Source organism: Ixodes scapularis, unplaced genomic scaffold (genome assembly GCF_016920785.2).
Source record: "Ixodes scapularis isolate PalLabHiFi unplaced genomic scaffold, ASM1692078v2 PGA_scaffold10__122_contigs__length_95168666, whole genome shotgun sequence".
Lineage (NCBI taxonomy): Eukaryota > Metazoa > Arthropoda > Arachnida > Ixodida > Ixodidae > Ixodes > Ixodes scapularis.
Genome location: NW_024609836.1, coordinates 54,313,420 through 54,385,508, shown reverse-complemented (window position 1 = coordinate 54,385,508; position 72,089 = coordinate 54,313,420). Strand labels below are relative to the sequence as shown.

Here is a 72,089-nt window from a genome sequence, read left to right as displayed (position 1 = left end):
TCTTCTGGATGGCTTCATTGACTCTCTCTACAGCGGAACCAGCTCAATGGTAGCGTGGCGGTAGAATGGCCGTTTTGGCAACATATTGTTATCTTCTTTTAATTTATGAAGCATTTATGTATCCATAATATTGAGTGCCGATTGAGATCTTCCATGCCTCCCTAAAACTTTTTATTTTTTACTTCAGGAATTGTGGAGTAAGATATTTCTTCGAGCTTTTCTCTTTCAATATTTCCCACGGGAAGAGCTGAGGTCTATTGTTTATTCTCAAAAGCTTCATCTAAAATGTTTTTTTTTTGCAACGACACATAATTTCAAAGTATTCCTTGTTTTATTCCTAGTTGCACTGGCGAAAGTGCTACAAATCTTGATGGGAAATCGGGAATATGTTCATAATTTTTTAAGTAACACCTTACGTGTGTTTTGTGGGACTGTCAAGAAGTACACATAACATAATTTTATTCTGACCTGAATTTTGCAGTTATATTATCAGGTAATGAAATACCAGAAAAATAGTATCAATTTGATAGTTCAAAAATGTTTATTTTAAAATTTATAAAGCTATCATACGTTACTTCCATGTTAGTGAACTGTAAACTCTGTTACAGCGAGGAAAATATAGGCGCATGGGCATTTTTCAAGGTGTACGATGAACGTGTTCAAGCTACAGGGTGTTTCATTGAAATTGGTTGTGTAATGAGCAAGAAACAACGATCACAAAAAAGAAGAGACACAAAGAGGTGGTACTCAAAGCTATATTTGAAAAGTGCAGAAAATGAAGAAATCTCGTCGGCTTGAGTACAAGCAATGCACGCTTTATTCCACTTCCTCCGGCCTAGCGCATGCGTCGACATGATGACAGTGACGACTTATGTATTTCTTTATTCTCTGCACTTTTCAAATGTAGTTGTGAGTGGCGCCCGTGTGGATGCGTCTTTTTCTTTGTGCCCGTTGTCCTTTTACACCTTGCACCATGCTTCCTAGCGTTCACGAAATATTCCAATTCCAAGTTCTTTTAAAGAAGGTTTGATGGTGAATTTAAAGTATGGAATATTTTCCTCTTGAAAATAGACTTTTTTATTTTGCTCTTGATGTTGCCGTTTCGCAGACTTAAGGCTACTTCATTCGAAAAGTTGATTTTGTTTTTTCAATGAACCATTTGCACATTTAGACCATCCCAAATGTACTCAATACATCGTATTCAAATATATTATTACTAAAAATGCCTTAAAATTACTTAATGCACACGTAAGTTACCGATCACGTTTCCAGGCTGCCGTAGTTCTCTTTAAATGATGTTGTTATAAATACTTTCCGAACAATAGGACGAGACGTTCAGTATGGCGAAACATCTTTTACAGATGATCATCATACTCTTTGGGAGCTTGGCTATATTTGACCCAAATCGGCTGCTTAGCCCTGCACTGTCGTTTTCTTGTATATACATGCTCTCACTAACAGATACAATTACCAACAATTTATCCCAGCTCTTCAGGATCAGATGTCTGGTAAGCACTGGAATCGCTTAAGGTTTATTAAACATCAGAAGAAATAGAATTCAAGCGTACAAGGCCTGTGGCAAATTCTATCTCAATAGCGCGTCAAAAGTGCATTAATGACACGATTTTCCTCGCGGATTAACTTGGCTTGAGATTAGCAACACACCGGTTCATAGTAGAAGAGAGTAAAAATAACTGAGTAGCAGATAGTAAGGAATCACAGGGAGCCTTTAAACTGGAAAGATATGCTGCAGTTAATTACATTTGTTTCTTCTATACCGAAACAAATTTACATGATCTAATTGTGTTAACGGAAGATACAATTGACTGAGCAAATTAACAATTCCATTGAAAATCTAACACAAATATTTGGTACAGTTTATGATTCCGCCTGTTGCAGGTTCGTTTATAACGCGATATATAATAGCCTCGTTTATAATGATAGAAGACAAGCGAATGACTCCTACGATAGAACACAAATCTAGTATTAACAGTACCGATATTTTTCAAAAATGTTGAAAACGGGCATCCGATCTTATCACGTATCACTAGGTGAAAGCTCCAGTTCAAAGGTGCAGAATGGGTGCGTTGTTTGAGCGAAAATTCCTGACCCTACGTATCATATAAATACACAAAAAACCAGCAACAACAACATCGCCACTCACGCTAAGTTATATAGTTTTATTTAAATATTCTTACCATAACAATGTAAATTAAAAAAAAGTATTTTTTTTTCTGATTTAAGAAAAAGTTTAGATTCCAGTTCTTACGAAGAAAGAATGGAGAATAAAGAAAGTGTATTAATGAATTCTAAATACATTTCACCCTTTTGTGCTCTTATGAATATTCTCAGGTGAAATTTTCGAGGTCTTTGTTACTAATAAGGTGCTAGTCTTATTACTTACAATAGAACCTTTTATAAATGCCGCACCATCCTGCGGCGCCGATTCCAACATAGGCTCAATGGCTGGGAGTGATCATGGGCGTTGCTCTGGCGGGGCTGTGGTCTCCTTTATGGGGATTATAGTCCCGGAGGCCAGTGCCCTCTATTGACCACACACCGCCTTTCAAGATACGCTTTCATTGCTGCGCGGCACTTTGCAAACAGAAACGTGTAAAGGATAACGTCTCAGACAGGACGAGATTTACTGCTTCGCCGCAAAAAAACAAACAAACAACAACAGCAAAAAAAAAAAAAAAAACTGTAAAAAAAAAGAGCACCAATATAAAAACAGGTCGTTGAAGGTGTGTTCCCTACGCTCAAATTAAATGAAGTCGGGATATGCGCGCCTGCACGAGGATTCATTGTGACAGATCGCACAGTTAAAAAATAATAAAAAAACTATTTTAACTATCATAGCTACGAGCACAGGCACACAGCTCTCCCCGATAATATTTTATTCGGGCGTGGCATATGAGCTATACATAAATTCAGGTACTACCTTCTTTCAGGATTACCATTGTTTTCCTTCCTCAGTGATCCTTTTTTCGAAGCGACTAAGAAATCGTTTGAAAACGTCAGACCGGAAAAAAAAAATTAAAATGTGCGAGGCTATAGGCCGAAGCAGGTCAGCCAGGCTGGCTACCTCTGGAACTTAGCTGGTAGCCGCCGCTTCTTGATGCAACAGGTTGATTCAAGTACACTGTAAACGACTCAATTTCCCCGAGGACCTATTTTTCGAGAATTTCGCGATTTAACGAAAATCGCGAAAAAGTGGTCACACAAATAAATCACCCGATTTGTAGGACTACTAAGCATACCTATACAAATCTTCAAATATTGTGGCCGCCAAATATTCTAGAAACCCACAATTCGTAAAATTTGCGAAATATCGAGGCCGCGAAAATAAAGTTTACAGTATTTGCTTTCAATTTCGCCGAAAGGCCTAAGAGGAGTGAACGTAGCGTCGAGGACTGCCACTGCCGCTGAAACAAACGTTCTCTCTATTGCTGCTGCCGAAGACCTGATAAGGGACACAATCGTGGACAAACAAGTAACTGGATCCGTAAGCCGCATCGCCAAGGAAGACGCCAAAAGTGATTCCACCGCCGCTGTGGATAGCGTTACCAACGAAACTCCGACAGCCTACTCAGTCCCCCGTTGTAAGAAGAAAGCCGGGAAAATAAAGTCGCCGTTTCGTGCAAAGGATATTCCACGTAAATTTTCGTCACAATCTTGAACTGCATCTTCAAATTTGGCCCTTCGTCCTGCGGGCGACATAGATGTAATCTACTTTATCCGTAGTGTACCAATTTAAAATACCAACCAAGCTCCTGGTCCACGACAGCGAATTGGGACCAGCTGCGCTGGTGCTCGCGAACGCTGGCGCATACCACCTTATGGCAGCGCTTCGTCCGATCATAGTGGTCCGCCGAACTTTCGGGCGCCGTCAAGGCAGCGACTCATTGTTGCCACGAGCAATTTCGAAAAGGGTCTAATGCATATCACGATGTGAGGTGGATACAAGAGAAAATGTCTTACGAGGGTAGATCGAATGGTTGGCAATAACAATTCAGTCATATTATGACTTTTCATTTTAACGACTTGTATCTTTATGTTCTATAAACTTTACCACAGATGTCACTTGCACTCGAACGAATAATCAACTTCTGCACCCAAGAGGAGGATACCGAGAAAAAAATTGGTTCCGACTGCTCTCCAGTTAAAGGTAGTGTCTTTTGTTTTTACTGATGAACGTTCGACATCCATCAGCGATGAGTTCTAATGCGCATGAAAAATATATAAAATATTACGGCATCAAAAGAATATTGAGTTTCTATTTTATTTAGTACGGTAGCCTACATTTATAATCCTCACCATTTTCCATAGAATATGAGTGGAACAATTATATATAAAAAATTTGGGGGTGTTCTACAAATTGTTTTCTACCATGTGAACTCAGACTTGTTTGAGAACCGAATCATATCGAAGTAAATAGTGTCTTTAATAACATTACACAATTTAGTACAGCATATTTGAATAGTTCTTATCGTCTTTATTATAATAATGTAGAAGGTGTAGGACCTCAATTCAAACATATATTTATTTACTTGTTACACTCTTCAGACCTGTATATAAAATATTGCCTTCGGTGCTCTTATATCAGGCTAGGTGGCAAAATGTGAGAGCATAACCGTCATTATGCAAATTATATAAAATATGTTTTTTTTATCTTTATGATATATTGCTTAATGAGTCAGGTTGCAATTGCACTTTTAGAACAGTCATTGTCAGAGTCGAAACAAGTCCAAATAATTTGCAAAAACGTTAATCTGTTGGAGTTGTCTATCGATGATTTCTCGATTTTCGGTCATCCATCTAAGAATTTGTCGCAAGCAGACTGCCTGAGTTCCTAGATTATTGAGGCTTATAGGAGTCACGCCGTTTCAATCACGTCGTCAATATCCCTTAAGCGCATCCTATGTGGATGCACCGAGGGTACATTGCCAAAAATAGTGACCAGGTGCCAGAAACGCTGCTCCTTTTCTACACATGGTCGCGGAAGATGTTCGCCTCGCTTTCTTTGCATCGATGTTCGGAATCAGTCGACAAAAACGCCCAAACTTATTGATTGATAATTAGAACCCGGTTGCATTTTCACGAAAACTTCAAATTAGTTTAGCCCCTAACCATAAGTGCCGTGAACAATGCAAATGCAACGTGACATACAAAACTAACAGTTAAGAGTAATGAGCCAATTTCACTTAATAGATCTACTGATCCGTACGGTTATTAAATCATCTAAAGGCCGCGGGTCACACACATTATGAGAACATGGTATTCATTTACCAGTACCCCCTATTATAAACAAATATTCTTGAAATTAATCCCAAACATCCTGCATAATGGAATGCAATTGCATGCAGTACTTTGACATATTGTCCGTACCATATTCCTTCAGGTGCAATCGTAATGAAAAATTGCTCTTTTGGGTGGACCAAAAACCAGAAAACTGCAACTCTCACATCCATATCCTTGCACCTGGCGCCTCGGGCCCTTGTCGGGGTCACCGGTCCCATTGGAACGGGCAAGTCTGCACTCCTTGCAGCCATTCTGGGAGACATGCACTGCATGAAAGGAGATGTCAAAATCACAGTAAGCCCAAATTGGTATTACATCTATGTGTACAAGAGCGCCTTTGCCTCCCGTACTAGGTATTTAGTATTTCAAATAGGAACAGGGTTATGCATTTTCAGTAATTGGGATTGTTCAGGGAAACACAAAAGTATAGGTACTTACAACCAGGCACGTAGCCAGAATTTTGTTTTTGGGGGGGGGGGGGGGCCCGCCCATGACAAAATGCTGTATGAGGGGGAGGGGGGAGAGGAGGTCCCAGCAAAATGGAAGATTTCGGGGGGGGGGGGGGCCCATGGGCCTCCCCCTTGGCCACGTGCCTGCTTACAATTATATTTGGACATTAAAATATTCACAAACGTCCATTGAGATTGGGAGGAATGTATTTGTCTGTCCTTGTTTCTTGTATTTTTCAGGGCCGCACTGTCTACACCCCGCAAGTTGCCGACATCTTCAACATGACTATTCGTGACAATATTGTTTTCGGTAGCAAGTTCGATGATATCCGCTATGCCCGAGTTTTGAACGCATGTGAGCTCATTCAGGATATTCGAACTCTTCCAGCCGGAGATATGACACAGGTGTCCGAAAGAGTAAGTGGTACCTTCCTTCCTGAAATCAAAGCACAGAAATTGATTTATTCATATGAATTTCATTACATATTGTGACCATCCTATAGAAATGTGACACTGAACACTTGTCAATAACTTCTAAGAGTAGTAGATTGTGCTAGAAAAAAACACATTTTTTCTACAAGTCTACAATTGCACTATCAGTGATTCCCCCCCCCCCCCCCCTTGTTTTTCTGAAGGCTCCCCCTTAATTCACAACGACTCCTCTATTCCTAATGCCTATCCTTCCTTAAAATTTAGAGACCACCCTAATTTCAATTCCTGGGGAAACACCTGAGCAGAATATTTTCGCAGCGTCCACCAGCCGCCTCGAAGCAGAGGCGGATTTATGACACAGACTTGGAGGGCAGGGAGGTGCTGAGTTTGTTGCGGTCGAAACGTTGCACAGATATATTTTTTTTTACCCAATATGTTCTGCATCACCGAAAACTAAACTTTTTGGCTGGTGTAAATCAGTGTTTTTTTTTTATAAAACATAAAGGAGACCTTGCGACACTTAAGAAGAGCGGTCGCCCCCCCCCCCCCCCCCCCCCTAAATCCGCCCCTGTTTCAAAGCTGGGTATTAGACTTGGCTGGCGGCTTTTAGAACGAGCACACTCATAGCCTCCTCTATACGGAGAAAGCCTGGCACATCGACGACGAAGCCATAGGGCGCGTGGCCGCAGGAAAAAGGAGAGGAGGAGCGCGCCGAACGGTGACCAATATGGTAGCGCAGAGCAGAAAGGGCAGACCTAGACAGCGAGCGCTTGGGTCATGAGCGGCCGCTCCCCGAACCACGCTTGTTTTTGTGTTTTCGTCACCGTCGTTTTCGTACTCCGGGAGAAACGAGCGCGGCGATTCGAAAGGGCGCAGGGAGAAACGGGAAAGGGTGGACGTTGAGTTTCTCCTCTCCACGATAGCGACAAGAAGAGAGAGAGAGAAAAAAAAGATTGTTTCTGCGTTTAGCCGCTCGCTCTTTTGTGGCGCTAGTAGGCAAGGTTCTCTTCGCTCCCGTTTCTCCGCCCCTCCTTTCCCATTTACGGCGGCCGTCTTTTCTCGCGACGCGCCAGGCTTTCTCCGTATACAGGAGGCTATGGCACACTGCATGGATTGCGTTGAGTCGTTCCACAGCCAAACGATGGAATGTCGAGTCAGGCAATTGAGGAAGAGAACTAAACCTTCAATGAGGATAAAAATTAATCGCGTCGATAGAGCTGATATCCTCAATGTCAAATGATCGCTTTCTAGGTAAAGAATAACTGGGCACGTTTCCGGTCCTATTCATTTATATTAGGGGTCTCCAAACTATTTCGCTAATTGAACAAATCGGGGATCTGTTGTTGTTTCGTAAGCCGGAAAAAATAAGTAAATACAAATGAGGAAAAACTGAATGATTGACGCAAAGTAACCAATTATTAAATACAAAATTGTATTTTGTATTTCATTTGTATTCACCCACTGAAGAAGTTTGGTTACAACCAAACATCTTCAGGGTGTCACTTGACATTCTGCTGCCGCATTTAAGACTAACCGGAGGCCGCAAGCTACTGATATAGGCGTCATACAATGACTTTATTTGCCATCGTCTCTGAAGTTAATTAACAGGTTAATGTTGGTTATTTTAGTTATCGTGATCATTGGCCACTAATATTACATCCTTCTGACCGTATAACTTGCCTGAACAAACCTGATTAGTGTAGCTTTCACGTTTTTATGTTAAACCAATATGCTAAGCGTCAAACAAAACACCCTGCGTAATGCTATACCACGGCTTATGCCCTATTCTAAATTACATTAGGCCATGAACACACGCACAGGACTTTGGACGACTTAACGTAGAAATTGATGCTGCTTCTTTTGCCATATCAAGTCTTAGCATTATCTGTACTTGGGCACCAACATGTCCAGGTTTCTTGCCTCACGTACGGATAGGACGTGATTCTTTTGTGACCAGATTCAAAATTGGTCGAGATAAAAGCAGAAATTATCGTTTAATATCCCAATTCATACATCACTCAAATTTAGCAAAACGAGTCAACATTTTAATTATTTGCTTTAAAACTGCAATTAGATTATTACCCTTAAACTCAGCAGTTAAGATAATAGTATAAATTGGTAATAATTCAAATCATGATAAATACTCTCTTGTCCAATACAACCGATCCTGGTAAATCATGATTGAAGGTTGTATTTATGTAGCGTTAGCTCTATTCAAGATTAAAATTGGCATAGGTGAAAATCAAGCACCCAGTATAACAATGTGCTCGATATCCACTAATAACTTTAAATACTTCTTTGCACCCAGGGAGAAACGTTAAGCGGAGGTCAAAAGCAACGTATTGCTCTTGCTAGAGCTGCCTACAGTTGTTCGGACATCTACCTTTTGGACGACCCTTTTAGCGCCCTGGACTCGAAAGTCGCGGAAAACGTCTTCGAGAAAGTTCTTGGAGAGAATGGGATACTTCGGCAAAAGGTGCGCCTTTCAATACTACAATTTAGGGGCTAATAACAATATGAAGTCAATACAATATGAGAAAGCCTTTTGGGTGGTTTCCAGCTTGGGAATTGCTTGTATCACTTTCACGTAACGCGGAACGTGCTAACACTATTTCTCGGTAGTTATAGCATTTAAACATACCAGAATGTAGGGGAAATATTGCTGTTTTCTATTTAATAACTCTGGTTAGAAGCCTCTGATTGGAAATCCTCATTGAAGCAGAAAAATATGCGACACATACGATTAGGACATATCCAATAACGCCATAAAGCAGAATCAATGACACGTTATGCATATTTTCCTAATGACAACACACAGGTTAATTTCGTATCTGCTCATAGTCGGCTAATAAACTCGGCCTGTCAGATGTCAAATAAGTGGCAGTTTTGTTTTACTTGTCTTGCATTATTTACCAATTAGTGATATTTCCATTAAATGATTGTGGTGCACATCAGACGATAATATTATGTGTTAGTGTACATTATGTGTGTGGTACGTGTCTAGAGGAATAGAGTTTGCCTTGAACCACTTATAAAATAACTCTAATTTAATGTATTCGAGTGTTTTATATCATTCTATAGAGTATAAACCATATGGGTGCATGTGTTTTTTTCCCCAGGGTGACTAGAGTTCTTTAAACGGACGAAACGTTCACAAACCGTTATTCATCATAGAAATACCAGTGATCATATTTTATAAGGCCTTGAACGCCATACAAGGTCAGAAAAAACAAACAAACAAACAAACAAGAGCGAATATTGTGGATGCATAAATAAAATACGTATTGCAGAAACCTCAACCTTTGTGCGAATGTTACTCAAGCTAGGATGATGGAGTTCTACAGCTCAGGGAACTTGGCGTTATCTCGTTAAACAAATGAAACCAAATTTAAAGTATTTTATGAGGCGAAGTTCGCACACACCTAATATTCAAGCTACAAATTACATTGTGGGCGCCTTTGGCATTTATTTCAGTGAAAGCGTGATTCAGCATGGGAGAAAACAAGGTTGTTATTTCAGTGGACAAGATTTGCTTGCTGAAATGAATGCCACTGGCGGCCACAACGCCATTTCTTAGTTTGACAAAACTAATCATGTGATAATATAGAAATAATGGGGTTTTATTTACATCAAGGGTACATGTTCACAAATTTTCGCTGTGACCAACATTATCCTCACATTAAAAGAGATATCCAGATTCCTGTAATCAGTAGTTTTTCCTTCTATGCCAGCTGGCAAACCAAGTTTTATTTTCTTTCCTGCACAGAATAGGGACTGTATTTCTTTTTGACATGACACACCAGGAATAGAAATAAAGCTTCATAATCTCTAGCATTACCTTTCAGGTAGAACACAGTAAATTGGCAACGTTCTACAATGGAAACTAATACCCAATTCAAAATATCAGACAAGAGATGTGTGATCTATTATCTCAGACTAGTCAACTACTAATATTTTGAAATAGTTAAAACACATATATCCGTATTTTTATAAAAAACGCTTATATAAATTAAATTTCAATTCTTTCACACTAGAGCAGATTTATAATTATTTAGTTGCGAACGTTCAAAGCGCGATTCAATCCAACGCGCTTTTGTGCGCGCGTAGGTCGTGCGCTTCCCGGAAATTGCGTGTTTCGTGATGTTTTTGCTGTTTCCGGTGCGCTTTCTGAGTCCCAACCGTGCGCGTTGGTTAGGACGGTGCGTTTTCGGGCGAGCGGAGAGCATTTCCGCCAGGCGGACTACTACTAAGCGTTGGGGATGAAGATTAGGGGGAAGGGGAGCGGGCCAATAGTGAATGCGCACCGGGAAGAAACGCGGAGCCGGAACTGGTACCCTCCACCGATTGGCCGGGAGAGGATATGGGAGAGTAGCGCACTACTACGTCACAGTGCGTCTTCATGCGCGTTCAGAAAAAGTTGAAATCATTCAACTTTCTTATCCGTGCCCGGAATGCCCAAGGAATCAGCGGGACGTCAAGAAATACTCCATTTCCGGGAAGCGCACGACCAACGCACGCACAAAAACGCGTTGGTTTGGACCGCGCTTAACGGTGTTTTGGTTGAATGAGCTACCATACTTTAGCCCTCACTAGGGATTTTAACACGTTTCAATTTGCAATGTATGGATAAGAAGAGAGTAAAGCAATTTGTACGTCTTTTGATTGTAGGTCACCACATTAGCAATATCGTCGCCCTTCAATCACGATAACGTTCACTAGTATCTGATGTCCAAGGTGGAATTAAATCTTCGAAGATGAGTTCCCTATTCATAAACAGAACTAGCAAGTTTATCCTTTGTAATTAGGTCATATAATGACATTAAGGTTTACACCGTCTGGCAATAGTTATAAGTCGTAATTAGTAAGGAGAGTTGCAGCAGAAGACGCCAGGCAGGGATTGCAAGTGGCATGTAGGCTCGCTCGACTCTGAAAAAAGGTGTACATTAACGGTGATAAAATACCCCTATATTAATTTTACGACAAATCGCGCTATGAATATCGTAATTCTGATAATCTTTGTATAACTATAATGTAAAACAACGCGACAAAATATTATTAAAAAACAGAGAAAAAGAAGAACGGATGAGGTTTGGACAAATATATAACTTTGTGTATATTTAGATTAACAGCTCCGAGTTTGGCTTCATTTCTATTACTAACTTAATATTATATATTCTGCTGAGCAGCCTCAAATATATTACTTAGAAATATAAAAAATAAGTCCATTTTTAATTTGTCTTATTATGATACGCATGCATATACAGTGACACATTCCAGCGATAAGTCGGATAATAAAAATATCTTAACATTATAATTTGGTGAAAATAAACACATCGCTAAAATTACACACTTGCTGAACGTCATTGAAAACCACTTAAGCCCTCCATTTTAGAACGACTTGAAGCATTTTGAGAAGCGCGGGGGAGGACCAATCTAACCGCTTGTGCCACGGGCGCAAGTCTAGTGGTTGGTAAATGCGGATCATTAGGCTATCATCCAAGTTCTCCCAGCACTAGCTTTGTGCTTCTTGCACGAGTGGTATCATTAATGCTATCCCGCGCTTCTCACGTGCTTCAAATCGATCTAAAGTCGATTGATTTAGTGGTTATCTTTGACGCTCAGCAAGTTTCTAAATGAAATCCTATATTTATTTTAACTAATAAAAAGTTAATTACATTTTTTATTTAATTGTTCAAATTATCGTAAGCATTGCTTGGCCCGCTATATTACGTCCCTTTGGTCGTATAACTCACCTGCATAAACTGCATCAGTCGACCTCTCCCGATTTTTTTTTTATAAATCTGTTCGAATTAAAAGCAAACACAATGTGTACACATTACATTTTATAAAAATATCTTGGTCGTAACGTTTTACCCATACCTGAACGTTTTAAACATTTTGAGATAAAATGAGTTTAATATGCATGTTGTTATGTTTCAAAAGTCACTCCTCTCGCAAATAACAATCTTTTTTTCACAGACTCGAATTTTAGTTACCAACAAGGGCAGCATGTTGAGGAGCGTGGACCAATTGCTACTCATACATAATAACAAAATCACTTGCTACTCAAATTCCACACGGCTGATTGCTCCTCACCGGCACTCCATATGTAATCAAATTCGAATGACGCATATGACATCTAACACAGCATCTGATTCAAGGTATGATCGCTCATGTGTTGCATTGAACATACATTTGTTTTTAAGAAGCTGCAGCGAGTTATAAGCCTCAAAGTGCAGTATGGAAGATCACTTGCATACAAAACACGTAAATCAACTCATTTACTCTATTCTAAAGTTAAGTAAACAGTGGACGTTAAACTTGATTTGCGCAGGTTTTGCTCCGCTGTTTATATGGATAAATCTAGCACAATCTGTCACCCAACAAGTAGCTTAGTTATAATTATTAAGAAGGAATGTCCTTGGATAACCATATTATATATATATATATTGGTTTTACAGCAGCGATGATAGGAATACCATGCAGGCCAATGGACCAAAAGAGAAACTTACGGTGGACGAAGTTACGACATCATCTAAGGTAAGTAACGTTGATAGACCTAATGAGTGGTATAAAATAAACAACGGAAATTAATTTTGCGAGAGCCGTGTTAAATATTTTTTCTAGTGGGTCGAAAAAGCGCTCCTGGAGATAAAAGGCATAAATATTCGGATTTTGGTTTTAATAAATTCGCACGCGATATCATCAAGATATTATTTATTATGGAAGTTCAGCCGTTCGGCAGAAGTAATGCAAGTGGCAGCTTCATGATCAGTTTTTCCAAATTTACCCCGAGACCGCTACTTAGCTTAGACAATTATTTGCCAATTAAAGGAGGTCAAACTCTATGAACGACTGGCCAGCAGAACTCAAACACCCGGTAGAAACATAGCGTAACTTCAGTCGTGATAGGTAAGTTATATGTTCGATTATTTCGCAAAAGATTCTATACGGTTAGAGAACTTGAAGCAAGCTTGTCAGGGTTAACGGCGGACAACACGCAATCAAGTTTGCACTCTCCAAGACATCTGCCGATAGATGCAGAGAACAAATGACACTCTCGGCAAAAAAAAAAAATACGACCCGGTCGTCTGCTCGCTGCGCCTATCGGGAGATGTAGCCACAAACCCAATTCTCGCTTATTCGGCCGTCTACGTCGACGTACGCCATTGCCTTTGACAAGTTTTACAAGGTACAATGCACCGCTTAAGTACACTTTCAGAAAAAAAAAATTAGATTGCTGCGTGCTGGCGCCGATTTTCCGGCAGATTTTAGAGCCAGCCTCGGAATTCCGTGGAGGCGGTCCGGCCAGCTCGCGGATGACCGCTTCTTTCCAGTGACGCCCGGCCCTCCGTCTGCTGCTAGCAACTCAAAAATAATAAGCGATCATAAGAAATCGACGTCGCGCCAAGCACCAAAAGCGCAAATGAAGGTATCAGAGAGAATGAAAGAAAACTGTTGTGTTGTGCGAATATTCGAACTTTAGAATCTTAGTTTCGAATAATACGCTACTCAATACTCGCTTCGGAATAAACTACGATATTCGTATTTTTCGAAGTGTTGACCACGCGGGTTAGCCCCGTTGAGCGCGCCTCATATCGAGTACCGAGTAACTCCGGACAAGCAACACCCGCGGAAGCGATCTCCGCGAATGCTGCTTGTCCGCAATGAACCAATGCTCGGTAAGAAGCGCGGTGAATTCTAGCGCATGTTTGTCCTGTGAATTTTAATAATACAAGCATTTGACCCGAACGTATAACTAGACGCGAGAAAAGTAAAAAAAAATAACAACTAGGTGTGACGTCATACCCAGACGTTTTCACAGCTTTGCTCGTGCCGTGTATGAGGGGTCTAGGCCAACTCGTCGAAAGCCAATTCGTCGACGACCAACTCATCGGCCGCCCTTTCTTTGAATAGGCCAATCCGTCATAGGGCAGTTCGTCGAAGAGGTCAGCTGGTCATCGTTGTTTCAAAGTTAAAATAGAAAATCTTTGTCCTGAAACTTTAATGCAAGTTCTGCCCTATAATAATCCGTAACATCGCCACACGGTAATTGACCTTCGGTGTACTCTTTCTTGTTGAAGATAAGAAGTTGTCGCTTTCGCCTCTTTTACGGTGCACTGGGGGCCGGTCACTACGTCACGCGTGTATCACTGGTGCATACTTCAGAAGATGATAACAGCGTGAAAAATGACGTACCAAATGAAGAAAACACAGACGGAGCGTTGACTCGCAACTACATCTCATTGAAAGCAACGGTGCAATATGCACAAGCACAGTCGAGAACAAAAGGAAGAGAATCTGCCTAAAAGCACAGAACAAAAACACAAAGAGAAACAAAATACCGCCTCTAAAACCATACAGGAAGCACGGGTTAAGGCCAAGCTAATCAAGAGGCCAGAAATTGTATCTCCTTTTTTGGCCTCATTTTTCTATTTCTAATGCCTCAAGAGTTTTGCGTGTCAGCTGTTCTCGGTGACGTTTTACAATCTCACAAAGTTGAAACTGAAGGTGGCCTCCGCAATCACGGCAGTGTATGCCAAGGTGACTAAAAACCGTCGAAGACATGCTGTAGGCATGTTCCCTTAGCCTGCGATTAAGACAGTGGAAGGGAATAAACAACTCCCTTAGCGCATGTGATGTAACGATTACGATGCTTCGTAATGCAGACCATCGCCTCCTAATCAGAGGGATGAATGGCTCTACACAATCTTGAAAGCTTGTCGGGAGTGGAGAACACCTCCACGTCACATCTGCCTACAATACGTTTGAAGTTATGGGCAACGCCATGCGTATACAGAATGACAACGAACTTTCTTATTTCCCGTATTTTTCCACTGCCGGAAGCGAACTCGCCCGTCACAGGCCAAGTTTTCGTTTCATTGGGCAGAGACTCAGCAACAGCTGTCAACACGTGTGAAAGGAATCCTGCGGCAGTGAGGCGTTCAGTTTGCTTGTCGAAGATAAGTTGAACTTTGTGAAAGTAAGACCTTCGCAAAGCATATGTGTAGCAGGACTTCGCGATTGCACCTTTTTTACAATTTTAGAATGCGCGGACTCAAAGGGCAAAAATGCTTGCCGGCCTCAGCTTTGTAAGCCCAACATACACGGTTCGTACACCTTGTTAAAACTAAATTCATGTATGCGATATATATTGCACCGTTATGTTCAATAAAATTTAGTTTGGAGTCAGCGATCTGTCAGTGTCTTCCTTTACTCGGTCCGTCGTTTTTCGCGCTCTTTTGATATTCTGAAGTATGTCGTACCAACTCGCCCAAATCTCAAATTTAGCATCACTGGGGCGCATCTTAACCTAACCTGCCCACCCGTTCACGACGCTTCGCGGCGACAGTCAATTCTCAACTTCTCTCAACGTTCTGTTCTGTGTTCGCATTCTTGTGACTTTTATTACGGTCTTGAAACCTAAGGAGGGCGCTGTCCGTCGTCCAAACACAAACAAATATTTAGATAAAAAAAAAAAAAAAAGAACAGGAACGTTTACCTTGGACCGTCATTCAACCCAATCGTCAAATCACCCTTCGACAGATTGCTCTTTTCGAGAAGTTGCGCTTTGACGAATTGCATTATTACGAATCGGCCTGTTCGACGAATGGGCCGTTGATGAGTGAGTTCGCCGTATCTCAAACATCAACTATTGTCAAATAAATTCAGGTGTGTTTGAGACCTGTGCTTGCACGTCCTTCCTTTTTTTTTTCTTAGTCTCGGGGTGTTTTTACTATGTTCAACTACCACCAGCTCGTTTGCGCCCTAACCACCTGTTCATACTTCCAAGTGAAATAAAATAAAAACTAATTTGATATTTCCCGAATTAGATGATATACGGAACAAAAAAAGAACACCGGGCAATGCACGCGTTTAAGGGAGAAACACACAAAAATTAGTAATATTGAGGCTTCAAGGAAGTGATCGAAGGCACGTATTTTATTATGTGCTGCGATCATTACATCGTGTGTTTGGAGATCGAATCGGTATTCGTCAGTCGTTCGAACGCCGATTTAAAAGAAATCAAAAGTACCGGAGCACCACCAACTGTGCCAGCGTCGATTGCTTTAATGCTAAGTAAATCATATGTTCAACAAATAAACGACACGCTCCGAGGTTAAGTTTATCATAGAAGACTGCAGATCAAAACAAAAGCCTGCACTAGAAGTAATCTGTACTTGCGCTCGAAACGAAGCGAACACCCCCGATAAATAATTTCTAACTTATCGTCAGCTCAGCTCTGATGAGTTCGAGATCACGAACGACTCCACATGGCCCTCGGTAACCCTCGTATCATTGAACCGCATCACAGTTTGCGCACAACAGTCGCAAACCCTCGACACTCAAGCGAAAAACATTTATTTAAAAAAAAGATTGGTAATCTACCGCTTTTAATTTTTACTCACAGAATATTAACGCTTATTAACGGAAATTGTTGATAACAACCTACTAAGGGAAGAAGTTGCAGTTTTTTTCAGTTTCTCCCAAAGAGTCGCTTGCATTAGCCAGTGTGATGCAATGAGTGCCAGACAATCCTCGATCCGCGATCCAGCATAGAATAAAAATAAAAGAGTAAAACTTCACCCTCCCCACCCCCCCCCCTCCTCCCCCTCAGGGATCCCCTTTGGAGATCCCTGCTATAAAAACGATAGACTTTGTCAACTAGGCTAATGTGGAACTCGCCATAAGTTCTGGGTAGAAGGGCAACTTCCGCTGAACAATAGTATACCAAACTGGCAGGCTTCCAATCAGTGTAAAGAAATAGGACCCACAAAAATTGAAGCAATCCTCACGAGGCTCAAAGAACATTATATTTAACTCAATACACTATCCTGTAATAAGCTATTCAATGTAATTGAGTGCAGTCTATACTATGAAAGATATTAGGAAATAATGTCCTGTCTTCATCGTGTCATAAACTGATGAAGGTTATGTACAGTTCCCCAGCGCTTGTTTCCAATATATGATTATACAAAGCAATCCTTAAATATGTATTTAAATAAATATAATACCTTCAAAAAGTAGACGTTATTGCGAAGAACCATCTACATACAAACTTGTAAGGTTCAACCGACATGTGATAGCCGTGCACAAGAGAAACTTCAGGGCACACAATGTATGCATGAAAGATTTTCTGTGGGTGATAAAGATTTTGATTCAGTTCTGCGCTCTAAAAGGCATAAGTAAGTCTATTTTGGCTCAGGATTCTCCTAGATGCTGTATGAAAACCCACGGCATGAAGGCCTCACATAAGGGCATAAACAAACTATGAACAAAATCAGGGTTATACATTTTTTATATCTTACCCCAGACATTCTCAAGACGGAATTATTGCAAGCATTGCTTTTCTCCAGTGCTTACTTTAGCTATGTATATATTTTCAGAGTGCGCTGGATATAGCCTGGTCCCTGATGCGCTTCTATGGACTGTATGCACCTCTAGCAACCCTGTTCTTCTTGGGAAGTGGCGTTGCGTTAGCGTGGCAGTTGATATGGATCAAGAAGTGGACGGATTCCGACGATCAAGGAGAATCTGGAGGCCAAGGCTGGGAAAGGGGCCTCGTTTTCCTTTGCTTCTCTGATGGTATTTATATTACAACTCTCATCACCCGGGCAAAAAATGCTGAGTCACCGACATGTTTAAGCATAGGCGGCGTGTGATATTTCGTAGATGAAAGCTACGTGCTATCTAGGAAGAGTGGCAACTGCGCATGTTTAAAATATTTTACGCTACTCAGTCTACAGCAACGGTAAAGCGCAGTGGGCGATTCTTGGAATGCTCTCCCAGTACAAGAACGTTTGTTACTTTTTACTGAAATATATAAATATTTGAAGAATTATAATGGGTGGATAATCGAGTCCCACTGAGAATAACTGCGTGTGTAATACAAAACGCATAAATTACAATACTGAACATGTTGCTCTCGAAAAATCTACTGCTGTATGATGCCTTTCCTAGGGTACTACATATCTAGCTAAATGAGTGCTGGCAACATTGGTCGGCAATCTGGCAATTAAATGAATTAAACGCAGACCGGGAAAGAGTATTACTTACTTTGAGCGAATATTTAAGGGTTCGGGAATCAGTTTCCACAACCCAACCATCCCGCCGCTCAAAACAGGCGACCTATAATATACTCTACAGTTATCTCATTAAAGTGTGATGCTTTGCGAAAGGTGCACAAATTCAGACACTTTTTTTAAAATTAACATTATCTAATCATATACTTCTGCGGCCGTGATCATAGTCCAAGATTATGCGTGTACCAACCATGGAAGCTATGTGGTCATTGCATTCCCTATGTTTCAGAATGCCGAATGATTTGAACTACTACTAATACTTTATAATCCTACATGAAGGTAGACCAGTAAAATCTTGGTTAATATAACGACTACCATAGATTCCTATGTAGCCCTGACTTCTAGAAAAAATGTTAATATCATTAATTTTTAATTAATTATTTTTGCAGTGCTTTTCCGGAGCATGGGCGGACTGCTGCTGGCCTTTGGCAGTAGGCAGCTCTCCGTGCGCCTCCACAATGAGATGTTAAGTCATGTCCTCTTCAGCCCTGTGTCCTTCTTTGACACCAATCCCCGCGGAAGAATCCTCAATAGATTCGCTGTGGATCTGGACGCTGTAGACGCCAGGTTGTACTTGTTTGGAAAGCAGTTCATCCAGGCTACATTATTGACGGTTGCCAAGCTCATTGCGGCCGGAAGCCAGGCACCTGGGATCATGACTGTGGGGTTGGGTGCGATGGTCACCTTTGGTATCGGAATGGTACGTAACAACGGTGAATTAAAGGCAGATGACCCCAAAGCTCGAAAATATTTGTTTTGCATAGTAGCTATTTGGCTTGTCCTTGACCGAATAAAAAAAAAAAACACAAAATATGATTCACGGCTAAGGTTGCCAAGAAAAGCGATTCGTTACGCTTGAGCGTTGCGCTTGACTGACACACAAGTTAAAGTCGTATAAACAGTATAGCACCTAGACGCTTTACTGCTTACGTAACCTTAGTATCAGTGATTCACGTAGCAACAACATATCACGTGACGTCATATTGTGATGTGATATTTCTGACATCCAAGCTTATCACGTATTATTAAAATATATGGCATGTTTTTCGATATACAAGAAGCGGCTGTCTTGTATAAATCAAATTCTAAATGCACATACCTGGAAATGGGTACGCAAACGTCATTTCACGAAAAGTGCTAGTGGAATTCCGTATGAACGGGTGCCCCCGAGAGATCACCCATCCTGTTTTTTAGGCTCAATATCCAGAGCATAAAAATTCCGAAACATCGCTCACCCCTCATACCCGTTGGATATCGACCACTCGACGTCCGACGGGAATCACGTCAACCACGCGATCTGCGATACAGGTACGCGTGACAAGCGGGTACGCCGCGGGTTTTCTCATTTCCACGCTAGTTTGCAGCGTCCACGATATGCGGTATCTGTTCCCGTGACACGTGACTTCGTAGTTGGTTCCCTTGTATCTTTGGCTGCGGTCTTCGCGCGTGATATTAGTACCCTTGATACGCGAGTTTGTAGTGGTTTCCCGGGTGTTTATCGTACCTTGAAACGTGAAGTTTTTCCGTCCTCAACCTGCAGCATCCGGTGCCGTGACATTTGCATTCGAGTTCTTAGAGGGTTCCCGCGTTCTTTGGCGCTCCGTCCGCGCACGTGGTGTCAGTTCCCGTGAAAAGCAAGTATGTAGAAGGTTCTCGCGTTAAGCGCGAAACACACGTACGACCAAACCGTCCGATCCGACGTCCGACCGCGCAATACGACGGTCGGAGGCGAGGGTTTTCAACGCTCTCCGATGCTACGGAACCCCCTCCTCCCCCAAGGTCATTCCGGCAGTCCGCACGTCGGATCGGACGGTTTCGTCGTACATGTGTTTCGCGCCTTAATCCTATCATCAAGCGCGAATCTGCTGGTTCAGCGACCTTCTGTCTTACTTCCGATTTCATGTCATTTGTCGCGGAAAGAAGGAAGGTGGTCTATTGTTAATTATGGATAAAATTCTTCAGTCTACTTCTGAAGTGTTTTAGCATTTATCTTTTCATTTTGATCGGGCGTTCTTAAAACATTTTACGGTATGTTTACTTTTGAAGCATGAGATGCTTTTTAACGGAAACTTATTTTCGTCCGTCAGTCCGTTCATCCGTTCATTAATGTGTTTTCTGCTAAATTTAGCGGGGAAACTGAATTGGTGCTTATATGACGTGCCGTTAATTGAGGTCAAGTGACCTAACGTCCTGCGATCTGTAGATCCATTCACTTTCCACGTCAGAGTCGGCGGTAAAATTGATGTCACGTAACCTTACGTTTCGTGACCTATACTGCAATTCAGTGTCCCCACTAAATTTAGCAGGGAATGTGATGTCGTGCGACCTCCTTTGAAATCTTTCTTCTGGTTTACCCTGCGACACATGAAATATGCCTTTTTCAGCGCGGAGCAAACCACGTGTACGCCTTGCCGTCCGGCAATCTTCTTCAGTCCGTGAGTGATGCCGTGGATATATGGCGCTAACACTATAGGCTTTCGTGTATTTTTTTTTTGTTTGACCATTTTCCACACGGTTTTGCAAGATGTTGTTGCAGATCTTTTCACGCGTCGCTATCAATAATATATTTAGGCGATCAGCAGTCTGTAGCCTTGACATTTGTGTCTGGAAGTTTTGCCCAACCTAGTAATAGCAGGACATTGTAAGGCCAGATGTAAGTGCTGTAGTGGCCACACCTCCTCTTACGTTTTTCGAATGTCGACAGTCAAAGGGAAGGAATCCTTTACAGGATCTAGCGCGGTACCTCCAGCACATTCACCTATTCACGTTCACCTTAGAACTACCTGAGAACAAGTCTAGGCGATTCCTGAATTCAGTTTTGAAGTTTACGGTTCGTCGCGTGTGCTGGAGGTATCAAGCTAGGTTCTGTAAAGGGTTAAATCCCTTTGACTCTGGAAATTTGAAAAATGTAAATTGAGGTGCGGTCACTACAGCACCTACATCTGCCCCTAAAAAGTCCTGCCGTCATCGAGTTGGGCGAAGCATTCGATCTCAAATGTCAATGCTACAGACTACTGGTAACACAAATACAATATTAAGAGTGAGGTGTGAAAAGATCTGCAACATCTTGAAGGGGAATCCTGGGGAAAATGACCAGATAGAGGAAAATACATGAAAACATTTAGTGATAGCGCCTTAAATCTACGCCCTCACTCACACATTTAAAAATTGCCTGAACGCAAGGTGTTCACGTGGTTTGCTCAGCACCAAATAACCCATATACTATGTGTTGCAGGGGTAAACAACGAGGAAGATTTCAAAGCAGAATTTTGTGGCATTGCTCATAAGGCTAAGTGCGCGTCGTGTAAAAATATAGTGATACGGAACACCATGCGGTTGATGCTACATAGGCCAAATCGATCGTTGTATCAATGATCGAACCAGGGAACATACCGCTTTATTAAATAATATCTCAGCAGGGGGCATACCAGCCCATTGTCGAGAATGCTTGTGTACTGAAAGTTTGGAAAACATCAAGGTTCGGGATAAAAGCAAAAAGAAACTTGAATCTGAAATCCTTGAGGCATTGACCATCGATAAAAAAGATGATGAATGAGTCAGTGCCCCTTCTCTGGCTACATCAGTGGGAGCATCTGTTTCTGCGGGCATCCTGAAGGACACGAAGGAGCTCTGTGTTTTTAAATAAGTATAGAAGTAGAAGAACAAGATTTTATACCAGCTTGTAGAAAGTACGAAGGGGGCTTCAATCTAGGCTGTAAATACTGATAGTAGTAAGGGAAGGAGAAGGCTTCAATATAGTTGATAATCCAGCGATTGTCAATTTTTTGTGTTTATTACTGTTCGGCTGGCACCCCAAAAAGAATGTAAATTAACTACCTCAGCTTCAACCAGTAGCATTCTGGGCGTTTTTGCGTTCAGGCCACTTGGTAGCGAGCTTATAAACCAGGTTCCAGAGGACAAGTAGCCTGCTATATAAAATATAAAATAAACGCCCGCCGTTCTCGTTTTACTTTTACTATGTTACCACATCTCAGTTCAGCTAGAAAAAAAGATTTATTTTGCAAAACGACTTTTGCGTGTTTACTATCAGGTATGTACTTTTGGATTTCAAAATTTAAAAGGCCTGCTAAATGTGGTGCTCCTCGTGGCCGCTTCTTGTACTTGCATTGTTTTATTCTGTGATAAAAAAAGTGAAAGCCGTTTACAACTCCCTGGAACGCCGAATTGGAGCGCACCTCTTGAGGAGGAGGAGGGACGGGTACTGAGGGGAGGGTAGACCCCTCCTCCTCCCCTCATTCTTTAATATGCTCCGGGGGGGTCACCTGACCTCGGGGGAGGGGGTCACGTGACCTCGGGGGGGGGGGGGTGTCGCATGACTTCGGGGGGGGGGGGGGGGGGGGAGGGGGGTCACGTGACCTCGGGGCGGGGGCCAAATGACCTCGGGGGTCATGTGACCTTGAGGCGACCTTGGAAGGGGTCACGTGACCTCGGGGGGTCACGTGATCTTGAGGGGTCGCGTGACCTGGGGGTCACGTGACCTTGGTGACATGGGGGTCACGTGACCTTGGGGTAACCTTGGGAGGGGTCACGTGACTTTGGAGGGTCGCCTGACCTTGGGAGGGGTCGCGTGACCTTGGGGTGACCTGGGGGGTCACGTGACCTTGGGGTGACCTTGCTTACGCCGACGGCGACGCCGCTCAAGCCGGAAACGGGCGCCTAAGAGATGCGCTCTAAAACATAACGTCTTTATCAATTTATAAGGTATATCGCAGTGCTATGTGGTTGAAAAAAAAACTATTTGCGAAAATATTAGCGTCACGTTTTGAAAAAGTGGTGTCGTTTTTCGCAGATGCTGATCCTTCGAGCCGCCAACATGGCGAGGTTCCTGGAGACCACCAGATTTTCACGGACCCTGCAACACGTGACCGAGTCCATGGAATCCCTCAGCAGCTTACGGTGCTTCGGAGTTGTGGAGCGCTTCTGCAATCACTTCTGCCATCTGACGGACTACCATCTGAAGGGTTACGCCACATTCTGCGCCTATTATCGGTTCAGCAGGACTCTTGGAAACCTCTGCGGCTTTGCTGTAGTTCTGGCCTCGATCCTTTTCATGTTATGGAACTTTTCCGGTGGGGACAGCGCATCGTCCAGTGGTCTTGGTCTAGCTCTAAGCGCATCTCTGTCGGTGGGTGGTTCCTTAACGCTTGGTATTTGTGTAGGTCACTATTCTTTGATCCTAAACTATGTTTGGCTAACAACATTAAGTTCGAATGACTAAAGTCGGCAGATAAATTTTACTATGTCTCACTTCTTGAGCAGTGGTAGAGACACCACTGATGAAAACCAAGTAAATCTATAATTTTGCAAAGAAGAAAAACATCAAATGCGAAATATAAAAAAATCAATGGACAAACGAAGCATTTCATGAAAGGAAGTATCTGCCTTCCAATTTCCGTTTTCAAATATCGTAAGTTCAAAATGAGATTGTTAGCAAGCTAAACCAATCATTATATAGTCCATGAATATATTTCTAAGTAGAAAGCATGCCCATCATAAAAGAAAATATTCACCTGACGATGTCCTTGCTTGAGTAAACTAAATTAAATATGAAGATTTTAATTTGGAGACTTCAAAATAAAGTTGAGGTAGCTAAACTATTCTTGCACATAACTACAGTATACACATAGAATATACACATTTGGGAGAGCAACACTACATATTGAAATGGAAGCTCCTTGGAGCGTAAGAGTATCGCTAAATAACTCAAATCGATGACACGGACGTTCATGTGCACTTACTAAACGCTGTACAAAGGACGACCGCTTCTTGATCAAGGCAAATAGAGTTTAGAGAACCTTTAAAGAGAAAAAGAAAATGATCCCACCTTAACTTTTTACTTTCTATTATGCAGATTTTGCTCTGCTCTTATGAAAACGTTCGATCGATAATATATCGATTAAAAACCTCGTGCCTATTTGTACAAATTACCATCTAACACTGTCAGAAGAGGACTTCATAAGAAAATTCCCTGACTTAAAAAGATAACTTGGTGAAATCCCCGACAAAACTATCGGAACACTCACACACCAGAAATGTCTGATTTCTGACACGGCAAGTGTCACGAAGCTTTTGCTTCTTCCTGCCTTTAAACTGGATGCGATACAAAATTTAGAGACAAAGTTGTACACCAAATATTGTTTTTTTTTGTATTTCATTGTGAAATATATTAACAAGCTCTGCCGAGCCTTTGTTTTAGATGAGTCCCACTAATTGATGTGTAATGAACAGGTGTAAATTTCTCTTTCAACGTTCTCCATTTTTATTGATTTTGTTTCATTATAGTTGTTTCTCTGTTTTTGTTACCTCATTTGCTACCGCTGGTATAAGAGTAACGTATTATTATAAAAACTAAGGACACTCTCATTCAACTACAGATACCACAAACCATTGTGTCTTTGAACTTTGTGATCTTCATCGGACCGCAATTGTTGGTTTGCTTTGAGCGGGGATTGCAGTACACTGAGCTCCCTGAAGAGGTACGTGAGTTTGTTGCATCAATAAATGCTCTCAAGGACTGACATTCTTTTTATAATTATTTTAACATTATTTCCAGGATGGCGCCAAACAGGAAAGCAATGACAAAAACTTCAAAATGGAGAATGAAAAACATATCGATAATAATTGGCCAACAAATGGCCGGGTGGAATTCGAGAACTACTGCGCATCCTACAGGCCAGGAGTCCTATCCAACGTCTTGAAAGGAATTACACTCTTAATTGAACCCTGCCAAAAGGTAGTTTTATTGATGCATCTCCCCTGTATTATGGCATAATAAGGGTGTAACGCTTCTGAACTTTAATACAGTCAGGAAGTAATTTAAATGCTGCTTTGTACAAAGATATTTGAGGTTCTTAGGCTTGTTTTCTGCAATTATTTCGGTTTGTTTAAGTGGCGCATCTCAGAAAATAAAACAAGATCCAAAATGCGTTTGATATAATTACATTTACAAAAATAATTATCGACGATCCTGTATGTACCCGATTTGCGTTATAACGTGTTCAAGTAACCTGAGCCCATGTACAAACATAATGACCGGAACAACTTAGGGAATTTTAAAATAAATCTAGGAACACTGACTCTATAATAAATTAAAGGAAGTTGCTTACATCAATCAATCAATAAATTTATGAGTGTTTATTCAGATACAGTAAAATATTGAAAATGGTACAGTAGCATCTGGATTCCTAGACTATTTGGCACGTTATGGATCGAGACTTATCTACAAAAATATGGAATACGGGTTTATCCTGGAACGCAGGCTTGTGCCGCGCAAATAAAATTCAACTAATTATATTCACTTCTCATAACATTTTGAAATTCTGTTTCTTTAGAGTCTGTAGAATTTATCTTGTCCCTTTTATGTCCGTGCTTAATGAGTGATACGTTCTTTTGCGTTCTTATCAAGTAATGACGCCATCGCATTGCGTACAAAACAATATTAAGATGCTGAGGATGCACCACACTTTTCGTTTCTGAAGCAGTCAGTGATTATACCAGTTGGCTATACTATAATATATATAGTGACTGTTCAAGCTTATCTCTACGTCCAAACACGAAGTCCCCTCGTTGTAAAGCACAAAATGCTTTCATTCAACATAGAGTGAGAAATTACACAAAAATGTTTCGTTTTCGCTCCAAACATCTACTTTTTCTTGAGACTGCTGGTGTATATACGATGCATATATTATAAAACTACACGTCCTATTGGCAATTAAGCCTAATTTTGTTTACATAATTTCTAATCATAATCTCAAGCATGCTTTTTAAGTCCTGTTTAAGCAGAATTGACTGCGATAACAACAGCTATAAAATAACCTATTTGTTCTTAGCATTCCCTGCAACTACCGACTGTAATAGCAGTTTTCAAACGCCATAACTAAGCATTTAAAAGAAACTAAATGCTCTGTCAGCTAACAAAGAAACATCTATATCTCGGTGAAACAGTTCAAGAATATGCAATGTCCTTCGGAGGATATAAAAATATGGCTTTCAATTTTCGCGCCCACCGTGCCATATTAAACTGAACGACTGTCAGTCTAAGTACTTAGCAAAAAAGCGTTATGTGAACAAGTAACACATTAGACAACATAATGTGCTTTCTCATCCTATAGGTCGGAGTTGTCGGAAGAACAGGGGCCGGTAAATCCTCCCTAGTGCTGGCGCTACTGCGGATACTTAAAACTACGAGTGGCAACATTCGCATCGATGGCATTGATATTGGCACAGTACCGCTGTGCAAATTGCGTTCCTCACTTACGGTCATTCCTCAGGTGAGACCAGAATAATGCACCTTTCTTCTCTTAGCGTGTCCAGATGTAACGTCTGAAAAAAAACAAAAAACAACAACGAAAACAAGCAACCAAGCCCTCAACTAAGCAGAACATCCTATTATAAGGTGATGAAGTATGCGACACTGCCCAATGCTTTATATTGCCACGAATGACAAGTGATGAGGCGACGAAAACTGAAGTAAACTAAACGTTTAATGGGGCGAACTTGTGCCCAAAACAAAAAGGGAACAGAAGGAAACAGCAGAGCGACGCGACGTCGATGTCGGCGAAAGCGCAGGATCGGTAAACTAAAGAGTCATTTGGAACACATAAGGTCCATAGTCCTATCGAGCGTAGTACGGCTTCAGGCGCTCGACGTGGACGACTTCAGGCCGTGGTGGACGGCGTGATGACGTCCTTGTTCCGTCGGGCATCACATCGTAGTTCAGATCTCCAAGTCGACGAAGAACCTTGTGGGGTCCAAAGTACCGTTTTAGGAGTTTCTCGCTGAGACCACGGCGGCGAATCGGTGTCCAGACCCATACCCTGTCTCCGGGCTGGAAGTGGACGTCCCGACAACGAAGGTTGTACTGGGTATTGTTGTCACGGTTGTTCATCTTGAATTCGGAGTCGGGCGAGCTGGCAAACTTCTTCGCCTCGTTGAGCAACCACCTGGGCGTCGGGGCTCCCATCGTCGGCTGGTTCGTGGGGTAGCATCGCGTCCAGCATGGTCGTTACTTTCCTGCCATGCACCAGCTGGAAAGGGGTTACTCCTGTGGTCTCTTGCACCGCTGTGTTGTAGGCAAATGTAACGTATGGGAACACCTCGTCCAATGTCTTGTGCTCCACGTCGACGTACATGGAGATCATGTCGGCGATGGGTTTGTTGAATCTTGCTGTCAGCCCGCTGGTCTGCGGGTGGTACGCCATGGTGCGCCGATGACTGGTGTGGCTGAGACGAAGGATTTCTTGCGTCAGCTGGGCCATGAACGTCGATCCACGGTCTGAGATCAAAACTTCGGGAGCGCCGTGCCAGAGGACGATGGACTCATTAAAAACTTGGCGACTTCCACAGCAGTCCCTGATGGAAGGGCTTTCGTTTCGGCGTACCGCGTGAGATAATCTGTGCCGACGATTATCCATCTCTTTCCTTGCGTTGATGGTGGGAAAGGACCAAGTAGATCCATTCCAATCTGCTGGAGCGGCGCGGTCGGGGGAGCAATCGACTGCAGGAGACCTGCCGGCTTCGACGGCGGTTTCTTGCGTCGCTGGCACTCGTGGCACGATCGTGTGTGGAGGTGGACGGCCTTTGTCAGCTTGGGCTAGTAATATCTTTCAAGAATTTGGGCCAGAGTACGGCTGTAACCAAGGTGTTCGGACATATACTTAACCAGTTATTGGAAGAGCCACTCCGGCTCTCCCAGTGACTGGTTAAGTATATATCAAACAAGTCTTCATTTTGATGAGCACAGTTTATTCATTTAGATATTTTCGATTATTGCCTTTTTAGAATCTATGCATGATGATGACAATTCCCCGATGTTACGTATGATTTATAGATTAGTATATATTAAGGTAAAGTTAGTACATGCATGATCACTTACTTTTTATAAATAATGATTTTCAACTGAAAAACTAATTTTTGGTTTGTATCGCAGGACCCTAATCTGGTGAGAGGCACCTTGCGCAGCAATTTGGACCCGACGGGAATACACAACGACAAGGATTTGTGGAAGGCCCTGGAGCAGGCACATCTGGCGGAATTTGTGTCAGCGCATCCAGACAAGCTGCTTCTGGAGACTGGAGACGGAGGAGCAAGCCTCAGGCGAGTTAATGCCTTTTCTCTCTTTATCAGAACCCTAATTAGCTATTATGATCAAGTGGGTCCATAATGTATGTGAAGAATGAGAAGTAATTAATGTAAGAATTATTTTTTTTTATCCTTGATACGTATTTGAGGATGTTATCATCTGAGTTTCATGAAGCTGCGGGTGAACAACGCATTATAAACGAAAAGTTAACCGGTGCTGAAAATATAGACATGAAGTTAGTTGCTAATGTTTGAGACATACAAACGTGTCCGATGTCGTTTTCGTCAGACGGAACACTCCCAGCATATCCCGTATTAATCCAGGGACGGTATAACTAGATTCCACTACAATTTGGAAGTATAGGAACCGGTACCAAATTTCTATGGGAGGCTGTGAAAGTGGTGCCATGATGGTCCTGGCAGCCACTACAAGAAAGGAGCGAAAGACTATTAGTTCAGTAACTAAAACATGTTAATAAAATCTTTAAATTTCCATTTTAGTTGCATAATGTAGTTGGCGAAGTGACGCTCGTTCCTAATATTGACCAGCCATGCTGTAAAATTTCAATTAAAAAGTTCGCAGTCGGTTCTCTGGGGCGAGGAATATAACACTCGTACGCGACTTCTATCCGTAACTCAGCGGACCAAGCGACGTCGATCCGTCCGCCCTCTGCCCTCTCAGCAAGCGCAACCTTCTTTTGTAGCGCCACTCTTTGCCCCCTAAAACATTTTCCCACCCTACTCCGAAACGTTATTGACTTCATTCCGTATAAAGAGATACTGTTGAAAAGTAAACTCAGACGTAACGTGCACTGTCGTTTGTTACGTCCCCTTTGGATGCCGAGAAGTCTAAGTTGACTATGTCTGTTCGCATTACTCCGCCTCTATTAGCCCCACATATCGCGGCCACAGATCGAGGGTGGCTCAGAAAGGTGGGTCCCATATTTTCTTTTTGTGACGCCTTATTTCATTAAAAATAAATAAGCTTCGCAAACAGTGCCACTGCATGCTTCTTGTAGAAACATTGATGTTTACAAAATGTCCGTCCACTTCATGCTGTACAAAAGCGCGGAACAAGAGAAAGCTTGCCGCCTGTACCAGCTTGTTGCCTGCTTACGTAGCCCATGATCTTACTCCGCGAATCAGTCCCTCGCTGTTTTCAAACACTGCTTAGCATAGGGCATGCTGTAGTGTCCAGAAAATATAAATATCACATGACGCCAGTGCACACTGTAAAAAAATTTGCCCTCTTTTACGGAGAAATTCTCTGGCACCTATGCTGCCGGAAAGGTCATCCGTAATCCTAATAACGGAAAAATCCTTTTAAACGCATACACAATCCGCAAATTAAAGGACGTTCCGCAAAACAGATTACGGAAAGTGCTTTACTATCCGTAACGCTATTCAAGAGCTGTCCGTAAAACAACGGACTGGAATATGCATTCCGTAAAACCTATTACGGAAATCGCTCCAATATCCGTAAAAGTGTTTAAAAGTTGTCCGTAAAAGGGCACTCAGAGTAGGCTTTCCGTAAATTATATTACGGAAAGCACTCTTGAGTATCCGTAATCCTATGCGGAGCGTAAGTTTGTCTGCTTTTTTACACAGGGGTTGCAGTGATGTCAGAAGGCCGAGCTCTTATTGACCGATCGAACAAAAAAAAATAGTGGGTAGACCTCATGCTGTCTAGCATTGTGGTCTACCCACTATATCTTCCGCTCAAAGCCAATGAGAGCTCGTCACCTTTCTGACGTCACCGTAATGTCTACGCAAGAAACAGACGACTTGCTCTCCACATAGGGCGGTGTCAATTGAAAGGTGGGCTGTAAAACGAGCTAGATGAATCAATGCCTTCATTTAGCAAACTGAACTTATTATCAATGGTTTTCTTTTTGTGACACAGATTCCCATAAAAACTTTTAAGGTGCAACTCCATTCTGTGAAAAATAGAACTATATTATTAAAATTTTTGACAATGGGCACCGATGTATACAACTGAGTCGTGTTGAGTGCTCTTGTGGGAGAAGTGCCACCACCTGTTGTGGAAAGCAGGCAATACAGCTGAGCAATGCATCTGCAGCAAGTTTCCTCAATGTCAGTTGTGTTTTCTTCTGCAAGTTCAGGCATTCAGATCAACATGCAGAATTATAGAAGGCAGTGGGATTACAAAACATTATCTGCAGTCTGATCGGCCACTGCGATCATTGCAATTTCAAACAGCGATATAAAGCACCTTCTCAACAACACCAAACGTCACTCTGTCATCTGCGTCGGCACTCATGCTTGAAAATATAGAGAATGCTGTTTTCACATTCCACAGAGACGGAGCTGTGCCTTGACATGTCACAATAGTGTTCACTGCTAAAATAGACCTTTGGTAAGAATATGAGCTCAATGCTTGTAGGAGCAAATTTCTCCAGTTCGTTTTACAGCCAGTCCCTTAGTGATACTGCTCTATACATAGAGTAATGTTCATTATGACGCTGAGACCAACAGGTTTTCTATAAAAAAAAAAAGGTTACAGAATTTTGAATTGGAAAAGGATCTCTTTAAAAGAATATTGAGTATTCTTTCCTATGCTGCTTGCAACAATCATGCAATGTCACCTGAATAATTGATCAGAAAATAAGAAAAGTACCTTCGAACACTTTATTTCGGTCCTTGAGAAGCCAAAGTAAAGCCCCGTGGTGTTTTGCCTTTGTTTTCAGATGCTGCATGTAACGTGATGTGCTAAAGAAGAGAAAACAAAGAAAAAATAATTAAATATCTGTATCAAGTCAACATGTGCAAATTGAGCTTTGTGCATAAGACACAGCCCCCCTCAGCCCATTTAATTATTAGTCATGCATCTTATACAAAAGTCAAATGGACATAGCCCCTAATTGTTCATCCTGTGATCCGATATCTAAAACCTATGTTTGACTTGAGGGTCTTGTTCTCCTGTTCCTTAGTCAAAACCGATACACTTCATTCAAGCTTAGATTCGTTCGAAACTGTGAAAAAATGCAATGCCGGAATTACAATAGTGATTTGCTTTATAATGTGAAACATTTCTTGAGAACTGATGAACCAACCGGAAAACTCGATCCAGTTTGAGTAATGCTTTATTTCTAAGGTTCATGAGATGTTGCAGAAGAGTCTATGTAAAACTGGCTAAGCTCATATCCTAGACTTTTCTAAGTTTGGGCAGCCACTTAAAATCTCCTATTAGAACGAAGGGCTACTTGCACTCTTTCGCGTCGTCGAATCAGGTGGTCAGCCTCGAGTGCTTAGAGAGCACGAGCATTAAAAACTTTATTTTCTCTTTAGAAAGTTTTCACAGAACTGAGGGGGTGAGAGAGTGCATTTGTATTAAAACTGCTATCAAAAACTGGGGACTAAGCAGTAGCTTCCTCCCCAGTCCCCAATCCAGGGGTGGAACTCATGAAATGTACTTGGGAGTAGCCACGGGAGCAGCTGAAACAGCTGTTTTGGAGCAGGTTGGGAGCAGCTAAAACTATGCTCTGGAGCAGGCTAGGAGCAGCTCAGATCAGTTTTTATTGCCCTTCAGCTTGTGTCTTAGACAAGCACGGGAGCAATATCAATCGTGCTTAGCAGCACAGATGAACATGAGTGGTTAGGGACCTAGGTAGATGGGATAACAGCATAACAGATGCGAAAACTTGAAACTTTGTGAGCCTTACCGCTCATTCACACTGGAAGCGGATCCGCGTTCGCAAAGCGGCTGCGAACGCGCTTGTATAAAGATGCACTCGATGACATCAAGTGCATGCGCACTTGATGTCATCGAGTGCATGTGCAATTTTACTGGATCTTTATACAACCGCGTTCGCAACCGCTTTGCGAATGCGGATCCGCTTCCAGTGTGAATGAGCGGTGAATGAGAATCAAAAAGCAAGTACCCCATGTTTCTGAAGATAGTATCCTTGACATTTTCTGAGTGGATTTCAGTTGCTCAAAATGCAAACCAGCACTGCTTATCGCACAACCCACACGTGCTCGACATAGTAATTATATGTGCGAACCACGTGACGTGCGTAAGCAACGGACGTGGAGTTGCATGGAGGAATAGGGAAACAAATTTCGACTTTAACCTATTGTGCAACTCGATATCGAAGCAGCAGACTACGATTAACGAAGTTATCGTATTTGAAGCGATAAGCAGGAGCAAGGTTAATTAATGTATGCCGAGCAGATTTACCACTCGCGTAAGAGCTGCTGGCCGGCAAGGTTTCGGATCGGACAGTGTTTCAGTTCTATCAAATCACAATTTATCTTGCGGGAATGCAGTTCCAACTTCTAACGATGAAGTACTAAAAGGAATATTTTGTTCATTTGTTTTCAACTGGCTGACGTCTGGATCCCGGGCCGCAGAGCCTCAGGCAATCTGACGCTTAACGGCTCGACCTCAGCTCAGCCGACTTGCTTAACCGCTTATGGTTAAAGAATAACAATCCAGTCGCAGGAGGTGGTGTAGAGCTTAGAATCCCGAGTTTTTTCGCGCGCTTCCTACTCGGGATACACAGGGAGAATAAACAGAACAAAGGATTACAAGGCCGGTCAGGCTAAACGCGCTCATTGTGGCCAATCAAGTCAATAAAACCGAAACCAAGACAAAATAAAAAAGCTTTTGGCGCACGTTTTGCCATTTGGCGCATAATGGCACGAGGTATTAACTGCGGCGCAGGATGGCGCAGACACATGCGTCTGGCGCAAAATGGCGCAGCCGTTCCACCCCTGCCAATCTCACAATTTGGGAGGTCCATCCTATCCACGTTTGAGCACACCTGTGCACACGCTTTTGAGTCGAGCGAGTTAAAAATTAACAGAGTATTTTTATATGGCATGCATGTTTGTTTGCAAGCTCCACACTTTGTGCACCTGATTACCCCCCAAATGTGATCTAGCCATTTTTTTTACCCAAGTGCCTACCACTCAAGGAGCTCACTTGGCCACTTCGTCAGCGCATTCTGACTGCGCATTTTTTTTTGTTGCCCGTTGAAAGGGAGATTCTTTCTTATAATTTTCTCTAAGAGATTGTTCTGATGTGTGCAAATGATGCATTTTGGTGTACCTGCATGCCATATAGGTACTTCAATTCAGAAGTTGGTTTTGGAGCTGGCAAAGGCATAGGGTCAGATGCACGATTTTAAAAAGTGTTCTCTCTGCATGAGTGCTCATACAAACCAAGCTGTCCTCAAGTGCCTGTGCCATTGCCTGTGCTAGAGTCAAATCGGTCACACGAACCATCCAACACACCAACTGACCAATAAAAAGTGATAAAAGGTTCACCCACAAATGCTGTCGCATTTAAATTGAAAACAGGACAAGCTGAAACAAGCAACCCATTAAAAAAAAGTACCATGAAACTTTCATTACATCAGTTATTTTATATCTACTAGAAATAAATATGTGAAGCCAACCGCTTAAAATTAATTTACAGAGACTATAATCGGGTCTGCACAGATAAAGAGGAAAAAGCCAATCTTGTGGAAGGCCTTCTTAATAAATGTGGCCTTTGATCTAGTGAAGCTGTACATTTTAGGATAAAAATAAATGTTAGACGCAGATTTTTCTTCATAAATTGTAGACAAATAGACATCCGACTGCGACTGTGGAGGGGAGGGGGACAGAGGCAGCAGCTGCAGCTTTCTTCTCCTAGCACCTCAACCAAGTCGCATTAATTTGGATTGTGGGGACCTGTACCTGCATGTCGTGGCACAGAAATATGGCGAGCACTGTGGATTTCCAAGCCAAAACATGCAGGCCACAAGACATTTTTCAAGGAATTGGGTGGCTAGCAGGACTAGTTGGCAGCGAAGCCACTGCCACCCACCGTGGGAAAAACCCTGGTTAGATGTGACCAATACTGTCCAAACAGTTTTCAGAAGGGTGCTGTCAGTCACATCAGGTTTGCTTTTATCTCAGACAAGCTAGATTTTAAAAACTGAAGTATTTACTTGCCAGCAAAAAACATGTGCAGCCAACTCCACAAACTGACTTTTTCAAAGTTCTCAATCGTCAAAAACTGCTCCACGTTGTACAGTTTCAAATGTAGTTCCTGAAAAAAAAAAGACAAACACGAATGACAATCTATACAAATGAGAGTTGCTTAAATTGTAGCTGGCTATAAGTATGCAAGGTAATCTCGCAGTGCAATGGCCACAGGAGACTGCCAGAAATCAGCGGACCTGTGCTCTAAGAAATTCCTACAAACAAGACTAAAGAACCATGCAGTTTCCTTTAGTTAAAGGTTACATTATAATGTGTTAGAATATACAAGAAAGCAGATTTTCTTGCAGCAAGACCTTTCTTCTTGCAGCAAGACCTTGTATGCATCCACATAAACTAAGCGAAAAATATGCATTTAGAGGGCCCTTGCAATATTTGTCGCCTTGGTCAAGATACTTTATATACAAAAACTACCTAATTAAGCTAGTTAAGAAAAAGGTAACCTATAACAGTTATTCTTAAGAGGTAATTCTACTATTTTACCTGACTTTTTTATTAAAGAAATAAACAAGGAAAAGTAGGAATCGTCTATGCTCAGGTTTATTGCACAAAGTGCCTGTATCCGTGTTATTACATCTTATGCTAAAGCAGCGGTTGCTTTTGTAAATTTTCATCCAAAATCTTTACTGAAGGCAAGCGCATCTATTTCCATCGCTGAACAAGCTTTCAACTGGCACACTCGGTGGAATGGCTTGAACACACAAGGATTTGTTCCTGGTTAAGACCTTAACGATACACAAAGCCATTGCCGCTGAGGTTATCTTTCTCCACCACTGCGCCTCACAGTACGCACAACTTTTGGAGGGAGTTGAAAAAAAAATTCTCCTCGTTTATCTGTTGTCAGTGTTTTCTCTGTATTCATAATCCAAAATGCGTAATCTTTTTGGTCGTTGTCTATCCATGACAATCTAGATATAAGGTATGCATCAGATTATGCTCCTCAATGTAACTGTAATTAGAAAGATTAGAAAATTAACTACAAAAGAACATTGCTACTTCTTTTTTATCCAGAAAAGAATAATGTGATACAGAAGTTACTTCCAACAAACTTAGCGAGAAGTTACAGAAGTCACTTCCCACAAACAAGAAAACAATTGTTACATTAATATGTTACTTGCAACGTGTCACTACTTAATACTACCTGCGAATCAAACGTGGCAAATCATCGGCTACAAAAAGCCAGCAGCAGGTGACCTAGTAGGCTTGAATTTAGCTATAGTAACTAGATTCAAATGAATTTAGCATATTAGGTTTGAATGTAGCTATAGTGCATAGTAACACCATTTGGGGCCAAAACAATGTTACATGTGATGGACACTACTACATAACTTGTCGGAAAAGTGACACAAGCTAGATCAGCGTTGTCTCCCTCTCAGAGTCCTGTTCGATCTGTAATAACTCAGACCTTTTACTTACCATGAAAATACACCAGCGAAGTTGACTCCGTAACTCGAGTTGTTCAAATGGTTAAATCATCAAACGTTGTTCGACATTTCGAGATGCTAACCGTATCTTCTGAAAAACAAGACATACACAAGACTGTCAGAATACCAGTTTAAGCACGCGAGAGTAGCTTGAACCGCAGTTGGTACTGGACATGCAAAGTAACCCTGCAGTGCAAGTATGGGGAGGCTGCCAGAGATCAGCCAACTTGTGCCCTGAAAAACCTCTACAAAACAAGAATGAACCATGCTTTTCCATTGCGAAGTTAACTCATAACCTGCTAAAATATGCATTAGAAAAAGGCTTGATACATGCTCCAACTGGGGCTTTAGTGGCACCATGTTAGATGTGGCTGATATTGCTACAACAGTTGTTGAAAAAGTGACATCAGCTACATCAGCGTTGCCTCCCTCTCAGGGACATGCTCAATATGTAAGAAATCAGACTTGTGACTTACCATAAAAAACACAAGCGAGGTTGACTCTGTAACTCGACTTGTTGAAATGGTTAAATCATCAAACATTTATCGACGTTTCGAGCTGCTACCTATTTTTTCTGAAAAACAAGACACACAAGACTGTCAGAATGCTAGTTTAGGCAAGTAAGAGTAGCTTAAATCACAGCTGGCACTAGACATGCAAAGTAACACTGCAGTGCAAGCATGGCTGCAGGAGGCTGCCAGAGATCAGCCAACTTGTGCCCTGAAAAACCCTCTACAAAGCAAAAATGAACCATGTAGTTCCATTTTGAAGTTAACTCATAACCTGCTAAAATATGGAATAGAAAAAAGCTTAATACATACTCAAACTGGGGTTTTAGTGGCACCATGTTAGAAGCGGCTGATATTGCTACAACAGTTGTCGAAAAAGTGACATCAGCTACATCAGCGTTGCCTCCCTCCCAGGGACATGCTCAATCTGTAAAAGCTCAGACTTGTGACTTACTATAGAAAAACAAAAGCAAAGTTGAGTCCGTAATTCAACTTGTTCAAATGGTTAAATCATAAAACATTGCTCGATGTCTTGAGGTGCAAACTGTATTTTCTGAAAAACAAGACACAAGATTCTTTGACTATCAATTCAATCAAGTTAGAGCAGCTTAAATAGCAGTTGGCACTGGACATGATAAGTAGTCAAGCAGTACAAGCATAGCTGCAGGTGGCTGCCAAACCGGCCGACTTGTGCTTTGAAAAACCAGTATAAAACAAAAAGAAAAACCACGCAGCTTCACTTACTTCGAAGCTTAAAAGTTACTATTTAATAATAATACATTTAAATATTGAACGAATAATTACTTTGTGCGAGAGCAAGGGGCAAAAACGTTGCAAGGAGATAAGCTGCAAAATGGCAGGATGCTGGTTGCTGTAATTAAACAGATGCAGACTCCTGATAACACAGGATATGAATACCATATCATGTCAGCCACATCTGCCTTGACATTGTAGCACTCGCACTGCATGCATGCATCACCGGTTCACAGCAGCGTGTCGCAGCAAATCATGCATTTGCTCTGGGGGCTCAAAAATTTTATAAATCAAACATCTTTGTTTACAATTATAGGATGACTTCCAGTTTTAAATGAACGAGTGGAAATAAGTTTCATTTGCATACAGTTTCCAGACTTCTGTGTGGGCTTTTGCAAGTCGTTTCAGTTGCTTGTTTAAGATGGTGTGTCCTGGAGCATTCTCAGATTGAAAATTGGTACAACTGCAGAACCGTCATATTCAATGAAAGTATAAACAAAATATGACATCATTCGCTTCGATATTTGGAAGTTTTGAATATTCCCAAAGCCCTTCCTTACACTTCTTAAAAGGTTGGCGTCAGCCACATTAGTGTTATCTCCCTCTTAGAGACACGCTAGACGTGCAGGAATTCAAATTTGCACTTACCATAAAAAAACATACAGATTCAAGGGATTTCTGTGGAGACTCATTTGAAGCCCTTCAGCAGCGCTAAAATCTTGCGATGGGCCGTTGTTCGCTTCACTGCTCCCATTTTCTTCAACCCCTTCTCCAGGTTGATTTGGAAGATTAGTCTAAGAGGATATATTGCATCATCTAACATTAATGCCATGCTTGCTTCATGAATACTCAGCCTGGTGAAGGTAAAGCCATTTTTTTTCTATTATCAGGTCAGACTATGGTAGTGTTGGATCATGTTAAACCTGAAAGACTGCTGAACAAACACACATTCTATACACTGACACGCTGTTTATACACAAGCCCGCGTTTGCCCACACCAGGTGTGGGCACTGCGCATGCGCAGAAACCAAATTAGCGTGAAATGAAGTGTGCGCGCATGCGCAGTGCCATCGACAGCGCTGCCGCAGCTGCAAGACGTCAGTGCTGCGTGCTGGTCTATACAAGATAACCATGTTTCCCAGCCTTGAAAGTTACAGCCTAATGACAACCAGTGTTCACATGTTATCAATTCATAATAGAAATGCATCAGCGTAATTCTTTGTAAAATTAATACAGATCAAATGTTTGTGCGAGTTGTGAAAAAGGGCATTGAGGCACGATAAATGAAAGGGTGATATAGATTATGTCATTCTATGACATATCCTGTGGACTTGACACATTTTAAGATTCTCTCCCCGTTGAATAAACTCGAGACTGGCCAAAGCTTCCTTTAGATAGGTAAATTCAACACGCAAAAAGCTCCAAAACAAGACGCATACCACCTTCAAGAATGGCATAGGCTCTTTAAACATTGGCTGACGCTCGGTGACAAGGAAGCGTGCAATTGTTGTTGATGACGCCTCCTGAAAAAATTATGAGCTTGCATCTCAGACGATTTGAATCTGCAGGAACGGTGGCTAAGCTCTTTACAAACAGTCTGACTGCAGAGCCAAGATTAATGCATACAATTTTACAGTCCGTGGAACAGTGGTATCACGTGCCCTCCTGAGTGGCGCCATGCAAGTAATGAGTGGACGTATATTGCTTTAATATACACATAGAATATTATGAGCATAAAAATTAATATCAATACGATGGTCTTAGACCATGTGGTTGGGGGGAATCAGCGTACGGTGACACAGGTGCATTCTGTGAAATGAGAAATTCATCAGCTGCATTGTGATTGCTAACTAGTGAACGCGCATCACGCAGTGGTGATACACCGGTAGGAATCAGTTCATCGAACGACGTTTCCTCAACAAATCTTTTCATCAACAGCTCAAATTTTTTTTTTTTTTGGGGGTGGGGGGGGGGGGGGGTGGGGGGGTTAATAACCTGCACGAGACTGTCGCCGCGAAGCGACCTGTACGGGTCGGTTAGGTGGGTTAACATTTTTGTAATGTGCAGCCGCAGGCTGTCACCGCGAAGTGGTGTGAACGCAGGCGGGAGTGTGGGTTAACGCGCACTTCACCGATACACGCGTGGCGAAACGACCCTGCAGCGTGAAATTCGCGTAACGAGTGCCGATGAAACGTTCGTGTCGACGAAACGTGTTCATGAAAAGTTGTCCACGAAACGCACTTCCGCGAAACGAATTTCGACGAAACAATAGGGACCCCCCGGCGAAAAGAGCAGGCTACAGGCCGCGCGAACAACGTTGCGAAACTCGTAAAGCACACTCACGCACTCAGACAATGCGTTGTCATGTGCTTTACTGCAACACTCCTGCCAGCCAGCACGCGCGAACAGCCTCCCAATCGCTACGAACGACGAACCGCGCGTAGCAGCGAGCTCGCGACATGACACAAGGTTCAAACGAGTACCGGACATGAGCTTTCAATTCTGAGAAGAACGTCAAACACGAACTGAGATAGCGGCGACCGTCATTGAACCCGAAAGTTTAAAGCGACGCAAATCCGTGATTTCGTTCCTTTCGAGGAAATAAGTGTCAAAAATACGAACGCATATATGACAGTCCCCAATCAATGTTAATAAAATGAGCAGAACAAACTCACCGTTTTGATAACAACAAGGTAGTTTAACGTAGAACAGTCGCAACCGCAAAAATCACCAAGCGCCTTTACCCCTCGACAAAACAAGCGCGGTAGCAAAACAAGGAAAACAAGCGAGGCAAGCGAGCGGAGATGGGTAGATGAAGAGATAGCGGTAGAGTGATTGTACTAGACAAAAAATCTCACCTCGAGCCTTTTCGACTAAGCGGTAACTAGCGCCACCTCGTTTCGGAACCTTTATTATAAGTTGTTTAACAGTGCAATAAATGATATTTTAAAGAGTGAGAACCGTTGTCTATTACTCTAAACCAAATAAGACAATTTTCAGCTTGTTGCAAACAACTTTTTTTGTTGTTTACAGAATCGTAACTTTAGATTTACGGACAAGTCAACCGTATTTCAGATTACGGATGCTTCTCCGTAGCTTTTAATGAGAAGTTCTACGTTTTTTTACGGAACGTTTTTACCGTGCAAGACGGCTCTTTTGCCGCGTCCAATTTTTATTAATGCGAAGCATTGACTGTCCCATTGAGTGAACTGGCGTTATCAACTTTTGAAGCCGCGCCAAACGGCACCGAATTCCCTGTTCTAAGGGAGCGAAGTTTGTCGTCTGTAGCAGCGATCTGATGGAAAGGCTCCCATTGGCTGGCGCGCATCATAGTTTAAAGAAACGAGGCTCCCATTGGCTCTCGCGAGGCGTAGTTCCAAGGAACGCCACCAGAGAAGCCCTCTATATGGCGGTGCAGCGACCTGGCAGTCGATAAGAGGGAGCCGCTGATCGCTGTACTTTGAAAGAACGCCGCAACATCTCTGGCCCTGTGACCGCGGCAGGATGCCCGGTCACGGTCAGTGGTGCAGCTGAATTCCTTCGCTTTGAGAAGCCTTAGATCTTTTAACACACCAATCAGCGGTGTCCCTATCGATTGCCCGACTTCCATGCGCAGCAGACGAGCAGTTGAGATTGACAGAGTCTTCTCTCCTTCGCCAAGTACCCAAGAACAGCTCGCTATTTGTGACATGTGTGGGATACATAGAAAGCCTTGTTACGATACACTAAAAGAGCGCCTTCAGTGAGACGACTTTATAGCTGCACGGACGTGCGCAGGAAACATCAATGTTTCAACCTGTAAATTTTGATGATACTATTTTTACCTTAATTTGACAACACACGATGTGAAGGATTAATTTCTGAACAAGCTTCATACGCTCAGTGGAATATGCGTACACATGTTAACATCTAAAAACATAATCTGTTATTTTCAGCGGTTTAGGTTCATTCAATCGAAAAATAAAAATCACAGGAAAACCATTCTCTATGACATATGTGTTTGAACAAGCCTTATTTGTTATTCCAGGTTGAATCATATGCAATTCCGACGTCTTAGTTATGTTAACACGCATTATCTACTAGCTCTAAATTGGTCGCGAAGGAAAGAAGGAATGTAGGCTAAAAGGAAGGTTAGTATCCAAAATGAACGTCCACTCTTGCTGAATAGTGAGAAGGAAACATATATAAGGGCAGTACGCTTTCGGGCGTGCACGGTCTTTCGGGATTTAAGGGCAAGCAAAACCAAGATCAGAAGTTAATTTCATCTCAATAATTCATTATTTTATCTATTCAGCGTGGGACAGCGTCAGCTAGTATCTCTCGCACGAGCACTCCTTCGACGCTCAAAAGTATTGATACTGGACGAAGCGACCGCACAAATGGACAGCAACACGGACACCCTGGTGCAAGCTACACTGAGAAGCAGCTTTGCCGACTGCACAGTCATCACCGTGGCTCACCGTATTCACACGATCCTGGATTACGATATGTGAGTGGCCCGCTCCCTACCAGCTTGACCGCCGGCTTGACTGCTTAAACACAAATGTAAGAAAGCACACGCTAAGAAAACATTCATCAGCAAGGCTATACACTTTTCCAATTTCACGAGTCTTCAGCCCAATGAGCCATGTCCTCAACCAAGCACGCCCATGTTCGTTGCTTCGGAAAGCGAGGAAATCAGGCACCATACGTTCGAACACTGCAAATGGAACCAGGCAGGAGCCGTTTTTTGGAGAGGTCTACAGTCGTTGACATAATTAGAACAGCAGGGCGTGTCTCTTGAACACCTGGACTCTAGAACGCGCTCCATACCTTCTAATGTGCTTTAGATGTGCGATCCCCATCGAGGTGTATTAGACACCGAACCGTTGTCGCATGTACAGAGCTTGCGCTCAAGACAGAAAAAGAGGAGCTCATCCATGCCGTTCTCACGTTGTCAGGGGTGCGATAAATCTCTTCAAAGTACGCAAAAAATTAGGCTTAAAATGTTTCACTCACCACCGAAATGAAGGTCATCTGTACCCCTCCCGATAATGACAAGGTCGGACAGCGCAGAGTCAAACTTGGTATATATCTTATGATTGCTCGTAGTCGTCTGAGCTGTGCTTGAAAAGCGAAATATATAATGAGCTGAATCGTATACTATCAGTAGTCACATTTATTTATTCATTTATATATTTATTTATCTATTTATTCATTCCTTGCTCAGTTCCCGTGTTCTAGGCCAACCGGCTCAAGCCTCCGGTCATTCTGTTACACCTCACCCCTCCTTGTTTAAAATGAGCATTGCCGTATTTGCTCGAGTAATAGTCCCACTGTTTAAGAAGAAAGCTTGTGGGTCTGCTTTCCCGCGGTGCACAGGAATAGCGAATCACCGCCATTGGCAGAAACAGAAATGGCAGTGGTTTACGGAACATTGATAATGTCTTGACGCGCAAATGCTATCTGTTCCGATCGCCTTTTTTACGGAGAATCGTGTTCACGACCCAGTTGTTCGCCGCGTTTTTTATGCAAAGCGCAATTATTGACTGTATGCGTGCTCTGCAGGAACGTACACGCAAGGACCTTGTTCGCAAGTAGTCTGTCTATTACTTGAGCAAATACGAAATTGTTATTATCTAAACAAACGCAATAGTAGCTGATTATATTTACATGTTTGGCTTCGTGATTATTTCTTTGGTGGTCTTATCTGCAAATGCTGCAATCTCATTGGCCGCGAGTGGCATCAAGATGCTCGCCACCTGCCACGCACTCCAATTCTAATGCTGTCTAGGACCATAAGCAATTTAGCAATAACCTCCAAGGCAAAATCCATATACTCATACCATCTTTACATGGGCACACTTAACGGCAGTTAACCTAAGCCACAGTTACCACACATTACTTGCGGGACAACATTCTTCAGCTATGCAAAGCTATGGGCGCAGGCGGGCTAGAGCATCTTGAGCACCCATCAAAGCAGTGCACGCGCACTCTTCATCTCTTCTGAAATAGCTATCCGAGATTGTAGTGCCGTAAATGTGCTGGAGTAACAACGGTTAAATGTGGGTTAACTGCGGTTACGGGTGCCCGTGACACACCGGTATTAGTGGCCAAGATATAGTGATGATCCGACTTGATTACGCCCATTGACACAATAAGTCGTAAGTTCTCGGAACACTTGCACGACACATTTGTCTGCATTTAAAGCTAACACCACGTACTTCATAGCCAGTTAGAACAGGATTACTAAATTTAATTTTAATAACACCTAGCTCTTTCATATTGACCACGTTCTACTGGTACAAGGGAGCGAATACCTACAACTTAAAAATATAATTGCTTGGCAAATCTTACGCATAATTTATCATCCTCTTGCAGACAATGTGCTTGAGTCATGAGCCAAAGCAAGCGCTTAAAAACCAAACACCTGAGAGCCATGTCGCATCGAAATTGTGTTACAACTCCCAGTGACCGTGGACGCCGGAGCGCTGAAATTAATATAGCCATTTTAAGTGTAAGCTAATTAGGTCCGAAACCGAACTCGTTTATTACTTGGGTCTAAGAATGTATTGCGTGATTAGGTTGGATAGAACAATGTTGCTTGGGAGAAGAGCGTGTTGGTTCATGAAAGATGTGGTTGTGTTGTCTCTCTTAATTATGTTATTCTTTCTTCATCCATGAATAGTGTTGGCGACGCAGTAAAATTCGATGCGCGAGCTATTCTAAATCCCGACTTCATGAAGCGTTGCTAATCCAATCTCAAAATTTCAATGAAAAGATTATTTGTTTTCTTTTTACAAGCTGTTCTGTGGAATTTTACGCACTTCGCTTTTCAACTTTATCAACTTATTATTATTATTACCATGCCTCAGCACTGTTACAGTATATTAGGTGTATTGACAATCTACACAGACCAGAAACATGTTTACATAAGAAAAGGAAACGTAATTATGGAAAGGGTATACCAATCATACGGCTGAAATTACCGCACTATACACTTTTACAGTGCAGTCAAATATATACCAGAATACGTAACGACCTTACTCTTTCGCTAATTGCTCCCGAAACAGGAGTCCTATGCGACGATCAAAGGGCAAGTAACTGTATAATTGTGATCGTCCATATCAGCTCTATATTATTTCAAACATCGTTCATGTAAAGTGACGAGTAACTATAGTTGGTGGCAGGCGAAGCGTTCAGGGGAAACTGTTCTCACCCCTTTCCACTTTTGCAAAGCGAACGCAGTAGAGGAAGTCACCTCCTCTCCAGCGTTCGCTCTGCAAAAGTGAAAAGGTACGGGACGAGTTCCCCCTGAACGCTTAGCCTCTCACTAAGGTACTAAGAAATATATAAAATATTTTTTAATACATTAGTTTGTTGAAGGAACGACCCAAATCGCACAGTTCAACGTACACTCTAAAAAAAAAGCCCGTGCGTCTGCTTTTCCGCACAGAGCTCGGAGAGCCAATTACCGCAACATAAGGAGGAAGCTCAGCGAATGAGAATGCCGAAAATTATTTTTAGACCAAAAAATGCAGTCTGAGTTGTGACATTAAGCAATGCAAGCGTGACGCTTTGCATTACTTAATGTCACAACTCAGACTACGTTTTTTGGTTAAACAAATGTTTCGGCATTGTCATTGGCTGAGCTGCCTCCGTAAGTTCTGGTGATTGGCTCTCCGAGGGTTGTGCGTGAAAGTAGATGCACACACTTTTTTTAGAGCGTATCTACAAACATTTAGAGTAAACACTAAATGTACGCATCGCTATTGTGGATTCCTGAAAACATCGATTAATTTATTTATTTACTCGTAATAATCGTAACCATCATGTTCTATTTTATAGGGTTATCGTGATGGCTGATGGCGTCGTGCAGGAGTTTGGGCCCGTGACTCAACTCTTGTCAAATCCAAACTCGGCCTTCAGACGTATGGCGGGGAGTGACGACATGACGCATTTATAGGCCTCAAATAAGCCGCATCATCGGTAACCCGTGCAATATTTCGTTTCATCTTTAGTCCAGACGCGACCGACAGTACAACGTAATGGTAGCACTAAATGAGCGTCGAAAGCTCAATTCACTAGGCCTCTTGTGTTTATGATTGATTCAGCGATGATAGAACACGTACAGAAACATGATGGCGCGCTTTTGATTGGTGTATGATTGGTAGCATCAGCTCGTTATGTCGGCTGTGTGTAGACTTATTGTCAAACGAAGTATAGTGCTTTAAATGCTTCGTCCTGTGCAACGAGATAGAGGGGCTTAGAGCAATAAACTGGCAGCTAAAAGTGACCCCCCCCCCCCCCCCCCCCCCTTTACCGGGCTCCGCCATGGTGCACACGTTTGACCACTAGACCCATGACCTTATAGTTTTACGTCTACATTTTAACAAAGTACTGCACACAGATAATTGCTTATTGGTTTTTAATAAGAGTACCGACAAGTTAAGTCATGTTTCGCTCGTTTTAAGTTCAAAACGTGCCCTTAAGATAAAAACTCGGGCAGCTTCGCATTGGCTCCGCTAGATGCCGTCAGCATCGGTGCTGTATTTTGGGTTTTTATCGGAGCCAGACACTGATCTCTGGGCCTAACAGCAGAGAAAAATAGTTTATCGTGTCTTTTAAACCGATTGCAACATAAATCTCGAATCAGTTTTGCGTTTAACCCTCAGGAGTTGGTACGGCCACGTGTCTAGTGGTCAATTTCAACAACAGAGGGAGGGGTTCACTTTTGTCCGGCGAACGGGATACCAGATAATCGCTCTAAGCCCCTCTAGCTTGTTGGTACTGTGCAAGATCTGCTTCCACAGAACCTCGGAGCGTAACGACTGGCGAAGGGCTCACGCCTAATCAAGCTTGGTAGAAATTGTTGTTTTGTTTTGTATTCTGGTCTTTTTGACTCATGGAATAAACAACACGGAACCTTAAGCACTCGAATAAGCTCAGCACGAGAAATGGATGCTATGCTTAGTTTCATCTTAAGTCCTGAAGCAGCCGAAGCTACGAACGAATGGGACCGGTCAAGTAACGTCCAAAGCGCAGGTCACTAGGTTTTTTTACATTTATGATTGGTTCAGAGAAGATAAAACGCTTACAGAAAACACGACGAAAGCCATGATAGTCCCCTCTAAACGAGGTCTAGTTGGTCTACTTTCCTAGAAGCGTCGGCTACGTCTGGGCGTAAGGTGACACGACGAATAATGATTAATTCAAATATACAACAGATCTGTTCCAGAAGAAACTTTACCTGATAGCCAGTATTGTTATTATCCCGGAACATCTACTTGAGTATACGACGCTTGTTTGCAAACAAAGAGCGAGCGCAATCACACAAAAGGAAAAACTGTTTTTGATGTCAACGTTTGTTCAAATCTTTTTCCTCTTTTAGAGCATAAATTTAATATTAAATTGTCTAGGGGCGTATTTGGAGCTATGAGGAAAGTGTCTATTCTTGTTCCTGTTCATAAGGCAGGGGATACTTCCCAAAGGGGGAACTAGGGCCCCGTATCCTTGCTATGTTTTTTTGCGAAAGGTATCTGAGATAATGATGCACACCCGTCTGTCTTTTATCTTAAGCAACGTACCAGTTCTCATCAGCTTGATTTTATCTAGGGACATTCAGTCGAGACAATGTTTTGTACCTTTCTTGATTATTCAGTACCTTTTGTTTGCAATCACGGTCAAGTTGACGTTGTTTATTTTGACCTCTCGAAGGCCTCCGATTAGGTGAACCATGCTTTGCTATTGCACAAATAGTCACGAAATGACTTTAAAGCTACGTGAGTGACTGTTGCTGTGTTGTACGCATATCAAGTAATTTCTCTGATTGTTTTTGTCCGTTATCGGGTGTATCATGGGGTTCCGATTTAGGTCCACTTTTGTTTTTGATTTTTATCCATGATATATCTACTTGCGTGGTGAATTCAAAAGTGTTGTTATTCGCGGATGATATCAAGCTCTTTTTTTACTTTTAGTTCGATTGATCTCTGTGACCTTCTTCAGAGTGACGCATCACATATTTTAAACTGGCGCCCGGAAATTGCGTAATTTTTAATCCAGAAAAAGTAAGGTCTTGTTTTTCAGGAAAAAATAGGAAACTGTGCAGTATTCGTACTTACTTCATGACAAGTGCATTTTAAGAGTTTGACCACTTTGTGATCTTGGAGTTTACATTGGCACTACGCTTTTGTTTGGCTGCCATGTCATCTACCTTGTTTGTTCTTACCGGGAAGAATTAATGAATTAACTAGAAAGTTTGTGACCTATGCTTGTTTCCTTCGATTGTTCTGTGCTCTGATCAGTTCTATACTAGATTTGGATCGGTACTGTGGAATTCGCTCACTGCCCTTGATGCAGCCAAATTAGAGTTAGTTCCAAGACACCTATTGCGTATAATCAATGACAAGTACATTGGCCGTAGGCATTTTTACATCAATAAATTCCTGCTTGATAAATTAGGCGTACAGTGTCTATTCCTCAAAATATTATCGCGCGATGTTGCCTTTTTGGTATAGGATAGTTCACGGGGTCACTGACTCAACACTTTTATACACAAAGAATTTGAACGTACCGGCTCGCTCAAAAGGAGAGCTCTCACTTTTTATCCCCACAATCAACACATGATATCACCAACAACAAGAATGCAGATATGTGTAAACAATCTTGGGAATAAAAATGTGGATATGTGTGATAACTACGTAAAGCTCAATAGACAATTGGATCAGATTATTTTCCGTCGTTAGCAATGCACTGTCGTGTTTTGTTGCGCACTAGTTTTATTGTTTTTTGCATTTTCAGGTAAGTATTGCTGAGCAGGTTCTAAAACTGTAAAACTGTTTTCACTGTGCTGCATTGCAGAGCATGATTGGTTGTTTATTGGCACAAATAAAGCATTTATGATGATGATGATAAGGAATCGAACTTTTGTTCATACAAAGAGAGAAGAAACTCTTGGTTCGTCTACTTATTTAGTTGAATGCTACGCAACACATATGTGCCGTTAATGTGAATGTACTTGATGCCTATTAATTTTGGTAAGTATACCATGCCATCCAAAGGTGTTTCATTTATATTTATTATTACACCCGATTGTACAAAAATTGTTTGTTTTAAACAAGAGTTCTCATGATACCAATATATAATAAAAATATTCTACCCACGCAACTGCCTCTGTGTAAAAGATTTATATATTCATTGTGAACATACATTTTTCTTTTATTGGATCTGTTTTTCTGGGATGTTCCCTTCGCGATTTTGTTACGTTGTTTGTAACTGTCTGTATAATTCGTATTTTTAATGCCACAATGGGGGATTAGAAAGTTAATGCATCTGCTATAATTTTCTTTGCTGCCGGGATTTCTGCAAATATACAAAATTTTACCAATAAACAAATGGCACTCTTAAACCCGAACTGTGCATTTACATGTCTTAATTATATAGAGCGTTGGTGAAAGTCTTGATGTAGAGAAAATGTCAGGCCCACAGGTCGGAATTTTCTCTATTTGGTAAAAATGGGAAACCAGATTTCGCTAGCATCCTCACCAAAGTCAAGGCTTACAAAAATTGTATCATAGAAGCTTTGAGGATTTTCTAATAAATTGTTTCTTGGCTCTAAGGTTGTGTATGAGTGTCTTTATTTAAAGTTAATGCATTTGAACGGGGCGCATGTGCAAATGCGTTTGGTGATAGTGCTAGAGCTTCCCAAAAGATGCAAAGTGAAGGATTGCATCGTCAAAATGCCTTTCGTGGTTTAGTTTTCTTTCAATTCAGTTGCCGTTAAAATTCCAGGAAATTTACTCAATAAACTGTGCATAGTTGCAAAATATCGTCCCAAATTTCGGGTGTACAATAATTAATTTCGTGACTTTTGGATCCTTTTTGTTACGTTATGCGGCTATTTATATCGTCCAGTAGTTGTTCAAAGATAGGGGCCTGCAGAGCTGCTCAAGACCAAAGCGAGTCCTCTCCAATTCGACAAAGTAACACGGATGTTAACGGATGTACCCGTCCTAATGACCGGAGTGGGTGATCAACATATTTGACGTCATCATGACGTCATCCTGACTCTTGGCGGCCTCTACCGAGGTTGCCTTGAACGCCGCTAGCTGCGTTAGCCTGGGAAGGGTAGGGGGGTGTGTGTGCCCTCTCCTTCTCCGTACTCTACCCTCCTCCTTTCCTCCTCCTCCTACCCCCTTTTCCTGCTACCTGAAGTAAACTCTGAAGAAAGGAGCCATGGGCAGCGTGTCTGGTTTGCCAACAGACTGAACGCTTATTCGACGCTGCCGATTTCTTTTCTCGGCTCGGACGATCTTGATAGATCGGCCGTGGAAAGTAAATAAAGAAAAGAAAAATGTTTCGTCAGCCGCAGGAGCCGCAGTGCAGTCGCAGCGTGTGCAGCGTCACTCGCTCCCCAACACTACCCTCCTCCTCCCTTCATTCTCTCCCCTCGTCCTTTCCTACTCCTCCTCTCCCTTCCTCCTCCTCTTTCCTCCTCCTCCTCCCCTACTTCTCCTTTCCTCTTCCTCTCCTCCTTCCGTTGAATTTCCCAGCTAAATTTTCCCCTAAATTTAGCCAAAATTTCCTTGCTAAATGTAGCGGGGAAATTTTCGCGCTTATGTTAGCGGGGAAATAACGTCACGTGACCTTAACCAGTTCAGTTTCCCCGCCAAATTTAGCGGGGAAAATGGCGTCACATGACTTCGTGTCACGTTACCCATGAACAAATTCAGGTTTTCTGCTAGATTTTGCGGGAATATGGACATCACGTGACTTCAACGCCAATTCAATTTCCCGCTAACTTTAGCGGGGTGGTTGCGCCAACGGCGCCCGTTTCTGCGTCGAGCGGCGAGACGCCATCCTGGACACATTCGCACTCGTCACAGAATACTACCGTGCTAACCGCCCGAACACCTTCCACTTCCTCATCCCGAACTCACCCGGGCCGAGGCGATGGACTGGAGGCAAATCCAAACTCTTTCCTTCACTAATCTCTTTCATAAACTTCGTTGTTTTCCAAACCGCTACCCGGGCACCTGCCCGGGATGTGGGTATTTCCTCCCCACAGTTTACCACACTGTCTGGGAATGCCCTAGCCCTCCGGGCAGGGGCATCCCACCCCCGCCCCTTCCCCTACCCCTACCTCCTGGGAGGCGGCCCTGTCCAGTCCAGAGCTCGTGGACCAGTGTGAGCTGGTTCAGCGTGCCCGCCGGATTGGAGAAGCTAACGGAGCCCTGGACTAAGGGCTACGACCAGGACTCGTCGGTCTCCTAACCCTTTGACAAAATAAAGTTATCCACCATCGCCGTCGCCGTTGCCGCCACCGCCACCGCCGGCAACGGCGACGGCGTCGCCATTTAAGCCTGAAACGGGCGCCTAAGACCTGTGCTCTAAAAAAGAAACAATCTCATAAACCTGCGTATATCAAATGATACATTTAAAATTTGTGCTATTTGATGTATGCCAGCTAATGATCCCTCCTGTGTTTAGTTAAATGCGGCTAAATACATTATGACGCACACCTAAAATATTTTTTTTTTAGAGTGCAGTTTTTAGGCGATTGTTTCCGGGTTTTTCGGCGTCGCCGTCGGTGTCGGCTTCGTCATCGACGTAACCACGTCGGAAAATCGGGGTCACGTGAGCTCAACACCATTTCAATTCTCCGCTAAATTTAGCGAGGAAAATGACTTCACATGTCTTGGTGTCGAGTCACCTATGAACAAGTTCAGTTTCTCAGCTAGATTTATTGGGAAAATTGACGTCACGTGACCTGAACAGCAATTCAATTCGCCGCTATATTTAGCGGGAAAATCGACGTCACTACCTCAACACCAATTCAGTTCTCCGCTAAATATAGCGTGGAAAATGAAGTCACATAACCTGGTATCACGTCACCTATGAACAAATTCAGTTTCTTCGTTAGATTTAGCATAAAAATTGACGTCACGTGACTTCGACAGCAATTTATTTCCCCGCTAAATTTAGCGGGAACATTTACGTGACGTGACGTCAACAGAAATCCTATTTCCCCAATAAATTTAGCGGGGAAAATAACGTCACATGGCTTGAAGTCATGTCTCCTATGAACAAATTCAATTTCTCTAATAAATTTATCTGGAAAAATGACGGAATTGAATTGCTGTTGAGGTTACGTAGCGTCAATGTTTCAGCTAAATCTAGAGGGGAAGCTCTGGGTGAAGGGGAGGGTGTGGAGGAGGAGGGGAGGGTAAGAAGGAGGAGGATGGGGGGTACGCTAAAGGAGTAACGGAGGGGAGGAGGAGGGAAGAGGAAAGGAGGGGAGGAGGACAGAAGGAGGAGAAGGTACGGAGGAAGAAGAGGGGCATACCCTCCCCTCCTCCTCCTTAAGAGCTGTGCTGTAATTTCGCGCTATAGGGATTTGTAAACGTCTTTCATTTCTATATAGTTCGAAGTTTCGAGTCTTTGCCTCGCCAGGCAAGAAGCAAAGCCATAAGATTTGGATTATGAAAGGAGTGTTTTTCCAGTATCTCACGACAAATCGCCGTGGGCTGGGGTGCCGTTTGGCATAAAACCCCTGGGGGTCATCCGCTCTGTGCCCTGCAGATAGCAACTTGACACCCTGTCACGTTTTTACGTGACAGGGTTTCTTCTTTATACGAGTTGCTAAAGAGTGTACATGCGGCGCGTTAAACCAGTCGCTGAACTAATCGGTGTAGACCGCCATGAGCGTAGACTCGACAGGTTTCACATGCAACACAATTATCTAGTAATTTGTGGCGCATTTTGCACGGATCTGGCAACATCAGCAACGGACGTCATTTTCAGCAGCGGTACGAGCCCATTACAGCTATCGAAGTAAAATATCATTATTTCTGTAAAACACCTCAGCTTAAGCAGCTGTTGTTTTTGATTTCGTTCAACGAATGGAGAGCCTTGTAAGTCCACGTTAACGAGACGGTCCCAGCTGCAACCTTTGGAAAACAACACACTTTGCCTTGCATTTGCAGCACAAAGTAAAGCAGATATCTAAAGCGTGTCGTTTTTTCTGCTAATATTAAACAAAGCATCAACAATCACAAGGCACATCTAACGTCTTTTGCTGCTCTCCTTTGGACCAAAATGGTCCACTGGACAGAGGTAAGTTCAATCTTACTCAATGACTTCACGAGACGTAGAAGGCATAGGACGGCGGGCAGGTAGTTTGGCAGATGGATAACTTCACAAAGCATTGTTATAAAGATTACACAAACGCGTTATTGTTCTAAGTCTATAACAGCTTCGCCAACCGTGGTCAGTACTCTTTTTTACTTAGATTCTCTCTTGATCTTTACCGTTATGAAAAATTCTACGACAAAGTCTGCACTAACTCTAACTAATAATTTACAGTTCCCGGGACTGTAAATTTTGATACCCTTCCTCCACGAGTGAGGAATCTCTAGTACTAAGAGAAGTTGAGCGAATGCGCAGACGACTACCTGAGCTTTTGCGCATAAGCAAGACGAAACGCACCTTCGTTTCGTGTGATTTCAAGGGGAAGGTGGTTTCACGCGACGTACTTCCGGCTCACGATCTCGCCGAACTCTATGTTAATGAATTTTGGACCGATATCTTTATATGCCCCCCCCCCCCCCCGTAAAAAGTGTTTTCCAGATCATTCAAGTCCTTTCTTGTAGTGACCGACTGCGCCCGCCAGAGTTGACGGGAGCATGAAAGAGCATGCTCGTATTTGAGTTTTATATCTACCAGTGTTTGTTCAGTCTTAAGACAAGCTTGCAATCGAAAGGTTCACACGTCGGCGACAAAAATGGCTCCGGTAGACGCCTCCTAGGCGACTCTTAAAGCAAAGCAAATACGTAGTAAGCTTGGCCTCTATGCTGATCAAATACGTCCTTCGTCGTACTTGCTGACATATTTCGTTCATGCTGCCACTTTCCAAGTTTGTGCATGCTTGTAGTGTTGCTCGCGCTGCTTTTAGTGTTTGCGACCAACAACTAAACAAAAACAAACGTTTAGTTATTTTGTTGCGACCAATAAAATAACTAAACGTCTTTATGAAAACTAATGGGAAATGTGACAGAGGCTTTTCATCAACGTGGGGAAACCCGGGTTGCTGAAAGTAAAAAGGTGTTTCGTGAAACCACTCCAAAATTCCTATCGGGCAAAATATTACAATTTTCTTCGAATTCTTTCAAACTAAATCATGTTACTCCGGTTGTCAATCCTTAACACCCGTCTTTTATAACGTCAGTAAGAAACGAACGATTTTAAAGGGGTACGGAAACGAAATTTTAGCGCCGATCTTTCTGCATAAATATGGGCTAGGGACAGGCACCACCTCGGGAATATCAATATCACGCTGTAAAACACAGGAGAACTAATTTTAAACCTAATTAAACGATTTCAATTTCACATCTGGTGGATGGTGGGAAAGTTCTCGTGACATCACTAGTGGCATAGGAGCAGCGCCGTTCTGCGGCAGTACGGCGTGCCGGCAGAATTATACCTAGGCCTGAGCGCGTTTGCAAAGCCTTGGCGGAGAAAGCCAAAGCGTAGTTGGCCACAGTGAGCTCGTTCTCGTTGCGGCTCTTTGCACGACACGACCCGAGCATGCGAGTTGCGAGCTGCGAGCCGACGTTAAAAAAAAAAATGTCTGAACTAAGAGAGTGTCAGCAAGAGCCACGCAAATACCTGTTCACACTCGGAGCGGACACGCGCGTTTGATCGAAGTGCTGGATTCGCTTTGTTAAACCGCGTTTCGGTAAGCGCTTCTGGACCGATCTTTTACGATTGCAACTCGATACTGACATGACACTCGGCAAAGAAAGGTTGGACCGACATCGCGTAGCTCCCACGAACTGCTATAGCTCGACAGTGACTTAGCGTTGTGTCGGAATAAAAATGGCATACTCATAATAAAGTGTACACACCGTGTTGCGAAGGTAATCCGTATGGTGTTTATTTGATCTCTATATCAGACAAAACAAGGAGATCGAATCAATGAAAGTCCCCTTTCGACGACAGCGTTCGTCACCGCTGTCTCGGAAAACAAGGAGATCGAGATGACAAGGGGAAAAGATTGACCTCTGAAATTTAGTTCACGGATCAAACTATTCATGAGGGAAGGGTCCACAAGGGTCACGCGGCCATATTCCATTCAGCAGGCCAGCCGGTCATGGACAGACGGTCTTGGCCAAGGACCGCGGGAGCAACGGTGCGCCGAGTCGGTGTTGCTGCTAGGCGTACTATATTCTGTCGAGCTCGCTTGGTCGGTAGAATCGTGGCCGTTGTAGCTCTTCTCGGGTGTTTGTGGATCCTGCGTTCTTGATCGTCGTGGTCTGTTTCAAGTACTCCTGCTTTTTTCCTTGCTGGTTGAAGTCGGGGCGCACGAGATGAGCACGTAGAAAAATAGATGTCCGTTGGTCGTCGCTACCAAGTAACTGAGCGACGCTGTCGGCCATGTTGATTTGATCGTAAAGAGTGCGTAAGACAGCTGCGGAACTGTCGTAGGATTCTGTCGTAACCTGCGCAAAAGTTACGACAATTTCGTGTCGAGAATACGGGTTTTCTCTCAAATTTGTCGTAAGCACTTTTTTCGTCGTAAGTTCGCTTTGAGAATCCGGCCTCAGAGCTGGTTTTGTCAGTGGTGCCGTGGTTGCCGACCTGCCGTGGTGCAGCGTGCGTGCAGCTCTTGCACATCTCAAACGGCCACGTTGTCACAGGTCGTAAATTGTCGACGCGCCACCAAGTGGCAACGCTCGTAACCAGAACATCCACGCTGTAGCCGTTCCCGTCTGGCACAAGTGACGTCACGAATGCGCCCAATATCCCAAGACGCATCGCGCTCTCCGATGGCTGATTTTTAAGCGCGCGCCAGATCGGGCCCCTCAGGGTGAAAAATATAGCCATCCGTTCAAAATACAAAAGCGCGATTATGATTTACGGATATCATTGATCATATTAAACCTATTTCTGACCATAATAGGTGTATTTCAAGTTTCGCTTCAGTATCCCTTTAACACAGTGCGTTTGATTTTCAACTGGGGTCCCTCCGGTTGTGTAGTCGATGCTGACGTCATGCGGAAAAATTGAGGGAGAGAAGGAGGCGAGATCGTGTGTAGACGATCTCGCCCTGAATCCCTCTTTCTCAAAGTACGCGCCGTACACACACAAAAAATAATAATGCCGTGGTTTTCTCTGCAAAACAATATCTTTTGAAAAATTATTCATTTTCGCTAAAGTTAGTTTAATATTACTTTTGTGTAACAAAATTTTCAAGTAATCTATTTTATGATATCGCCTCAGTCAAACAATTACTGAGCATTGAGAAAAATCTATACATAAACTCATTTCTGGAAAGATATATGGACTGCACAGCATTTCACGCCGTTCTAAGAACTTTCTATTCAAACCCTTATCTGGGTTTATTTTTTTCTACTAAGCGCATCTTTGTGCCAGTACTACGGCACTCCTCTTGGCCAAAGCGCGCTACATATGCGCGCCACTACACATTCTCCGCATGATGCAGGTAAACTCAGGGAAGAGAAATTATTCTTACAAAATCAATCGAAGAGCACATCTTTTCATTTAGCCAATAGTGGGTTGCATTTCCTTCCCTCATATATGGGAGGCGAGGCGGTGTGGAAGACGAGCAGGACCGAGCTGGTGCAGCACACTCTAAGAAAAAAGGGAGGAGAAAGGTAGCAACAGCGACTGTTCCTCCTTGTTGCGGACAAGTTGCCCAGAGAAGGGAGGAACTGTAGTTCAGATGAAAGGAGGAGGGCGAGTTCCTCCTTGTTCAGTTGGCGCAGTGGTAAAACATCGCACTACTGATCAAGTGGTCAACGGTTCGATCCCCAGAAGAGTGGTTTCTTTTTTTCTTTTTTTTTTTTTTTGTAATGTTTTTTTTTTATTTTTGTTTACCAAAACACACATAAACAAACCTAGACCGATGAAAGAAAAATTAAAGTCCTTATTATTTACCGAGACGTTTTCCTCCTCCAGGCAGACCGGAGAAAGCTTTCGCCCTCCCGACTCATCTTCTTTCGGTTTCGTTTTTCGAGCACATCGCGCGCGTTGTTTAATAAATTAATGTTGAGTTCATTGAGCTTCAGCGGCAGCGAAGGCTGCCTGTAATTCCGTCGTCTAGTCCAAACGTGCAGAACATTTCGGTTGCATTGACGTTTTTACCACTAATTTTATCAAACGAGCTAACGAAGCCGCTAGAAACAGCGAAGTTCCGGAACAGGGCCAGCAGCGCTACATACACTGGGTAAGACGGCCGTCTCCAATTTGCGGGACACACGCAGAACTACAGCAGCGAAACCACGAGGAACTGTGTCGACGTTTTCGACGTTATGGAAATCGCGGGAACTGCGTCCAAGGAGGGCAGGTTTTCCTGCCGGCTGCCTGGGTGCCTTCCGTGCTGAGTTCGGTTGTGCCGTCCCGTGTCGAGTGCCAACCGGCGTTCAACGTGATTCTTCTGCGTGTCAGCAACATCGTCAACGTGGTTCTGTATTTCTTCGTGTCAGCGACATCGTGATGGCAGTGTTGTGGGTTGTGAACAGAAGACTGGAATTAACGCCTATGTGACCGTGTGTTCGCGTATCAGTGGTGTAACAACAAGATGAGATGACGTAAACTGTCGGGCATTGATGCCGCTGGTCGGGCCGTGATCGGAGGGGGCGGGGTGTCGCAGGACGACATTCCGCTTTACATTAAAGAGTTTAAACCCACTTGAGGGATTAGGTGCAGTCGATCGACGTGTGGATAGTCATGTTGGAACGCTGGTCTGAACGGTAAGCTCCTATCGTACAGTGGCCAATGTGGCTGTCGGTCCCCGAGAGCGATTGCGCTCTGGGGAAAAGACAACACTACGAAAGTATGACGGAAAGTACGTATATTTATAATGGAAGTTTAGCATAAAAAAAACAGGCAAAATTGAAAAAAAAAAACAAAAACGATATCCTTTATTTTACTGTTTAAATATATTACGGTTCCTGTAGAAACTGCCCTCTAAGTGGCGCGCTGGGATGAGCGCTAGAAGTTTTCGAGCTCGCAACGGCGTAGCTCCGTACACTTAACAGTTGTCGCAAGTCGCGGCTTTGACTGCATTCAAGTTGATCGAGAAGCGATTTCTCTGCCCGTGAAGCATCACTTCCAGCTGAGTGAATATCCGCTCTACAGAGATTAATTCAAGACTGCAATTGCAGCTTTGCGCGAACAGCACAAATAGAAAAACGAACACTACAATATAAATACTGGCTACGAAGGGCCATGCGGGAAAACAAACTCATGGCTTGGAACCACATTGGAGCGGCTCGATTTATTGGCTTTCAAATAATTATGGCATGATCGAGCGTCTTCTTTTTAATAAGAGATTCATCCCCTGAGCCATTAAAAATAGCCTCAGATGTATGACATTGCTGGAAAAAAATGAACATGTTCGGAATATTTTTTATTGCTTAGGGAGTCACCGAAAAATTCCGCACGTTCAAAACGACCACTATAAAAGACGGAAACGCAGGGCTCGGTAGTAGTGATCGGGGTAGTGTGCTGTTGTGATCGGGGTAGTCTGCTGTTGTATTGATGTTTGTATGTGCAATGCCCGTGATGCGCTCAATGTATGTTGACCTGATGTTTGTAGTGTGCGCAACGTGTCTACATGTGTTAGAGATTCCGAAGAAAAAGAAACGCGATTGTGGCGTAAGGAAATAAAAATACTTTTTTGTAAAACATGAATTGGGCGGTACCTAGCGCCACCTACCCTAGCTACGTGCAGTTACTCTGCTTGACCCTGCCATCTGGTGGCAAGCGATTTAACATCCTTTTACGCTACGCGGCTAAGCCAGAATTTCGTGTTACCGTGCTGAGAAAAGCCAAGAGGTTGCTTCGGATTTGCTTTTTTTTTTAGAGCGGCTTGGCGGCTTTTGGTTTTGCGGGCGAATGATTTTCACTTCTCGGTGATGTGCGGTTGACGCAACGGTTGACGAAGGAATTGTGGCTCGAGGAATAGCAAAGGTAAGACAAAGTGCGCGAACTGGGTGCCGGTTGTCTCCGTTGAACATCGCAGTGCTGACGATGAGAAGACTGAGTGACTGCATGCTTTCGAAACGTAAGTTTCTTTACCTGCAGAGGTAAAGAAACTTCGGAAATAAATACAGTTCGCGGAAAGCTCGTGTTACGTTTTTATTTGGTGCTCCTCTCGCTTTGTGCAATAGACTTAGTGTTCTCGTTAAGCCTTATCGAGCTCGATTTGCTCGATTCGTGGCCGCCATAATGAGATGCAGTCGACGGAGGAACTTTTCCTCCCCTGCTTAAGGGACGAAAGTTTCTCCCTTTCTGAAGGAACATATGTGTCAAGAGCGTTCCTCCCTTTAGGGAGGACTATACTGACCCTTTTTTCTAAGAGTGCAGTGTGCACTGAGAGGAAACCGCAACTTGCACACGCGTCAAATTTAAACGCCTTTTGTTTTTGTAACACCGCTGGAATCACTGGTTTGCATATTTTGCAGATTTTACTGATCTAGTGCTTTGGGACAACACTCAGAATGTTTTTTTTGTTTTTTGTCAAAGCCATGTGTTTCAATTTATTAATAAAAAAGACAATTCCTTAAACATAACTAGGGTGTGTACTTTCCGGTGTTTATTTGTGAGAAAAATCGGCGGATGTTTTTCGGTGTTTATTTATTTTCAAAACACCGGCGTATTTCGGTGGAACGTCTCACGACGAGGCTAAAATCGGTGATTATCGGTGAAAAAAGGGCAATTCATCAGAGACAGAGAGTTCCAATTTTATTCACATAGTTCATACACTTCTTCTCTAGGAAGCAACTATTTCTCACACTTGGTTATTATAGTAGATGAAAGCATACTTTCATGCTTGCATCTTCACGCAAGGAACGTGCTGCCGTCATGGCAGCACGTTCCTTGCGGTTCGCAACCCGCAATTATGAAACGCACGGTCCTGTACGACACGGACGTTGGCAGTGTCTTCCAGAAACCACAGCAACCTCTGAATACATGGCTTGCACCAACATCACTTGGCCAGACACAATGAGGAAAAGGCACGTGAGAGCCTACCCTCCGCTGCGTTAATTTTTCCACAAAAGGGGGCCATGGGAGACACAATAGGGGAAAGGCATTAAGAGCTTAGCTTCCACTGCGTTCACTAGACGCTTTTGACCCCAGAAAGGAGGGCGGACTGACGCCACCTGCAAGCCATGTATAAACACTGGAAGAATGCAGGATCCACGAGATAACACGTTTGACGAACCTCTACGGGGAAAGGGTTTCGCTAGGTCGCAAACTAGCAACGACCGTTGTTTTTCGGTTTTAACCAGGGCGAAAATATCAAACCACCGGTGTTTTTCGGTTTTAACCGATTTTATATTTTAGTCACCGACGGATGTTTATCGGTGTTTTTCGGTTAAAACCGGAAAATGCACACCCTAAACATAACTATTAAGCAGAATATGACGAACGGTATTTGTTTGCCTAAGTAGGCTTTTTGGTAGATTCCAATGCAGAATTAAACGTTTTAGTTCCGTGCGGAGCGTACCTTTCACAGGAAGAATCCAGTTTCCGTTCCTTGAAACGGCCTTTCTAGGAAATATGTAAGCGGCTAATCCGCGGTAAGAAGTGAGCGAATTGATTCTCGCTTCTTTTATGTCAGTGTACACTAAAGATGCTACCTGTACAGATTGCAAAATATCGGGGTTTTAACGCGCCCGTGTTTTGTTAAACCAAAGAAAACGTTTTTAATTATGCATTCTTGCGGCTTATGGAATTTTTTTTTATCCTGTATAGCCTACAGTCATATCAATTACAAATATGTTATTTTATTTCACATTCCTCAACGTGGAGTCATTGAACCCATTTTAATTTCAGCCTCCAGATATATTCCTGGAAGCATCCGAGTTTTTGAAATGGGCAATCCTTGGATCTCTTCTTGTCGGATGGCTAGAGCTCACAGAGAAGAAAGCTCCCACTTCAATTAAGCGAACTTGGTGGACACTCCTTGACCTGGCTTTACTTGTAAGATAATATAATTTTAGAAGCTATCTGCATTTAAATGACATTATTTAGGAATGAAGGCTCAATGACGCTGTCAAAGATGTCGCATGTTATTGCTGTGTCAGAGCCTCAGAGGGTGTTTGGTTTTGTGCCATGATGTATGTAGCGCTCCGTGCCATCTTGTTCCCCGCACTTTCTTTGAGTCGTTCATTCTTCTTTCAATGTACCAACTAGCCCGACTAACCCTTTTTTCTGCAATAATCTACTGTTAATATCTGGTCACAGTGAGGCGCCTATTTTATTGTTGTAATATTTTTCTACTCTTTTGTGTTTTGAAATTGCTCGACGTCAAGCTACTGATGGCAGGCACGCTCCATTGTTTTGTCCAGCGCCTAACATAATCATTACTGTTCATCTGTCGCGAAAAAAGTACACAGCTCTCATTTACGTCATTAAGTTTCGTCATGATTGTAGATATTCATTATATTTATTTCAAGAAACAACTTCAGCGATGCGCAGTGTTATTTACCTTGTTTTTATTACGCCATCTCTCAATCTCTAGAGCTCCTACAAGACGAACTGCGGATAGGTATCTTAGTAATGGAACGTATGCCACTCCGCATCGGCAAATGGACTTGTCGCTTCCCAATTATAACTAGGACAATTATATATATATATATATATAAAAGTTCAGTACAATTAATGGGCTGTCAAATAAATTCCCATGGCGAAAAAACAAAATCGCTTGAGCGTATGCGTGTAAACCGATTGATGGTGTGATTCTTAGCCGTAGTAGCAGAACTCGCTCGTGTCTAACCCAAAACTTTTTTTTTACCCACCATTTTGAGGCGAAGATGCTTTTTAATCGGATTCTGCTTGCTTCGCTTAGAATGTTCCATTGACCCGGAATTATAAAACAAGGACGAGAAGCAACAGGCAGTTGATTTTTCAGGCTTTGACGACCATGTCATTCACATCTGTCATACTGAAAATTCTAATGAGATCACTTTGGAGCTACCAGCTTACAACCAGGTTTGATCAATTGCTTCGAAATGACGTTGAAAACATCGCTTTGGCGGTAGCACTGGTAAGTGTATATTCCAATGCGTCAATGTTCCCTGGATTTGCGGTACATTACTCTAGCAAAATAATATATAGCACTACTGGATGTTAATCGTAGAAATCCCTTTCTATTCTGACTTGCGATAATCATGCTTGAACCGCAGTTAGTTTCGTTAAAATATTGTCAAGCACTCATGGAAAAGTAATCATTCATAAAATATTGTTTTGCAAACTTTATTTATTTATGTTTTTTATAACTCACCTTTGAATGGATGTGGATTGTTTTTAATTCCCCATGTATTCTAACGTCAACTTGTAACAGCATTTCAGAAGAAAACAAAACAATTATTTGTAAATTCGTGCGGGCTCTAACATGATCTGACATGCTAATGTGTTGCAAAGTGCTATTATGAAAACATGAAAATACAATAGAAATATATTTCTTATCGATGTAACTGAGATTATTGTAAGGTTGACATTTACTACCACACGTAAAGCGAAGGTAGATATATGGAATAGCCTGATCTCTTAATTTTTAATAAAATAAAATCATTGTCAGTTACCACTACGTTTAGATATTTGAGCCCCTAGCAATTGCCTGCCTATAAATTAATTTATTAGCTTCACACGTGTAATGTAATAAGTGCCCCCTGTAGATTTTCTCCAGATCTCGGGCAATTTCAGCGGAAAGGATTCTCTTTGACAAACTTGTATCTCTGTTCTCCTTCGGTTATTTCGCGTGACAGTGTCACTTTGATGAGAGCAATGCACATTCAGAACTAAACTATCTATTTGAAATAATCATTTTGTTACAAATCTAGCGCACGACAGAACAGAAGATGTGTATATATTATTAGTGTACAGGGCTAGATAATTAAAGTGTCAGATTCAAGAGAATACCTCTATGACTTTTACAAAATAGGAACAAAAGTGTCAAAATGTGCCCCACCTAAAAAAATATAAAGTATTAAATTTCGCGACAATTTTTTCATTAAGCGTCTTGAATGTACAGGGTGTTCGCGCCATTTCCGGTCGCCATGAGAGGGAAAGATAAACACTTCCGCTTTTTATACATTTGCGTTTTTATGGGGATAGGTGCGCGACGATCCTTGGTTCATTAGCAAGCAATTGCGTAAAAGTAACGCTCTAGAAATGCCCCAGTGTCGTGCTTTCAAGTGCTGATGTGTACCGGTATGAACGAAATGTTACATGTGAAGTTTCTCGAGGCGAGGAACGCCACCGATTCCGCCGAGCCGCCAAGTCGCCGAGGGCCGCCGAGCAAAGGGAGGTTGTGGTGATTATTAAACGGTGGCGACGGTGCTCACTTACTTCGATGTGTTGTCGACAGATGGCGCAACGTGAGAAACGAAGAGATGCGGCGAGGAGTCTTCTTGACTGATCAGCTAGGTAGAACGATAGGTGCCAACCGGGTATAAGGGCACGTAAATGCATGGTGACACTAAGCTCTGGAAAAGGAACCTTGAATATTAAAGCAAACAAGTTAAAGCATTAGCAAATTGTACGTTACTGAGACCCGCGTCACAGTTACCGATAACCCCCAATTGGTCCTCGGTGGTGAGACTTTTTAAGTACATGCTAATCACTGCGGGCGCTCAAAAACAATAAAAACAATTGCCAATCGGAAACAATATACTCCCCCCCGGAAGTTCGTCCATGTTTTTTTTAACTGCCTCTGAGCACCCTGTATTCGTTATCATAAAACAGCAATGCAATAAACCAAAACACGTTTCGTCAGAAAGACAGCATTTGTAGGTGTTAGTCACCGCGAAATTGTGTTGCTTCAGGAAGATACGGTAAATTGCAAATTGTAGCATTCCTCATTCTGATGAATATATCGCTGTCTTCCTAAATGCCACCACTATGCTAAAACATAGCCACTTGGGTGTCTTCTAATCAATGTCAGGGGTAACACGTTAGTAGTAACGGCATTACCAGTAACGTGTTACTTTTTTGGTAAAGTAGTAACGTACTCGTTACTTTTTCAAATCAGCAACCGGTAAAGTACTTACGGCACTCATTTCAAGTAACGGTGACGTAGTCACATTACACGTTACATCTTACCAAGACCTGAACTCCTTGTCTCTTGTATCCTTGTATGAAGGAAATCCTTGCATGAATGAAAGGATGTTTCTGGTTTCGCTGAATACTGCTTAGAATAAATCTCTAACGTTAGTAACTGAATAAACTTGCCTTAGTTTTTTTCTTTCTTCTAGCAATGGCAGTCGCCAAAAAGATTCGAGAAATATGGGCATCGTTCATGCCAGGGATGGGCAGTATTTCAAATACAAGTATTTGAAATACATTGTGTATTTTGCATTTGTATTTAATTAAAAATTGGGTAATGTATTTGACGTCTGTATTTAAATACTAAAACGTGGGGATTTCAAATACAATTGTAATTAAATACAAGTTTATGGGCGAAAATACATCCCTCAAATTTATTGTCACGACTCATTTTGCTCATCCTAAGACGTGTCCAGAGCAGGAAGAAAACTACGTTTTGCACCGAATGCAGTGTCTCTCAATCAAGCACAAGGGTTTAGTGACTTTGTGATTACGGTGCTAGTCCAGGGCAAGAAAAGTGACGAAATCGACGTTCACAGGCAGACTGGCTAAATAAATGTCTGTGACAACTTGTGATGCTTTCGAACCTGATTTCAGATCCATATTTTTGCCTGGAACATTCTAAATTCGCGGGTCGTCCAGATTTTCGTAACTGATGCGAGTTGCAACAATAAAAAATTCTCGAGCTAGTGTTGCGTGTCTTGGTCGTCTCGGTTCTTTGTTGGTCTATACCAAAATGTAATCGACAAAAAAAGCTGCTTGAAGCTCTGTACTTTTTTCACCTATTACGTCCAAGCTGATTACATTTTTCTTGTGATTATATTTCTATTACGTTACTAGAGCCTCGCAAACTAACTCCCGAGTGTGCGATGCAAAAATAAAATGAGATACACAGAAACCCGTTGCAGGTGCCCTGAAGTCGCTGACGGGAATTTTGAGGCATGTATTTGGAAAAGTATTTGGAGGGAGACCAAACACATTTGGTTGTATTTGTATCTTGTACTTAGATGCTTTTTTTGGAAACGTAATTAGATTTGTAATTAAATACATTTTTGACGAAGTATTTTGTATTTGTATTTTGATACATATTTGCATGTATTTTGCCCATCCCTGGTTCATACCATCAGCTCAGAGCCTGAACAAGCGGTCACGTGGCCTGGTGCACATCTTTTAACTCCAACGTTAATAACACCCACGCGCTTCGGTCGGCAAACTAGAAAACGCGCGCAGAGCTCCATGCATTGTTAGAGTTCGGCTCTTCTCGCCCTTGCGGTGGTTGGACACAATTCACTACCCGAGTGTCCGCCGATCGAGGCATTGATTGTTACGAGCCGAAATCGAGTGCTTACGCAGTCCTATTTTTCGTGTCCAATCCATGAGCCTCGCTCGACTGTCGTCAGGCGGGCGGTTGGGAACCCACAATGACGTCATCAAGCTTTGCGAAAGCAGATCTGAAAGAAACAGTTCCCTTTTATCCTCGCAATTTCGGCGCGACAAAGGAGCTTATGAATCAGTGGCGTTTTGGGCGATTATACTTGGGCCAGACTAGGACCAGTACGCCTCTGCAAAATAACAAACATTGCAACCCGATATTGTTCATGAGCCTTTAACTCGAGACGCAGTCGATGCTAACGAGCTGATGGGAACAACCAGCCAACGTCAAAAGGGCACCATCATGATGTTTGACATGTTTTTGAACGTGTTCTATTATCGCTGAATCAATCATAAGCAAAAAAAGGCCCAGTTACATGCGTTGTTGACGCTTGATTTTTGACGCTGAGTGATTGGTCCCAGTAGATCGTAACATCGGCTGCCTTCTGAACTAAAGCAGAAACGAAGTATAAGTGGCAAGTCGTTAATTATTTCACTTATCCACATCCTTTCGAAAACTTTGCTTATTGTTTCCCCACACAAAATGTCACACTGGAGAAAAACCACAACATCCAAGCCATTATTCCCAATGCCAGAAAAGCCTGTCGCAAAAAAAAAGAAAACAACAAAAAGAAACATCGCGGTTACCCCCAAGAATGAAATAAAAAGTAACGCAAAAGTAACGTGCCTTACTTTTTAGCGGTAACGGTAACCGTAACGCGTTACTTTTATTTCGAGGTAACGTATGTCGGTAACGCGTTCTTGTGTTTTGCAAGTCACGTATTGCGTAACTTTTTTCGGTAACACCTACAACACTGGTTTCAAATCTCTTTTCATACCTTTCAGGTACTTGTCCTTGGAATTGTTGTCATTAGAAAACGAAAAGGGAATCCTGCTTCTGGATACGTTTGTGTTGTGTTAGGTTTTTTCTTTATTGCTGCGGCTGTCGACACAATGAAGTTGCATAATGAAATAACAAATAACAAGGTATGCCAAAATTCAATGAACTTCACTGCGTACATTTAAAACTGATCATGGTTTTATTCATCAGGCCCAGAAACGTTATAGTTTGTACTCCAGTTTATCAAAGTATTCTTATTTTTTATTCCGCTTCTTAAATTTGATTTCTGAAAATAAAAATCCTTCAATATGTGTTTTTTATTTCTTGCGCTTCTCCACTATTCTTATTTTTTCCCATAATAAAATACGTGAATTTAACTTTCCAAACATAAGTAATTCTTAATTTGAAGTTTTAGAAAACAAAGTGCTTATGTGTGCTTGTGTGCTTATGTGGAAATGCTTATGTGCTTATGTGGAAACATATGCTTATGTGGAAATAAAATATAATCACCTTATAAGGCAAAATATTGGTTAAGTTTATGTGTCAAGATGACCAGCGCTTTGGTGATTGTCTTTTTATTTCTTATATACATATAAAATAACTGAATAAATTCACTCAACAAAACACGGGTATCTTCCATCCGTAGCACTTTTGCTTTTTGTTTTTTATCGCCGTCAATACTTTCGATAAGTTTGAAATTACGTTCCGCTTACTTTTACAAAGCTTTTTATTTTATTCTAATGTCCCTCATCTTGCGTACCGATAGTCACGTAGAAATGTAATCTAATAGAAATACTGTTTACTGACCGAAACTCTAACCAAACTCCTTGAATGCAGATGACCGTTTCAGATATGAGCTTCCAAAAACATGAAGTAATTTCAAATGTGATGATCACACTCTTTGCAATGGGAAGTTTTCTATTATCAGGCTTTCAGGACAACCCAACGAGCGTCAAAAGGAACACACAGGCAAGCACTACACTCTTATTGGATAGGGTATAGTACTGGTAGGATTTTGACTTCACAGGGCTGTAATCTCTCTAATCCTTGTATGGAACAACAAAAGAATCCAAGATTTTTCTCTTGCTCTCCTATTGGGTTAGAGACAATTTATTAGAGTACAAGTAAGCGATCGGTTGTCTATACAACATAATGTTTTTAGTCTAAAGTCTGAGCTGAAGAGTTTTCATATGAACAAATATAGTTACGAGATGATCAGAGTTCATTCCATCTCGCATACAATTGCGATCTGTTCGAAAGGCACTTGAGACGTTTTGAAACATGTTCCCGACGTTTTTTGGCGAAGACATTTGATAAGCCTCAATATGATATTTTGTAGCACAAATTTATTTTGTCATTATACTCCCTAAATAAAATGTTATTTCTATGCCAAGATTTCTGCACACTTGGAATATTCAGCCGTACATGCTTGCCAATATTTTGAACAATATTATATAAAATATGAGAGTAATTTCGCTTTTTTCTAGGGTGTTCAAATAATATCCGAAGACAACCGATCTCCATTCGGTATCATGGCTTGCGTCACTATTTATAGGTATGGTACTTTTAATACATCTTTAGGATTATGTATATTTATTGAGCTGCACCTTTGTTATCATTATGTGTCTTGCCTTCTTTTGAGGTACAAAGCTTCAATTTGTTTTCATAGTCATTGGTCTGTAAAATGTACGGAAATGTTAGCGCAAAGGCACAAGCAACGATATCTGATATCTGTTTTTTTTCTAATAACTATAAGGAGTCATAACCCACTAAGACAGCAGTTTAATAGACCAGTGTAGTGATAAAAAGTAGGCAGTAAAAATGTGTTCTTTAGAAAAATAGTAATAGATAAAAATTAAATAATCGAAAGAGAGCTTCCGTGAAAAATGTGTACAGAGATTAATCTGGGTTAAATTACGTCATGGTGTGTGTAGTACAATTCGTCAATACCTTTTTTGAGACAAAATAGTTGTCATGGATTCCCCGATGATAATCTTTAGAGACCTTGACTCATGCCAGCTAGCACGCAAGAGAAACGCCAAACTTGAACGAAAGTGTGGCAAACGTAAGGGCCTAACTTGGACTCACTTAGGTTCTGCTCCATGGCGCTTGTCAGCGCCAAACTACGTTGCCTAACTATAGCCCTAGCTGGGCGATACTAGAGCACGCTAAAGTCTGGCTTTTCTTCGGTCCGCCACAGGAGTGCCAAACTAGGTGCCATACTCAAGCCATAACTGCCGAAGTACATACTAATCTGGAGATTCGGTGCATGCCAAAGTTTGACTCTTATCTGTCTAGACACTGGAGTGCCAAATGAGTGCCAAAAGTGCGAAAGGAAGCCTAGAGGCCTGCCGAAGTTTAGAATTTTTCTGGTGTGCCACAGAAGTGCCTTTTCACGTGTTCCAGAAGAAAATTAAATTAAATAACCGTTGGAAACACGATGGACAAATGCCATAATTTCCGTTCCCAAGTAGCACAGCAAAACTTGGCGGCAGTATAGTGCCAGTATCGCCCGAAAGTCGGTTCCAATATCGCTCAAATGTACAGTTTTGCACCACCGTTAGATATCCGGCAGATGTTGCCGTACAGTCCTTTTGCCCCGACTTATTGTTCTTGCAATATCGTGCGAATACTCAACGATGCGTCTGCTCCGTATCGGCCGGACGTTGCGGAAGTCTGTGTTGTATAGGATGTTGCATATCAATCACATACACGGGCGAACACATTTTTTAACGCTCCTGGACGTTTATTAAACCACTATCAATACACACAGCTTATTTTCGACAACACTGATTTTAAGCCAAGCAAAACTCGTAAATTAAGACACAAAAAATCGCGGAGATTGAGAGGAAAGCAGAACTACTATAGAAGTATGCTTGCAGTGTACTAACTAATAAGAAAGAGGTATCCCGTCATCCTTGATAGATGCATAATCCGACTTGGGCAGCCCAAAAACAGAGTCTAGAAAGAAGGTTGCGCACATTCAACTAACGTCTCGTGGTCGGCGAAGAGCAGTTTTTGTTGAAGCACATCCAACAAGCACAGCACAAGTGTCTCACGGACTCCGCCGAAAAAAATGGCCATCGCCGACAAATTGGCATGGACGTATTCCGGCCTTTTACAACGAAAAACCACGGCCGCGTCCGCAACGCACGAAAGCAACAGAACACCGAAGAGCGCATTTCGAAAACCGGACTTATGTGTCTCGCCTATTTCTATAACTAGGCAAACGGCGAAAATAAGAGCCGCAGGGATTCCATCAGCGCGGCAGAAAGTCAAGTGACAAGTTTTCGTCCAAGCGTTTTTCTCCTTTCCGTCCTACAGAGAAAGGTCACGCGTTTTTCTCCACCCTTCTGATTTACTAAAAGCGGCCGTCATGGTCGCTGACAACCACGTGAATGCACAAAATCAAGTGGGGAGGCTAGCGAAAGGCGAGCTCGGAGGGGCATAAACAATGCAGCTAAGCTCCCTCTGCCTTTCTGATTAAAAGTGAAGATATTTCATGCCTCGTACCTGAGGCTTAGAACGTCACCTTTGGTTAGGGGCGAGGGGGAAGGAGTGAAAGACTGTGAGGGAAAGGTATGTCTGGATTGATGCTGTCAAAGATTTCAAATGGACCTTAAAAAAATTGGCTCCGCCAGGATTCCGTCGGATATAGCTCCCCCGAGCGTGAAGCGGGCGCAATAGCCCATAGCCGCAGTCGCTTCCGCTTTTTGTTCTCGCTAGGATTTGACAGTGTTAAATCGCAATGGAAGACACGCACAAAGCTACGCTTACTTTTACAATGCGCCGCCTAATAATGGTATCTGTTAAGGAGACGGGCGCACATCAGTCTCGCGCGACGCATGCTCGGTCGCAGCAATTTCTGTAACGTCGAACCAGCCTCACGGCGCGTTCCAATGTTGGCGTGTGTACCTACGCGAGAGTACAACAATCCGGCGCAATCAGCATTTACAAAGCCTGGTCCGGCCGCGTCAAAACATTCAGCCCACCTTTGGCCTGGAGAAATCAAGAGACACCTAAAATGAAATCAGAAGTTGCTAGCAGAATAAAACTTGATTTCTATTTAATTAAATTACTGACCGCCCGCGTACATCCGATACCTCATCCGCCGAACAGCAAGGCAATAAGCCTAGTTTTGGCACGTGTTTGGCGACTTTGGCCGCAGTTGCCAGATGACAGCAGAACTACCAGGGAGTGAAGCCTAACTTTGATACTTGTTTGGTGACTTGGGCCCAGAGATGCCAGAGGACAGCCGAACTACCAGGCAGTAACCCTAACTCTGGTTTTTTTTTGTGGCGATTTTGGTCCAAAGGGGACAGATAACAGCCGAACTACCAGGCACTAACCCTAACTCTGGTCTCTTTTGGCGGTTTTCGCCCAAAGAGGACAGATAGCAGCCGAGCCACCAGGCAGTAACCCTAACTCTGGTGCTCTTTTGGCGATTTTGGCCCAAAGAGGACAGATAACAGCCGAACTACCAGTCAGTAACCCTAACTTTGGTGCTCTTTTGGCGATTTTGGCCCCAAGAGGACAGATAACAGCCGAACTTTCAGGCAGTAAGCCTAACTCTGGTGCTCTTTTGACGGTTTCGGCCCAAAGAGGACAGATAACAGCCGAACTACCAGGCAGTAACCCTAACTCCGGTGCTCTTTTGGCGATTTTGGCCCAAAGAGGACAGATAACAGCCGAACTACCAGGCAGTAACCCTAACTCTGGTGCTCGTTTGGCTATTTAGGCCAAAGAGAACAAATAACAGCCGAACTACCAGGCAGTAAACCTAACTCTGGTGCTCTTTTGGCGATTTTGGCCGAAAGAGGACAGATAACAGCCAAACTACCAGGCAGTAACCCTAACTCTGGTGCTCATTTGGCGATTTTGGCCCAAAAAGGACAGATAACAGCCGAGCTACCAGGCAGTAACACTAACTCTGGTGCTCTGTTGTCGATTTTGGCCCAAAGAGGACAGATAACAGCCGAACTACCAGGGAGTGAAGCCTAACTTTGGCACTTTTTTGGCAAATTAGGGCCAAAATACCCCGAACCTTGCCAAAGAAGGTAAAATTTTTCTTCGGGTTTTTCATGACCCAAAACACCCGGACATTTACCAAATTTTGGCCAAGAGCTCTGTGCAACCTGGGATAGGTTCACAAGCTTGTGTTTGTTTTATTTAACATTTCACTCAACCAAAGTGTGTAGACATCTTTGTTTTCTGATAACGTGGCATATGCTCGTACAATAAGCATTGTCTCCTCTTAATCTGCGTGCCCGTTTATGTTTAAGACATGTCAGTGTCACAAACGAAGAAGCTAACATTTTGAGTGTCAAAACTCGAGAGCCTAAAGTGTAATATTCGCAGACATATTGCATTAGGACACAAAATATTTGTACCCTTTCTAGTCGTGCAATATACGGGCAAAGCTTTATTTTGACTAGTGCTGTAAATATACCTACAAAATCAACCAGAACACTAGGTTTTAAAATTAATTCGTTTATAAGGCTTTACATTTTCGTTCGAACTGCTGAAACTATGTCGATAATATACTATTTGTCTTTTTGTTAAAGCTGTTGTACATTAAGTTATTTCACTTCAAAATCAACGTAAAAGATAAAACACTTTATTTCGTATTATTAATATGTATATATTTTTATTTGATGTATGCTGACGTTATAATATAGGCTGCCAAATACCGAAAAGAAGATTATGTTTATAGCACATGATATGGGCAGCTCATATATAGGGTGCTTAGGCATGTGAACATTTTATGGGGTATGCAAAATCATGATCAACCCAATTTAAATTTGCTGTCTTCTGGTTTGCATAACATAAACATTACAAGCAATTAAACCGGTATTAATAAAGAGGTATTTTTGTACAACAGGTGTTAGAGCAAACAGAATAAAATGTGTTTGTTAAACTTGTACTTAGACATTTTAAAGTCTAAAGCGTAGTAAGGCACTATCTATGTGTAGTTTTCTTGGGCATAAACTCCTGATCACAATAAAGAGTCTGGGCATAAACAGTTGCCAATACTGAAAACCTGAAATGTTTTCATATTACCTCACAAACCTAAAAAAAATTGTTATTCCCACAGGAACCTCAAGATTGTACTCACTGCACCCGAGGAAATACAAAAACATATCCCAATTCTCAGCAAACGACTGAGATGTGCTCCTATGGTGAAGCGATTCAATGAGATTTTATGTAGAAAAAAGTAAGTCAAATGTTTAGGACACCACAGAAAAATATGTATTATTTTGCAAACGGCTTCAGAAGTTATTAATATTGGTATGCCTACACTATTACCTCAGAAGTGTGAAAGCACCTTTACGTTCAAACCCATTCAGAGTCGGTACCGAAACTGAGCGAACTCTAGGTTTGGTGTCAGGCAGGTCGACAACTAATTTGGTAATTTTTTTTTGCGATGGGCGTATCTATTTCCCAACAATAGAGGAGCTTTTAGTGAGAAAGTCTTCAGTGGTGGCTTGACAAGAACTTGACCTCATACATACACAGCCAGAACAAAAATAAGAAATAAGTAAACAGACAAACAAGTAACAACAAAACATATGCCTGGAAGTCAGCTCTCAAATTACGTTCGTCTTATGCTCCCAGCACGAAAACTAAAATCAAATCAGATCGAGGTACACCATACGCACACATACGATATTGGTCACTAAAATGAAAAAAAGCAACAG

General features: G+C 42.4%; 1 protein-coding gene and 1 long non-coding RNA gene across 2 annotated transcripts; one reads left to right on the top strand and one right to left on the bottom strand.

The window, feature by feature from the left end:
• The first annotated feature begins 23,099 nt into the window (after nt 1-23,099).
• On the top strand, nt 23,100-45,009 carry LOC121048269 (ATP-binding cassette sub-family C member 3-like). The gene is made up of 7 exons (XM_042288562.1): nt 23,100-23,411; nt 24,661-24,762; nt 24,840-25,019; nt 26,398-26,556; nt 28,215-28,381; nt 41,359-41,553; nt 44,892-45,009. Exons 1-7 carry the CDS (start codon nt 23,100-23,102, stop codon nt 45,007-45,009), a joined length of 1,233 nt encoding a protein of 410 aa, XP_042144496.1.
• On the bottom strand, nt 36,828-39,848 carry LOC120848113. The gene is made up of 3 exons (XR_005717559.2): nt 39,740-39,848; nt 37,713-37,858; nt 36,828-36,864 (listed from the first exon to the last, which is right to left on the bottom strand). It is a non-coding gene; the product is annotated as an uncharacterized LOC120848113 (long non-coding RNA).
• Nucleotides 45,010-72,089: the final 27,080 nt, after the last annotated feature.

Excerpts from the sequence above, each read along its gene's own strand:
- LOC121048269 (XM_042288562.1), top strand. The coding sequence starts at position 23,100 with ATGGCGAGGTTCCTGGAGACCACCAGATTTTCACGGACCCTGCAACAC. Across the intron at positions 23,412-24,660 it reads CTCTAAGCGCATCTCTGTCG|ATACCACAAACCATTGTGTC; the intron begins GTGGGTGGTTCC and ends ATTCAACTACAG. Across the intron at positions 41,554-44,891 it reads ACGATCCTGGATTACGATAT|GGTTATCGTGATGGCTGATG; the intron begins GTGAGTGGCCCG and ends TCTATTTTATAG.